Genomic DNA, 72089 nt, shown 5'->3' on the forward strand with positions numbered 1-72089 from the left:
GTAACATTCGTTCAATCGACTAACGAATTTTCAGCTATTGAATTGGTTGATATCTTGTGAAAGTATACAATGATGAAGTGTGAAGTAAGTATGATTATGTGAATGTGTATTAATGAAATGATTCATTTGGCTATGTGAATGTAATGCTTTAGTTAAAGCTGATTTTATTGCTTGAGACTTACTAAGCATAAAATGCTTACCCGTTGCTTTGGCTCTCGCTTTATAGATTTTGTTCGTTAGCGATCGGATACGGGATCATTGAAGTCAAGTCATCCACACTATCAAAGCCTCCATTTTGGTATAATTTTGGTTGAACTTTGAAACGGCATGTATAGGACTACCCTTGTTGGTTCAAATGTGTTGTGATGTACATGTGTACGGCCATGCGAAAATGGCTCGTAGAAGTAAAGTACTGAACTTAGACCATTTGTGATTTGTATATATATATATGGTTTCATGATGTGATTATGGATTGGAAATGGGAGTGTTGGTCACATGATCAGCCATTGGAATGGCTAAAATGATCATAGGTGAACCTATGTATGGCAAGACTAGTTGGTTCATGGAGACTACAAAATAGGTAAGACCTACCTTAAAAACAGGTGCTGCCAGCTGCAGTGACAGGAATGTGAAAATCACCAAAATTGTAGAGATGGTATTAAATAGTGAAAGAATTATTTAAATGAACCTTGATGAGTCTACTTTCATATGGAAGAAACGAAACGGTCATAGGAGTTACGTGTTAAGAGATATTAAAGTTATCGTGAGACAGGGCCAGAACGGTTTCTGGGTCCCCTGTCGCGACTTTGAAAATTTACCATAAATTATCCAGAATGAATTAGAAGTCATGCCTAATATGTGAAGATTCATTTTTGAGTCTAGTTTCATTAGAAATAAACGGCATCAGTATTGAAACCCTGTACAGAGAGATATTCAAGTTGAAACGCACGAAGGTCAGTGTAGTCGACCCCTGTAACATGGGTGATTTTAACTAATAAACTGTACCAATTGGCCCGACCAAAAATTCTAGAAATAAATCCATGGATGCATATATGAGTCTAAATTCAGGGAAAATTTACGGAATCAGTTTCCGAGTTGTGAAACTCGAGATATTCTTTTTAAGGCGACAGCTATGCAGTTTTCCAGCTTGCCTGGAATGTCAAATTGGTCGGTGCCATAAGTGGTTTTGGCTTGTTAACCCCTCGTGTCCGACACCGGCAACGGTCTCGGGTTCGGTGTGTTACAATTTTATTGGTATCAGAGCTACGGTTTAGTCGATTCTAGGACTACCGTGATATGTTTGGGGTTTAGCTATACATGCCATTAAATGATGAATCGATAGTGTGGTGATTTCTGACAATTTGACTTTGTGTTTGTTTATAACAATGGATCCCGATCCCAACCGAGCAATAGCTGATGATGTGGATAGTGTGGCGCTGCTCCGCGCAAAGGACAGCGCCGGCGGACTCTCAACCTATGGCCAGCAATCCGAATGATGAGGCTAGGCAAGCCTTTTATAGTGTGATGAATGATTGGTTTAACCAATACATTCGAACTAACACTATTGTTCCACAACCTCCATTCCCGACAAATGCAACCCCGCACCTACAATACCTCCGAGAATCGACCAAATAAGGTCAAGTAAGCCCCGATCGACGAGGATTCGAAAACATGGGGCCACTGAATTTAAAGCTACGGATGATGACGATGCCGAGCAAGCTGAATTTTGGTTGGACAACACTATCCGGTGCTCGATGAGCTATCTTGTACACCGATGAGTGCTTAAAGTGTACCATCTCCTTGCTACGCGATTCCGCCTACTATTTGTGGAGTACTCGACTGTGGTGCCTAGAGAGCAAGTGACTTGGGAGTTCTTTCAAACCGAGTTCGAAAGAAGTATATCATCGAGATTCATCGACCAAAAGCGAAGGAATTTCTTGACCTTAAGCAAGGCTCTATGTCGATTCGACTACGAACGAAAATTTGTGAGGCTTAGCGATGCGCTCGAGAATGCATTTCGTCCGAATCTATTATGTGTAAACGCAGCGAGGATGGGCTGAATGATGATATAAGGATGTTCGTTGGCATTCTTGAAATACGAGAGTTCGTAGTACTTGTTGAGCGAGCTTGTAAAGCGAAGAGCTTAGAAAGGAGAAACAAAAGTTGATGTGGGAACCGGAGAATTTGAAAAGGTCCTCGGGAAAGTCTCTTCAACAGGCATCGAAGAGATTTCGAGATGATGTGAGCCGGTCTAGAGGCGCTTCGGGCTTTTCTAGACGAGATCGCGGTCGACCCCCTGTGACCACACGAGTCACTTCGATCGCATGATGGTGGAAATGATCGAGAGAGAGCGGAGTGTCTGCATTGTGGTAAATGGCATTCGGGGAGCTGTAGGTTCCGTGATCGCTCCTGCTATAAGTGTGGATCGGCCGACCACTTTGTCAAGGACTGCCCGAGGTTGTTTGAACAAAATGTAAGTCAAAGTGGAAACCCGGGTGCTACCACTGCTCGAGGTAGGCCATCCAGAAATGCGGGCAATGCTAGTGGCGGTCAGAGAGGGTCGAGAGATGCTACAACAAGACCCGAGGCTCGTGCTCCTGCTAGGACTTATGCCATACGCGCACGCGAGGATGCTGCCTCACCAGATGTTATTACCGGTACTTTCACTCTTTTCGATACTAATGTGATTGCTTTGATTGACCCTGGTTCTACTCATTCTTATATATGTGAAACCTTAGCATCCAGTAAGACTTTGCCTATTGAGTCTACTGAGTTTGTAATTCGGGTGTCAAACCCCTTGGGTCATTACGTGCTTGTCAACAAAGTGTGCAAGAAAAGTCCCCTAGTATTCCGAGGTTCTTGTTTTCCGGCGGACTTGATGCTTTTGCCGTTCGATGAATTCGACGTTATTCTTGGTTTGGATTGGTTGACCATGCACGATGCGGTTGTAAATTGCAAAAGCAAGACCATCGATTTGAGGTCTTGCGAATAACGAGATAATTCGGGTTGAGTCTACGGACTTAAAGGGTTGCCACCGTAATATCAGCAATGTTGGCCCGAAATATGTAAGAAAAGGGTGCGAAGCATACTTTGCATATGTGCTCGATGACAAGGAGTCGAAAAGAAACCGAATCTGTGCGGTGGTTTGTGAATACCGGATGTTTTCCACGAAGAATTGCCGGGTTTACCACTGTTCGGAAATAGAATTTGGCATCGAATTGGTACCGGTACCACTCCAATTTCGATAGCTCCGTATCGTATGGCACCATGAAATTAAAGGAGTTGAAAGCTCGGTTGCAAGAATTGGTGGATAGAGGTTTTGCTCGCTCGAGTTTTTCGCCTTGGGGTGCGCCGGTGTTGTTTGTGAAAAGAAGGATGGAACCATGAGGTCGTGCATCGACTATCGTCGCCTTAATAAAGCGACGATAAAGAACAAATATCCGTTACCACGTATCGATGACTTGTTCGATCAAGCTGAAGGGAGCCTCGGTGTTCTCGAAAATAGATTTGAGATCGGGCTATTATCAATTGCGAATTCGAGATTCGGACGTACCCAAGGCGCCTTGAGCGAGATATGGTCACTATGGGTTCCTAGTGATGCCGTTTGGGCTTACTAATGCCCTGCGGTATTTATGGATTTAATGAATCGGATCTTGAGACCATATTTGGATCGGTTCGTGGTCGTGTTCATTGATGACATCTTGGTCTATTCAAGAAATGAGACCGAACATCTTTGAACACCGAGGTTAGTCTTTGCAAATTTTACTGGGATAAGCAATTATATGCTAAGTTCAACAAGTGTGAGTTATGGTTAAGAGAGGTTAGCTTCTTGGGGCATGTGATATACGTGATCGGTATTCGAGTTGACCGAACAAAATTTCAGCCATACTTAATTGGAAGCCTCCAGAAATATTACCGAGGTTCGGAGCTTTTTGGGGCTTGCTTAGGTTATTACCGACGATTTGTAAAGGTTTCTCAACGATAGCCACGCCAATGACGGCTACTCCAAAAGGATGTTAAGTTCGAATGGACGGAGAAATGTCAGAAAAGTTTCGATCAACTGAAAACTTATTTGACTAAAGCCCCAATTCTAGTGCAACCCGAATCTGGCAAAGAGTTTGTCATTTATAGTGACGCCTCCCTACTTGGGTTAGGTTGTGTATTGATGCAAGAAGGTCGAGTTGTGGCCTATGCGTCGAGGCAATTAAAGCCACATGAGAAAAATTATCCGACCCATGATCTCGAATTGGTCGCTATCGTATTCGCCTTAAAGATTTGGCGACATTACTTATTTGGTGAGAAGTGCCATGTGTTCGGATCACAAAAGTCTCAAATATTTGATGACTCAAAGAGACTTAAATCTGCGACAAAGACATTGGCTCGAGCTGTTAAAGGATTATGAATCGGTCATTGACTATCACCCGGAAAGGCGAATGTGGTTGCGGATGCCTTGAGTCGTAAATCATTATTCGCTTACGAGCAATGAATGTGCACTTGTCCGTTCGATCCGACAACGTGTTAGTAGCTGAATTGAAAGCCAAACCATTATTGATACATCAAATTTGTGAAGCTCGGAAGGTCGACGATGAGTTGGTTAGAAAAGCGGTGAGTGTGTTCGAGCAGGAATCGGAGTTTCGGATCGATGATGACGATTGTTTGAGGTTCAGAGTCGTCTGTGTGTTCCAAAGAATTGAACTTATTTCGATATCTTGAAGCGAATCCCATTGTAGCCGAATGGCGATCCACCCGGAGTCTGAAGATGTACAACGATTTGAAACGTCGGTTTGGTGGCATGGTATGAAACGAGACATCTCCGACTTTGTTTCAAGGTGTTTAATATGTCAACAAGTGAAAGCGGAACATCAAGTGCCTTGAGGATTACTTCACCGATCACGATACCGAGTGGAAATGGGATCGAGTCACAATGGACTTCGTGTCCGGACCGCCACCGTCGGTGAGTAAGAAGGATGCGATTTGGGTCGTTGTAGATAGATTGACTAAGTCGGCTCGCTTTGTCCCCGCACGCACGGAATTTTCAATGGACAAACTAGCCGAACTCATGACGTTCTCGGTCGTGAGATTACACGGGTGCCTATTTCCATCGTGTCGGATAGAGATCCGAGATTTACCTCGCGATTTTGGAAAAAGTTGCAAGAAGCTTTGGGTACCAAGTTGCATTTCAGACCGCCTTTCACCCCCAAACCGATGGTCAATCCGGCGGATAATTCGGATACTCGAGGATATGTTGAGATGTTGCATCCTCGAGTTCGATGGTTCATGGGAACGGTATTTGCCTTTGATTGAATTCGCCACAACAACAGACTTTCAATCAAGTATTAAGATGGCACCCTACGAGGCTTTGTGCGGTCGTAAATGCCGTACACCATTGTTATGGATGAGCTCGGTTAAAGCAAAATTTTCGGGTGGATTTGATTAGAGATCTGAACGAGAAAGTGAAAGTAATCCGTGAAAGTCGAAGATAGCCTCCGATCGTCGAAGTCGATGCAGCGGATCTGAAGCGTAAAGACATCGAGCATCGGTGGGAGATAAAGTGTTTCTCAAGGTTTCACCTTGGAAAAGATACTCGATTCAGTAGTAAGGGCAAGTTGAGCCGAGGTTCATTGGGCCATATGAGATATCCGAGCGAGTCGGTCCGGTGGCATATCGTCGATTTTACCCCGAACTCGAAAAGATTCACGATGTCTTTCATGTTTCGATGCTTCGACGCTATAGATCTGATCCATCGCACGTGATTAGTCCATCGGAGGTTGAACTTCAAGCCAATATGAGTTATGAGGAAGAACCAATTCGTATCCTATCACGTGAAGTGAAAGAGTTGCGAAACAAGTGGGTTCCGCTAGTGAAAGTGTTATGGCTCAAACACGGAATAGAAGAAGCTACTTGGGAAACCGAGAACTCTATGATGAGCGATACCCAACCCTATTTACGGTAAGATTTTCGGGACGAAAATTTCTTAAGTGGGGAGAGTTGTGACACCCAAAATTGACCCTAGTCGGAGCGTGGTTTCGGGACCACAAAACCGAGGCATAAAAAATAATCTAAAATTTATTTTGATGCCTATAATATGTGTGTATTCATGTGTGACATTTTGATGTTTTGATTTAAAGCTATAAATGTGAATTTCACTAGAAAGGACCTAGTAGTAAACTTTGAAAGTATGATGGGAAATGTGTGATGACTAATTAAAGCATGCATGCAAAACAATGGACTTGCATGTCAAATTCCCCTTTTATAGGTGGTGGCCGGCCATGACATGGTTTATGGGCAAAGAAAACATGTTGAAACATGTTTTATTAATGGAGCATGAGAGAAATGATTAATAATTAAAATGTGGGAAGAGAAACAAAAAAAATTTGTGTGAGTGTAGCATCCCCCCATTGCCGTGTAGGTGATAAAGAAAAACAAAAAATTTGTTCATCTTTTCCCTCCTTCCTTTGGCGAAATTATTAAGAGGAAGAAGAGATTTTGCTTCATTTTCTTTGTTTAGAAGAGATCTAGAAGGAGATTTGGCTAAACTTGCATCAAGATTAAGGTATGTATGAGGTTGTGTCATGAGATTCATGCATGTTTTGGTTGCTAACTTGATGTTCATGTTAGCCATGGTTCAAATCCTTGTTATGCCATGGAAATGGTATTTGGCCAAGGTTATTATTGTGTTAAAGCCATTGCATGCTAAATGTGAAGCTTGCTAATGATGCATGCAATGATGGATTGACTACTCTTGAAATTTCTTTGTAGCAATCTTGAGTAAGACATTGAGTTTTTTGTTTAACCATGACCGAAGTTGAAAGGGGCATGATTGTGATGTATTCGGCCATGATGCATTCATGAGCATGGTTTATGCTTCTTGCATGTTAGTTAAAAATTTGTGTTTTGGATGGTTATGGATACCTTGAAATTGACCTTACACCTATATGTGTATATATGTTTGCACATGATGTTTTGGTTATGAAGAAAGTGATAAATATGTTTCTTTAAAGGAGAAATTTGTTGAAGAATGGTTGTGAAATTTGCATGTACATTCGGCCTAGTGCATGTATAGTATGAAAAACCTTGAAATTATTGTTGATTTGGTGCAAGTATGACTAAGTATAATCGGCCATATGAGTGCTTGATGCTATGTTATAATTAATGAGCTCAAGTGTGTGAATATAATTGTGTGCTGACCTTATAAGGGCTAAGTACCTTGGATTCCCTTTGATATTCAAACGACTAAATCAATTTACTTGTTAACATAAAGCTCGAGAGCTTAGAGGGCCACAATTGGATAAGGGGAAGGAAAAAGTGATCGAATGCCCGTTGAAGCAGTTCGACAACATCCGAGGTAAGTCCTCAAGAAATGACCTTACTCGAATTATGTGAAATGAAATATGGATGTGTAATGATTATTGATTTATGTGTGTATGAGTATTTGAATGATACCGGGCTAAGTCCGAAGGCGATTATGCTAGTGATATGTTTGTGTTTGAGCCTTAGTAACGAAAACGAAACATGGATGTGTAATGACTATTGATGTATGTGTGTGCATGAGCTGTTAAATGATATCCGGCTAAGTCCCAAGACATTTATGCTAGTAGTTAAATCCGGTTAAGACCCAAGGCAATTATGCTAGTGACTAAATCCGGGCTAAGACCGAAGGCATTCGTGCAAGTTGTTAAATCCGGGCTAATACCCGAAGGCATTTGTGCAAGTCGTTCTATCCGGGCTAAGACCCGAAGACATTCGTGCATGTGGTTATATCCGGTTGTATTCAAGAAGCTTGGGCTGAAGGTGGCGTTTGTTGCTGTAATAAATTTAATTAGTACGCTCGAAAAGCCCAAAGGATAAGGTATGTCTATATGTGCATTGGAAAAGTCGATATGTTTGAGTAACATTCGTTCAATCGACTAACGAATTTTCAGCTATTGAATTGGTTGATATCTTGTGAAAGTATACAATGATGAAGTGTGAAGTAAGTATGATTATGTGAATGTGTATTAATGAAATGATTCATTTGGCTATGTGAATGTAATGCTTTAGTTAAAGCTGATTTTATTGCTTGAGACTTACTAAGCATAAAAATGCTTACCCCGTTACTTTGGCTCTCTGTTTTATAGATTTTGTTCGTTAGCGATCGGATACGGGATCATTGAAGTCGAAGTCATCCACACTATCAAAGCCTCCATTTTGGTATAATTTTGGTTGAACTTTGAAATGGCATGTATAGGACTACCCTTGTTGGTTCAAATGTGTTGTGATGTACATGTGTACGGCCATGCGAAAATGGCTCGTAGAAGTAAAGTACTGAACTTAGACCATTTGTGATTTGTATATATATATATATGGTTTCATGATGTGATTATGGATTGGAAATGGGAGTGTTGGTCACATGATCAGCTATTGGAATGGCTAAAATGATCATAGGTGAACCTATGTATGGCAAGACTAGTTGGTTCATGGAGACTACAAAATAGGTAAGACCTACCTTAAAAACAGGTGCTGCCAGCTGCAGTGACGGGAATGTGAAAATCACCAAAATTGTAGGGATGGTATTAAATAGTGAAAGAATTATGTAAATGAACCTTGATGAGTCTACTTTCATATGGAAGAAACGAAACGGTCATAGGAGTTACGTGTTAAGAGATATTAAAGTTATCGTGAGACAGGGCCAGAACGGTTTCTGGGTCCCCTGTCGTGACTTTGAAAATTTACCATAAATTATCCAGAATGAATTAGAAGTCATGCCTAATATGTGAAGATTCCTTTTTGAGTCTAGTTTCATTAGAAACAAACGGCATCAGTATTGAAACCCTGTACAGAGAGATATACAAGTTGTAACGCACGAAGGTCAGTGTAGTCGACCCCTGTAACATGGGTGATTTTAACTAATAAACTGTACCAATTGGCCCAACCAAAAATTCTAGAAATAAATCCATGGATGGATATATGATTCTAAATTCAGGGAAAATTTACGGAATCAGTTTCTGAGTTGTGAAACTCGAGATATGCTTTTTAAGGCGACAGCAACGCAGTTTTTCAGCTTGCCTGGAATGTCAAATTGGTCGGTGCCATAAGTGGTTTTGGCTTGTTAACCCCTCGTGTCCGACACCGGCAACGGTCTCAGGTTCGGGGTGTTACAATAACACCATTCGAGTGTTAGATGAACTGTCATGCACACCCGATGAATGTCTTAAATGTGCTATATCCTTGTTGCGAGACTCAGCTTACTATTGGTGGAGGACTTTAATTTCCATAGTCCCAAGCGAGCGAGTTACTTGGGATTTCTTTCAATCGAATTTGAAAGAAATACATTAGTCAACAGTTCATCGATCGAAGCGTAAGGAATTCTTGGAACTCAAGCAAGGTCGTATGACCAGTATCTGAATCTGAACATGAGTTCGTAAGACTTAGTCGGTATGCTCGGAGTGTGTGGTGATGAGGTTGCTATGTGCAAAAGATTTGAAGAAGGATTGAATGAAGATTTAAAGTCGCTAGTGGGTATTTTGGAGATAAAGGAGTTCGTAACACTAGTCGAACGAGCACGCAAGGCGGAAGAACTTGGAAAGGAGAAGAATAAGGCTGAATTTGAAGCAAGAGATTATCGTAAAAGATCGGCAAGTAAAGCTCCGTTCTCGGCGGTAAAGAAGTTCGGGAGGACACTAATAAGTTGAGGCGTGTGGGAATTTCCATCGAGCCCGACCATTGACGGACTCGAGCTACTTGTAGCTAGTGTGGGCAATAATCGTCAAGAGAGACTGAATGCCCCAATGTGGAAGACGACACCTAGGTGAATGTTGGGGTAAGTGCATTAATAGGGCTCATTATGGATGCGGTTGAAGGACCACTTCATTAGAGATTGTACGGAGCTAGATGAGAATAATAAGATGCAAGGTGCAAGACCTAGTGGAGCGACGGCTAGAGGTAGGCCCCAGAATTTTCGGAGGTAGGGGTGGTAATCGAGAGGAGCCTCGACACGGTACATTCGATCCGAGACCGTGCTCTGCTAGAGCATATGCCATCCGTGCACGAGAGGAGGCATCCTCCCCTGACGTTATCACTGGTACTTTTACTCTCTTTGATACTAGTGTGATTGCATTGATTGACCCCGGCTCTACTCATTCATATGTATGTGAAACCTTAGCATCGAGAAGACTCTACCGTTGAGTCTACTAAGTTAAATAATTCGAGTGTCAAACCCTTTGGGTCAATACGTACTCGTTGATAAAGTGTGTAAGAGATGCCCCCTAATAATTCGAGAATCCTGTTTTCTGGCTGATCTGATGCTTCTACCATTTGATGAATTTGATGTTATTCTTGGTATGGATTGGCTGACCGTACATGATGCAGTGGTGGAATGCAAAAGGAAAACCATTGATTTGAGGAGTGCAAATAACGAGGTAGTCCGAGTCGAGTCTACTGATTTAAAAGGAGTGCCAGCGATAGTATCTTCTATGACCGCTCGGAGGTATGTGAAAAAGGGGTGTGAAACATACCTTGCGTATGTGTTTGAAAGTAAAGAGACGGAAAGGAAACTCGAATCGGTACCAGTGGTTTGTGAGTATTCAGATGTTTTTCCTGAGGAGTTACTGGGAGTGCCACTGGTTCAAGAAGTGGAATTCGGCATCGAAGTTGTACCGGGTACTACGCCGATCTCAATAGCCCCGTATCGTATGGCATTAACGGAATTAAAGGAATTGAAGGTTCAATTGCAAGAATTGACGGATAGAGGTTTCGCTCGACCGAGTTTTTCTCCATGAGGCGCACCAGTATTGTTTGTGAAGAAGAAGGATGGAACTATGAGATTGTGCATCGACTATCGTCAACTGAATAAAGTGACGATAAAGAATAAATATCTGTTGCCACGAATTGACGATTTGTTTGATCAATTAAAGGGAGCCTCAGTGTATTCAAAGATAGATTTGAGGTCGGGGTACTATCAGTTGAGGGTCCGAGAATCGGACATACCCAAAACTACTTTTAGAACGAGGTACGGTCACTACGAATTCTTAGTGATGCCGTTTGGGCTCACTAATGCCCCTGCGGTATTTATGGATTTAATGAATAGAATTTTCAGGCCATACTTGGATCGGTTCGTAGTTGTATTTATCGATGACATTTTGGTCTATTCGAGAGATGATACTGAGCATGCTGGACACCTGAGGCTAGTGTTGCAAATTTTACGAGATAAGCAGTTATACGCAAAGTTCAGTAAATGTGAATTTTGGTTAAGAGAGGTTTGCTTTTTGGGGCACGTGGTGTCCGCATCGGGTGTCTGGGTGGAGCCGAACAAAATTTCGGCTATAGTCGATTGGAAACCTCCGAGGAATGTTACCGAAGTTAGGAGCTTTTTGGGGCTTTTCGGATACTATCGACGATTTGTGAAAGGTTTTTCGATGATAGCTGCACCGATGACGAAACTACTCCAAAAAGATGTTAAGTTTGAGTGGTCGGAACGTTGTCAAGAAAGTTTCGATCGACTAAAAACCTGTTTAACCGAGGCCCGAAGACTAGTACAGTGAGTCCGTAAAGAGTTTGTCATATCTGATGGCGCATCCTTGCTTGGGTTAGGTTGTGTGTTGATGCAAGAAGGTCGAGTTGTGGCTTACGCGTCGAGACAACTAAAGCCGCATGAGAGAAACTATCCGACCCATGACCTTGAACTAGCGACCATAGTGTTCGCCTTGAAAATATGGCGGCATTACTTGTTTGGAGAAAGGTGTCATATTTATTGAACCACGAGAGTCTTAAATATTTGATGACTCAAAGAGATTTAAACCTCGACAAAGGCGTTGGCTTGAGTTGTTGAAAGACTATGAACTCATCATTGAGTATCACGGGAAAGGCCAACGTGGTGGCCGATGCTCTAAGTCGCAAGGCCTTTGTTTGTCTTGAGAGCGATGGATGCTCACCTATCCGTTTCACCCGATGAGGTGCTAGTAGTCGAACTAGAGGCCAAACCGTTATTGATTCATCAAGTACTTGAATCTCGAAGGTCGATTTGAATTGGTCGCTAAGCGAGCCGAATGTGTTTCGAATGAGGAATCGAATTTCAGATTGACGACCATGATTGCTTGACGTTCAAGGGTCGATTATGTATTCCAAGGAATTGAACTTGTTTCGATGATTTTGAGCGAGGCTCACATGAGTCGAATGTCAATCCACCGGGTAGTACTAAAATGTACAATGACACAAACGTCAATTTTGGTGGCCGGTATGAAACGAGACATTTCTGAATTTGTTTCAAGGTGTCTAATATGTCAACAAGTGAAAGCGGAACATCAAGTGCCATCGGGATTACTTCAGCCGATCACGATACCCGAGTGGAAATGGGATTGAGTCACCATGGACTTTGTATTGATTTGTCATTTTCGTGAGTAAGAAGGATGCGATTTGGGTTGTTGTTGATAGATTGACTAAGTCGGCTCATTTTATCCTGTCATACGGATTTTCATTCGATAAATTGGCGAATTATACATCGCCAAATTGTTCGATTGCATGGGGTGCCTATTTCTATCGTGTCGGATAGAGACCCAAGATTTACGTCGCGATTTTGGAAGAAATTGCAAGAGGCTTTGGGTACCAAGCGCATTTAGCACCGCTTTTCATCCCCAAACCGATGGTCAATCCGAACGGATAATTCAAATACTCGAGGATATGTTGAGATGTTGCATCCTTAAGTTTAGTGGTTCATGGGAGCGGTATTTACCTTTGATTGAATTAAACACAACAGTACTTTTCAATCAAGTATTAAGATGGCGCCTTACGAGGCTTTATACGATCGTAAATGCCGTACCCATTATTCTGGTGAACTTAGTGAAAGTAAAATCTTGAGGTTGATTTGATTAAGGATGCCAAGCGAAAGTTCGAGTAATTCGTGAAAGTTTGAAAGTCGCCGGATCGTCGTAAGTCGACGCAGATCTGAGCGTAAAGACATCGAGTATCGTGGGAGATAAAGTGTTTCTTAAAGTTGCACCTTGGAAAAAGATACTCGATTTGGCCGTAAGGGCAAGTTGAGCCGAGATTCATTGGGCGTCTGAAATCTCCGAACGAGTTGGCCCAGTTGCGTATCGTTTGATTTTGCCCCCTGAACTCGAAAAGATTCACGATGTCTTTCATGTTTCGATGCTTCGACGCTATAGATCTAATCCATCGCACGTGATTAGTCCATCAGAGGTTGAAATTCAAGCCAATATGAGTTATGAGGAAGAACTGATTCGTATCCTAGCACGTGAAGTGAAAGAGTTGCGAAACAAGCGGGTTCCGCTAGTGAAAGTGTTATGGCTCAAACACGGGATAGAAGAAGCTACTTGGGAACCCGAGAACTCTATGAAAGAGCGATACCCAAACCTATTTACCAGTAAGATTTTCAGGGACGAAAATTTCTTAAGTGGGGGAGAGTTGTGACAGCCCAAAATTGACCCTAGTCGAGATGTGGTTTCGGGACCACAAAACCGAGGCATAAAAATAATTTATAATTTATTTTGATGCCTATAATATGTGTTAATTCATGTGTGACATTTTTGATGTTTCGATTTAGAGTTATAAATGTGAATTTCACTAGAAAGGACCTAGTAGTAAACTTTGGAAGTATGATGGGGAAATGTGTGATGACTAGTTGATAATGCATGCAAAAATAAGGGATTTGCATGTCAAATTCCCCCCCTTACATGAAGTGGCCGGCCATGACAAGGGAGTATGGGCTAAACATGTCATGAAACATGTTTTGTTGGTGCATTAGGGTGAAATAATAAACAAAGGTGTATGGGTGATAAAAGAATGAAAAAAATGTGTGTGAGTGTGGTATTCCCCCCCCCTTGCCGTGAGTTGAGAAAGAAGGAAGAAAAAAATTGTTGTGTTCATCCTTTCTCATCTTTTTGGCCGAAAATCATAAGGAGGAAGAAAGGGATTTTTGCTCCATTTTTGGTTTAGAAGAGAACTAGAAGGAGATTTGGCCATACTTGTACCAAGATTAAGGTATGTATGAGGTTGTGTCATGAGATTCATGCATGTTTTAGTTGCTAACTTGATGTTCATGTTAGCCCATGGTTCAAATCCTTGTTATGCCATGGAAATGGTATTTGGCCAAGGTTGATATTGTGTTAAAGCCATTGCATGCTAAATGTGAAGCTTGTTGATGATGCATGCAATGATGGATTGACTACTCTTGAAATTTCTTTTAGCATTCTTGAGTAAGACATTGAATTCTTTGTTTAGCCATGACCGAAGTTGAAAGGGGTATGGTTGTGATGTATTCGGCCATGGTGCATTCATGAGCATGATTTATGCTTGTTATATGATTGGTAAAAATTTGTGTTTTGGATGGTTATGAGCACCTTGAGATTCGCCTTGCACCTATATGTGTACATATGTTTGCACATGATGTATTGGTATGACATATATACTATCTCAAAGTATGTATTTTCTTGTGATTATGTTTTGGTTATGAAGTAAATGATAGATGTGTATTGAGCTACAATATGTAAAGCATTAGCTAGTAAAATGTGTGCCATTCATGTGTGGTATTAAACATGTAATTGGCCTCAACATCAACATGCATAATCGGCCCATGAATGAGTACCTAAGGGGTTGTGTTGTTCGGCCATGAGTAAGCATGTTGAAGGCTTTGTGTGTTGAGTTGATTCATGAATTCCGTACTTATGTGACTTTAATGTCTAGTGAACATATGTTGGCTAAGTGCCTTGAGTTCCTCTTTTCGATACTCAAATGATTGAATCAATTTATTTGTTAAATCAAGCTCAAGGAGTTAAAGAAGGAGAATCAAGCAAGGGAAAGACGAAGGTCATCGAGTAGCCGACTTGGAAATTCCTTGCCCAACACAAGGTAAGTCATTAAGCATATATTTGGTATTGATTTAAATGATCATAATATATATGCAATTGTGTTTAATGAATTGATGTGTAAATGGAAATGTATGTGTATGGAATGATGCCATCGTTGAATGTATAAAGGTAGTAAAATGCATAAAGTATTGGTCTCAGCACTAAGTGTGCGGGTATAAATGGACACGGTGACAAGATTGGCACTAAGTGTGCGGGTATAAATGGACACGGTGACAAGATCGGCACTAAGTGTGCGGGTTTAAAATTTGTACAGCACTAAGTGTGCGAATTTGATTATATAGCACTATGTGTGCGAGCTGATTATATAGCACTAAGTGTGCGGACTCACTATATGCTTTTGCATCACTATTGGCACTGAGTGTGCGATATTATCGAGTTGATCACGGACAGCGGATTGGGTAAGTACCTTGAGCTCATGGCGAATAGGCACTATGTTCATGTTCGGGGATGAGCTTGGTAAGCTTTAAATCTATGTGATGATTGCAATTGTATGATTGTGGTGAAAATGAGTTGGTGTGTAAAAAAAATGCCTCAAATATCTTATTGAATAGAATATGAAATGTGGATGTATGACTTGGTATGAGATTGAACCGAAAGGTCCGAGGAATTATGGTATAGTTTCGACATGGATGGAGTACCTAACCTCGTTTATTGTTTCATGTTGTGATAATTTTAATTTATGGATGGTTGTCGAATGCTTATGACTTACTGAGTTATAAACTCACTCGGTGTTTTTCTTGTCACCCATTTTAGGTCTCTTGGACTCGTCTATTTTGTGTGCTCGGAGCCGTCAACGAAGTCATCACACCGGCGAGCAATTTTGGTATTGTCTTCTTAGTCAACCTAGGAGAACATTTGGCATGTATGGGCTATTTTGTTTTGTTGAATTTTGGGTTGTAAACTTTAAGCCATGTGATGGCCTATGTGGTCGTTTGAGTGGGATGCTAGAACCTATAGCCACGGGTCTTAGAAACCTTAATTTTGATAAGGTGGCCATAGTTGTGCCATGTATGATGAATGATTAGTAAGGCCAAGGAAAGATCGAAAAATCGAAATTGGCATAGTCTACTGCAGTAACTGTTGCTGACAGCAGCAGTGATATGAGATCGAAAAATCACCAAAAATAGTAGAAGTGGAATTAATTGCTAAGAAAATTATGTACTCGAAGCTTGATGGGTCTATTTTCATATTGACGAAACGAAATGACCATATGAGCTGTATTTTGAGAGATATTCAAGATTTCGTGAGACAGGGCCAGAACAGTTTCTGGATCCTCTATTTCGACTTTGAAAATTTACCATAAATTATCCAGAAACAATTAGAAGTCATGCCTTATATGCATAGATTCCCCTTTGATTCTAATTTCATTAGAAATAAACGGCATGAGCATTAGATCTCTGTACGAGATGATATCCAGGTCGTAATGTGCAAAGGTCAGTGTAGTCGAACCCTGAAATAGGGGTGACTTTAACTAATAAACTGTACCAATTGGCCCAACAAAAAATTCTAGAAATAAATTCATGGATGGATATATGAGTTTAAATTCGGGAAAAATTTACGGATTTGGTTTTCGAGTTCTGGAACTTGAGATATGATTTTTAAGGTGGCAGTGATGCAGTTAACTAGTCTGCCTGGAACAGAAAAAGGAAAACAAAAAAAATTTCCAAGAGAGGAATAAGTAAAGAAAGCCCGGTAACACCTCGTGGTCAAATCCGGTGACGGTCACGGGTTTGGGGTGTTACATTATCTCCCTGAAGTTGCAGTGGAGCAAACTAAAGATACAAAATCTTATCTCTCTAAAGTTGTAGTAGAGCATATTAAAGCTGCAAATTACAAGTCATATCTCCTTGAAGTTACAGTGGAGCAGACTGAATATAGCGAATCTTATTTCCCTAAAGTTACAGTGGAACAGATTAAAGAATGCAAATTACAAATCTTGTCTCCCTAAAGTTGTAGTGGAGTAGATTGAAGTTACAAAGCTTATCCCCCTGAAGTTGCAATGGAGTAGATCGAAGATAGTAAATCTTATCTCTCTAAAGTTGCAGAATAGCAGATTAAGTTACTAATCTTATCTCCCTAAAGTTGCAGTAGAGTAGATTAAAATTAAATTCCTATACCCCTAAAGATGCAGTGGATTGGAATAAGGTTACTTGAAGAAGAGAAGCATTAGAAGAAGTCGAGACTCGATAAATCCAGGTAAATTTGGCCCTTTTAAAATCTTTGTTCCATTTCTGTTACACGACAATGAGCAAAGAGGAGCAGTTGTAACGGGCCAAATTTGCCCGGACCCAAACCAGAAACCCAAAAACCCAAAAACCAAAAAAAAAAACCAAAACAAAAAATATAAATTCCATTACAAAAAATCAAACCCAATTACATTAAACCTAAAGAACCAAAATGAAAAAGAGGCCTAGTGGCCCAAAACTTAAACCTATTTTTAGTAAAAGAAGAAACCATAGCCTCCCTTATGCTGCTTCTCTACGTCGACAGGCATGTCGTCTGACCCCTCTACCACCACCGTCTGCCACTCCTACGGTCTTCACCCCATACCTGCAGACAAAGAAAACACACAACAGCACAGAGGTAGCAAAAATAGTAGCAAACAAAAAAAAAAAAGCAAGCAAAAGAATAAAAATTGTAATGAATTTTGCCTATAAAAAGCCACAAAAACATGAATGTTTTTTTTTCTTCTTACACATATACAGTATCAATTAAAAAAGAATTTCAAAAAGGTGGTTCTTTTATTCTCTGTCTAGCATCTTTTCAAGTTATTTTGTTACTTCATATTGTTTTTTTTTCTTTTTATTATTTTCAACAACATAAAATACAAAATAAAAAGCCAAAATCTCACCTTTCTCGCGTTTGAGCCGCCGTGGGTGGTCAAGGTGACCATCTCCGATGAAAGATGGTCGTTTTTGGGATCAGGAGTCAAAAAGCCTAAAAATGGAAATTTTTTTGTTTCCGGACATCGTGGACTGCAGCGTCGTTGTTGACGACTGGCAACCGCCATGGTGGTTCGGCGACCGGAGGATGGCCAGAGAAAGGGAGACTGAGAGAGAGTTTGAGAGAACTCTTAGATTTTTTGGAAAAATGAGGGGGGAAGTTTTTTTCTGATTTTTTTATATTTATATAGAGGTCACAACGGCCTCGTTTTGGACTTAAGCATCAGTTGCCAAAACGACGCCGTTTTGCTTAAGACCTGAAACTCGACCCGATTTCAGGCTAGGATCCGGGTGTTTTTCCCTCAAAAGGATATTACGTGGTGGGTCCTTCCGTTTTTTCGCCCATTTTCAATTTGATCCTGTCCTTTCTTTTGTTTCTTTAATTTTACCCTGTAATTTTGATTTTATTTCATTTGAATCCTCTAAGAAACGGTGCGCATATGGACAGGAGTTATTTGATCATTCGGTCCCTATCATTTTTAGCGAGTTATATTTTAATCCTTTTTAGTCTACTTTGATTATTTACAACTCATTTAACTTCAATTTTTTTTTATTTTTTTCACAAACTATTTCATTTGTTATTTTATTTGTTTATTTATTTAGTTTCAATTTTTAATCAAATGTCTTATTGATGTTCACATATTTATTTTTACTTAATATTTCTTTTATTTTATTTTTATAATTGGATTTTTATTTATTTTCTTTTATTATGCCTTTCATTTATTCTTTTATTTATTTGCTACTTTCAATATATTTCAAAATTTAGATATTATTATTAGCATTATTGTTATTGTTACTATTATTGTTTTCATTGTTATTATTATTATCCTATTATACATGTTGGAATCGTGATCTATTATTACCATTATATTTTTATGTTTTATGATATTATTACAAATTATGTTGCATTATAATTATTCATTGAACACAATATTTTTTTTAACCGCTTTTTGTACCACATCCAATTAAACTAAACATGTATCATTTTAAATTTTACATTAATTTTTTATCCAAATTTGTAAAAAGAAAATTCTAAAAATAAAGGTAATATTCCGTATTTGGAGCTTCAAGAAAGTCGTACCATAATTTACGGGGTTTTGATTTCCTCGTTGAACCTAAATGGCTGAATATCCATTAAAATTAAAATATAAAAGTTTTTTTAAAAAAATTAATTAAAAGGCAAGCTCATTCTTAAGGGTTCAAAATGTCGTGTCCTAACTTACAAGATGTGACATTTTGTCATTTCGAGGAGAGAGAGTCTTTAACGTTCGTTTCAATTTATTCAAGTGTTTTTTTTAGCAAAATTAACATTAAAAAACGAGGGGTTGTATTTTAAGGTTTTCAAGTTTTCAACTTTTCGACATTAAGACATTAATTAATCAATTAGGTATCAATTTTGGGTGTTACGAGGGTGCTAATCCTTTCTCGTACGTAACCTGTGACAGCCCTAAATTGACCCTAGTCGAAAAGTGGTTTCGGGACCACTAAACCGAGTCATAAAAATAATTAATTGTTATATTCTATGCTTACTATGTGTGTGCATGCATATGTGGAAGTTTCATTCTCTAATTTTACCAATTTTATGAGAAATTATTAAATAGGGATCAATGTGAAACATGGTGAAATATGATAGGCTAATTTTAAATGGCTTATTAGTGCATGTTAACACAAGGGTGGAGTTGCATGTCAAATAACCCATTTCCTAAGGTTAGTGGCTGGCCATGACATGATGATGGGCAAAGAAAACATGTCCTAGACATGTTGGCCTAGTGCATTATGGAAGGAAAATAAAGAAATGAAAAAAAAAGGAAAATGATGAAAAAAAAAGAGTGTGGATGCCCCCCCTTGTTGCCGTGAGTTGAGGAAAAAGAAAGGAGAAAAATTTTGTTGTTCATCCTTTCTCATTTTGTTACATAACCGACTCACGAATCCGTTTTCTTGAATTTTTGTAGACCAAAAAACATTGTTTTAATAATTTAAACCTTTTATTCAAAAGATCAAGTTTCGAGGTGATCAGATCACACCTCATATAAAAATGATTGGTGGCAACTCCCATTTTTATTTTTTTAAAATAAAAAGTTGACCTTTCAAAAAAATGGTTTGTCCAAACCCATAGGCCAAGATTAGCCAAAATACCTATACATGCCATTATAACCAAAATTAAACATCCAAAAGTACCAAAAGAGCTAGTGGATAGTGTGATATAGCTCCGACAAGCTTTTAACCCGAACGAGCTTTTGATTCACTATAAAACACAGAAAATAACACAAAGTAAGCATTGAAGCTTAGTAAGTTTGTATAACTTAGAATTTAACTTACCATTTTTATCAAGTAATAGGTAAATAACAAAGCATAACCCAACACATTCTGGCCAAATGCCTAAGTACATATACACCAACCATATTAGCCATGTAAATACATATCTGAACTAATAATCATGGATGAGATCAACAATTAATCAAATTCCATATACATGTATCATCCATTCCATATATCTATATTTCATGTAAGATTATTTCAATGTATTTCGAGCGTATAACTGTAATAGTTCATAACGAACTCATACCATTCCGTATCAGAACATTGCCCATTGAACTGTTTAGACCGTTGGATACTTAGGATAGCTCACATATAGTGTGCTAGATCAAATAACTGTAATCCGTAAAAATTCATGTACATGTATACTCATACGATCTGTGAATCGGTATGCTCTCACAAGCTACATATCAGTATGCTCTCACGAGCTATAAATCAGTAACCCTAATGACATGTCATTTGTATCTTATGAATTCCTAAGGTCCAAACGGGGCTCTGTACTCGTTGTACATCATTGGATATGCACTTGATAAATTATATATGAAAAATCATAACATTTACATCTTTCAATTAAAACATATCAACACAATTTAATTACACGAACTTAACTCGACAAGTAAACGTAGATGTAGAGGCGATTAATCTAAGACTTTCTCTTTGCCTCGATCTAACTCTGTATGAGGTCTAACTAGATCTATACATATAAATTTAACTCAATTCAACATGTAAATTATTCAATTAATCCAAAACATAATTTTGGCAAAATTATCATTTTACCCGTATACTTTTAATTCTTTGCAATTTAGTCCCTAGGCTCGGAAAATAAAATTCATGCAATTTTTTTCCTTATCCAAGTCTAGATAATTATTGAACATACTTATAGCAGCCCATATATTTCATAAATTCACAAATTATACCATGTAAAAATTTCTATTTTTCAATTTAATCCTTATTTGACATTTTTACCAAAAATCACTTAACAAAAGTTGTTTATCTATCAACAACTATCCATTTTCTACCATCAAACAACAAAACCAACCAATATTCATTCGTGGCAAAACTCAAATCCTTAAACAGTTTTACAAATTAGTTCCTAGGCTAGCTAGATTAAGCTACAATGATCTCGAAAACATAGACAATATTAAAAACGGATTAAAAGTACATGCCAAATAGGCAAGAATGAGATTGCCGAAAGTTGAACACCAAAAATGGCTTCCAAACCCTAAATTTTCTGTTGAAAGACATGAAACCAAGATGATACTTAATTTTTTTTATTTAATATTAACTTTGATTACCTAATTACATAATTAACCTTTAAAACTTTTAAAAATTACACAAAATGCCAAGCCATCATATTCCACTATCATATTTATGGTCAAATTTCCATATAAGGACTTCCACTTTAAAGTTTTATAGCTAATTAATAACTCAACTGTTGCACTTTTCGTGATTTAGTCCTTTTTATCAAATTGAGCATGTAAACGGTAAAATTTCTTAACGAAATTTTTATACGGTATTTCTATCATCCTATAGGCAAAATAATAATAATAAAATAAATTTTTTGACTTTAGATTTGTGGTCCCAAAACAACTGTTTTGATTTAAATAAAAACGAGTTATTACAAATCCTAACTCTGAATAATAAACAATCATTGAGTCCTATCTGAAATCCTAAATCAGAAGTCGACTCATTCTGAGCCTGTTTAGTTAGCAACTCGTCATCACACTTCTGAGCTTCGCAAATCTACTGTAAAAACATCGGTCTAGCTTTCAACTCAGCTAAGATCAAACCATCATCAGATACTATCAGTCGCGTATTCATCGCTCACAGAGCAAATAAAGACTTTCTACTCAGAGCATCCGCAACTACATTCGCTTTTCCCAGATGATAATCAAAGATCAACTCATAATCTTTTAACAGTTCAATCCATCTGCACTGTCTCATATTTAAATCTTTTTGCAACATTAGATACTTCAAAACTCTTATGATCGGTAAATATATGGCATTTTTCGCCGAACAAATGGTGTCACCAAATTTTCAACGCAAACACAATAGCTACCATGTAACACCCCGAACCCGAGACCATCGCCGGTGTCGGACACGAGGGGTTACCGAGACAAATCCTCTTAAAGTACCGACCAATTTGGCATTTCCAGACAGGCTGGAAAATTGTGTCACTGTCGCCTTAAAAATCATATCTTGAGTTTCAAAACTCGCAAACTGATTCCGTAAATTTTCCCTGAATTTAGACTCATATATCCATCCATGGATTTATTTCTAGAATTTTTGGTTGGGCAAATTAGTACATTTTATTAGTTAAAGTCACCCATATTACAGGGGTTGACTACACTGACCTTCGCGCGTTACAACTTGAATATCTCTCCGTACAGGGCTTTAATACTGGTGCCGTTTGTTTCTAATGAAACTAGACTCAAAATGGAATCTGCACATATAAGGCATGACTTCTAATTATTTCTGGATAATTTATAGTAAATTTTCAAAGTCGCGAAAGGGGACCCAGAAACCGTTCTGGCCCTGTCTCACGAGAACTTTAATATCTCTCGGTATACTGTTCATATGATCGTTTCGTTACTTTCATATGAAAATAGACTCGTCAAGGTTCGTTTACATAACTTATTCACAATTTAATACTCTTCCTACAAATTTTGTGATTTTCACATCCACGTCACTGCAACTGGCAGCATCTGTTTTAAGGTAGGCCTTACCTATTTTGTAGTTTCCATGGACCAACTATAGTCTAGTCATACATAGGTCCACCTACGATCATGTTTAGCCATTCCAATGGCTGATCATGTGACCAACACTCCCATTCCAATCCATAATAACATCATGAAACCATATAAAATTACAAACCACAAATGGTCTAATTCGTACTCACTTTTACGAACCATTTTCGCATGGCCGTACACATATACAACACAAAAGCACTTGAAAACAACCGAGGGTAGTCCTATACATGCCATATCCAAAGTTCAACTAAAAGAGTACCAAAGGGGGGGGGTATGATAGTGTGGATGACTTCACTTCAATGATCCCGAATCCGATCGCTAGCGAGCAAAATCTATAAAACAGAGAGCCAAAGCAACGGGGTAAGCATGTTTATGCTTAGTAAATCTCAAGCAATGAAATCGGCTTTAACTAAAGCATTACATTCACATAGCCAAATGAATCATTTCATTAATACACATTCGCATAATCATACTTACTTCACACTTCATCAACATATACATTCACAAGATATCAACCAATTTGAGAGCTGAAAATTTGTTAGTCGATTGACGAATATTATTCAAACGTATCGACTTTTCCATTGCACGTGTAAACATACCTTATCCTTTGGGCTTTTCGAGCGTACTAATTAAATTTATTACAGCAACCAACGCTCACCTTCAACCCAAGTTTCTTCGGATACAACTGGATATAACCACACGCACGAATGCCTTCGGGTCTTAGCCCGGATATAACGACTCGCACAAATGCCTTCGAGTATTAGCCCGGATATAACAACTTGCACGAATGCCTTCGGGTCTTAGCCCGGATATAACAACTTGCACAATTGCCTTCGGGTCTTAACCCGGATATCATTCAATTGCTCATGCACACATACATCAAAAATCATTACACATTCATGTTTCATTTTCGTTACTAAGGCTCAAACACAAATATAATCACTAGCATAATTGCCTTCGGGACTTAGCCCGGGTACCATTTAAATACTCATACACACGTATATCAGTAATCATTACACATCCATAATTTCATTTCACATAATTCAAGTAGGGTCATTACTTGAAGACTTACCTCGGATGTTGTCGAACGGCTTCAACGGCTATTCGATCACTTTTTCCTTCCCCTTATCCAATGGTGGCCCTCTAAGCTCTTGAGCTAATTCAAACAAATTCGATTTATTAAAGTCTCGCTTGCTAGCCTTGGCCGAATACACATATCATTGACTTAACATCACATAACTAAGCACTTTAGTCAATTTTCTTTAATTACGCACACATTCGGCCTTAGCTCACAACAAGGTAGCCGATTACCTAAGTCAAGAATAGGCACCATTAAGCTTGCCTCTAACCGAATGCATGCACAATAATTTCCCCTCATGTGGCCGAATATACATGTCCATGTTGAGGCCAATTATACACTTAATACCACACAAAAACAGCATACATTTTACTACTAACGCATTACATATCGTAGCTCAATGCACATCTCTCATTTACTTCATAATCGAGACATCATCACAAGCAAATATACACCTTGAAATAGCATATATGTCATACCAATACATCGTGTGCAAACATATATACATATATATATGCTAGAGCCGAATCTCAAGTTGATTGTAACTAAACATGAACAAAATTTCAATACACAATCTTACTTTCCATGCAATGAGCATAAATCACACTTGTGGATGTACCATGGCCGAATACATCACAACACCATAATTTTGGTCATGATTAAACAAAGAACTTAGTATCTCATTCAAAAATGCTAAAAGAAAATCTAAGAGTCCTCAATCCCCCATCACATGTATCATTATCAAGCTTGATATTTAGCATGCAATGGCATTAGCACCACATTTACTTTGGCCGAATTTCATTCCCATGACATAGCTAGGATTTGAACCATGGCTAACATGAACATCAAGTTAGCAACTAAAACATGCATGAATCTCATGACACAACCTCATACATACCTTAATCTTGATGCAAGTATAGCCAAATCTCCTTCTAGATCTCTTCTAAACCAAAAATGGAGCAAAATCCTCCCTTTTTCCTTAGTACTTTCAGCCAAAGAAGTGAAAAATGGATGAACAAAAATTTTTTTCTTTCTTTCTCTACAACTCACGGCAACAAAGGGGGGCATCCACACTCTTTTTTTTTTTGTTCATTATTTCCCCTTTTTTCTCCATTTCTTTATTCTTTCTAACATGATCCATTAACTAGACATGTTTGGAACATGTTCCCTTTGCCCATGCTCTTTATTTTATTATTTCTAACATCCACCATTAACAAAACATGTTCAAGACATGTTTTCTTTAGCCCATCTTCATTACCATGGCCGGCCACTTCCTATAGTTGGCTAAATTGACATGCAAATCCCTCATGTCTTTACTTCATGCATTATTTGGCCACTTAAAAATTCACCTATCACATTTTCAAGTCCTAACACATGGGTCCTTTCTTATGAATTAGCACCTAATTAATAAAATCAAGGCACGAAATATTTACGCATACAAATTCCACATACAATAAGCACAGAATATAACACCTAATTATTCTTGTGACTCGGTTTTGTGGTCCCGAAACCACTCTCCGACTAGGGTCACGCTAGGGGTGTCACATACCAAATCTAGGTCATGTGTCAAATAATTCTTTCGCGTGGCTTTAACTATCTGGAAGCATCAGCTATTAGTTCGCCTTTTTGCATTAAAACACAACCTAAATCATTCAAAGATGCATCACTAAAAATTACAAATTCTTTACCCGATTTAGGCTAAACCAAAATTGGTGCCTCAATTAACAATGCTTTCAACTAATTAAAACTTTGCTTACACTTCTCGAACCATTCATATTTCACATCTTTCAATAAAAATCGTGTCATCGGTGTAGTTATCATTGAGAACCCTTTGACAAATCTTAGATAATAACCAGCTAATCCTAGAAAACTTCTAACTTCAGATATATTTTTCAGTGGTTTCCAGTCAACAAGTGCTGAAATTTTTCTCGGATCAACTCTAATGCCTTCAACAGATATTATATGTCCCCAAAAACCAACTTTTCAGAGCCGAAACTCATATTTGCTAAATTTAGCAAATAATTGTTTATCTTGCCGAGTTTGCAAGACAATCCTCAAGTGTTCAGCATGTTCAAACTTATCTCAAGAATATATCAGAATATCATCAATAAATACTACAGCAAATTTGTCTAAATACAATCTGATGATTCTGTTCATCAAATCCATAAATACTGCAGGTGCATTAGTTAAACCAAACGGAATCACAAGAAATTCATAATGTCCGTACCTGTTTTTGAATGTAGTTTTTGGTACATCTAAATCATTAATTCGTAGCTAATAGTAACCAAAACAAAGATCAATCTTCGAGAATACTGTTACACCTTTAAACTGGTCAAACATATCGTCAATTTAAGGATATTTCTTATTCAATGTAACCTTGTTGAGCTGACATAATCAATACACAATCTCATCGATCCTTCCTTTTTCTTAACAAACAGAACCAGTGCACCCTAAGTGAGAAATTGGATCGAGCAAAACCTCTATCTTTCAATTCTTGCAGCTATGCTTTCAACTCTTTCAATTCAGTAGGAGCCATTCTGTAAGGTGTTAATGATATCGGTGATGTCCCTAGTACAAGTTTCAGTAGAAAATTCAACCTCTCTAATCGGTGGTAATCTAAGTAACTCTTCTGGAAATACATCAAGATATTCACAAACTACAGGCACTAATTTAAGCTTCAATTTAGATACTTTAAAATCCATTGCATATGCAAGGTAAGCATTTCCACCTTTTCTCACATATTTCTACAATGACATAGTGATATAACCATAGGCAACCCACTCCAACTATCTGATTCAATATGAAGCGTCCCACCATTCTGACATTTCAATACAATAAGCTTACATCTACAGATTACAATAGCGTCATCTAGAATTAGCCAATCCATACCTAAAACAATGTCAAATTCATCAAATGGTAACAAAATCAAATCAGTCAAAAAGCTGTAACCCCGAGACATCAAGGACAATTCTTGTAGACTTTATCAACTAGCGCATACTAACCTAGAGTGTTCGATACTTTAACCACGAATTTAGTGGACTCAACAGGTAAATTCTTACTAGTTACTAAACTTATGCATACATAAGAATGGGTTTATCTCAGATCAATCAAAACAGTAACGTTAGTATAAAAAATATAGAAAGTACTGGTAATAACATCTGGCGCAGAAACATCCTCTCGTGCGTGAATAGCATAAGCCCTGGCTGGTGCTCGTGCCTCAGATCTCACAGCAGAGTCTTTTGTTACACTACGGCTATCACTCATATTTTTGGGATTACGAGAAGGCCTACCTCTCACAGCTGTGTGTCTCAGTCTCATAGTTTGAGCCTTTTCTTTCTTGGATTTCTTTGGGCAATCTCTAACTTAGTGGTCGAAGGAACCACACCTGAAACATGCTCCGTTCTTCAATCGATAGTCACCATAATATGGTCTTTTACAGTGCTTGCACTCGGGTCTGACATTTCTGACACTACCCACACTTGCTACAGATGTAGCTTGAGGTTTTGGACTGGAGCGTCGTTTACCTTTATCTCTACTAGAATATCCCATAGAAGTCATGGAACGGTTCTGATGTTCTTTTAATCTCTTTGATGCCGACTGATATGACTTTCCAGTCGATCTCTTTCTCGAGTCTCTTGCTTCAAAATTAGCGTGTATTTTCTCTTTACTCAATTCTTCGACTTTATGTTCTCGGTCAACCAATACAACAAATTCTTTCAGTTCAAAAATTCCAACTAGAAGCTTTTTGTTTTTGTTCAACCCTTCTTTGAACCTCTTACACATGGCAGTCTCGGTTGGAATACATTCCCGGGCATATTTACTTAGTTTGACAAATCTTCGCTCGTACTTTGACACAAACATACGGCCTTGTTTGAGCTCAAAAATTTCTTTATGTTTTTTATCCAGAAATCTTTGACAGATATATTTCTTTCGGAACTTGATTTCAAAGAATTCTCAGGTGATCTACTCCCTCTGTAACACCCCTAACCCGTATCCGTCACCGAAATAGGGTTACGAGGCATTACCAAATAACATACCTCATTCACATACATTTATACATTCATACTCAAAATCCATTCAAAACATTCACAATGTCCTTTGTAAGGCTCTACGAGACCTTCAAACATGCTTAAAAGTGGTTCGAGACTAAACTGATAACATTTGTAAACTTTAGGAAACTTAGAAAATTTTCTTTAATTTAAGGGTCACACGTCCATGTGAATAGGCCGTGTGCCTCACACGACCACCAGACATGCCCGTGTCACAGGCCTTGTGAAAATAGGGCATACATACTGACTTGTGCTACACGGCCAGAGACATGCCCGTGTGCCATGGCCCTGGGAAAACTAGAGGGGTTACTGACTTGGGTCATACGACCGGCCACACGACCATGTGCCAGCCAGTGTGTCACACATGGCCAGTAGACACACCCGTGTGTCTAAGCTGTGTCAAAACTGTAGGGTATACTGCTTTAAATCAAAATGGTACACTAGGGGACACACGACCGTGTAACATGACCATGTGTCGCACATAGCTAAGACACACGCTCGTGCCTCTACCCGTGTCGACAAAAATAGGCCATTTGCAAAGCCAATTTGCCACCCTTCAAAATAGTAGTCTCAGGACCACAAATCCAAAGTCGAGTAAACTATTTTATAATTATTTTGATGTTATAGCATGATTATATAAATGCATGGAAAAATTGGTGAGTTAATTTTGACGTTCGTGAGCTCAATTGAGAAAAAAGACTAAATTGCATAAAATGCAAAAGTCCTATTTTGATAGCTAAAAGTGCCAAATAGCTAGAGAACTTAAATTTAGGGTCTTTAAAGGGCAATTAGACCCTAAGATTGTGCATGGTTGGCCATAGGAGCTAATTTGGTCAAAAAGTCCAAGTTTGGTGGGTTTGGTGGCTAATTTGACTAAAATAGAAATAAAATAAAAGAAAGATGATATCATCCTATTTCCCATTTCTTCTCCACCAATTTTCCAGCCATTTTTGGGGGTTCTGAGCTTCAAAAATTTCAGCAACTTTAAGTCTTCACAAGTAAGTGATTTTAATGACTTTTCTATACTTTTGAGACCCTTGAAGCATAAGCTTTCAAATGAGGGTACTATTTTGCAAAATGATCAAGAGTGTAGGGCTTTTCCATGAAAGGGTTTGTAATATTTATTGACTTTTTATGGAAGAAATTAAGTCTTGGGAGTGTTATGAACAACTTTTGTAAAAGATCTTAGCATGAAAACACCTAAAAGGACATAAGTTGTAAAATGGGTGTTAAGTATGTGAAATAGTGGGAATTTGGAGTTGCTATAAGAGTAAAAACGGTTTAGCTAGGCTTAAAATGTGAGGAAATTCGATAAAAATCAATTTTCGGGCCTAAGGGTAAAATGGTCATTTTGTCAAAGTCTTGGGGCAAAATGGTCATTTTACCAAAGATATGAATTTTTGATTTCTTAATTTTATTTTATTAACTAAATAAGTGCATTTTGTGATCAAGAATCACCAAATCTGAACTTAAGCTGGGGGAAAGCCAAGCAAATTAATTAAATCTACTAGTCGCCACATTTTGTAATCCGAGGTAAGTTGTATGTAAAAAATACAACTACAATGTTAATTTATGTGTTGAGTTGTACTTGAATGTAATATAGCATGAATTGCTTGATTGTGGAATTGGGAAAACATGATGGTAATAGAGATAGTAGAGTTCCCGTTTGAACCTAGGGAATAAATCGGATATTCATGCCATGACATTTGGGTCACTCGTGTGAGCTAGTGTAAGACATGTCTGGGACATGCATCGACCACATTATGAGAGCCAGTGTAAGACCATGTCTGGGACATGGCATCTGCACACATATACTAGACTTGTGTAAACCATGTATGGGACATGGCATCGATGTCTGGCCCTATATTTGAGGCTAAATGAGTATCCGATAATGTTTCATATGATTCAACGGTGAAAATATGATTTAATGCTAACTAAGATAGTATAACCGAGATATGAGTGGTACAGGTACCTATATGGTATGTATGAAATGTGAGCTTAATATATGCTATATGAGGTGAAATGAATATTGATGAGTAAGTTTTGCTTATGCCACTTGTGTATTGTGATACTTGTTGATAAATGGTAATGATATTGTATATTTATTTATGTGCAACTTACTAAGCTTTATGTTTACTCCCTCTCCTTTTACATTTCTTATAGTGCTGCCTATCTAGCTCAAGGATCAACAGAAGTCAGAGATATTGATCACACTATCAATCGAAGCTTTTGTTATAGTTTGATTTATATTTTTGGAATATGTCATGTATAGGGCTTAGATTTTGCTATTTTTGTGTCATTGAAAACTGGCCAAATGTGTTGGCTTGGGTTGGGAACCCTTCATTTTGTATTAAGCCTTGAATGATGGCTAATATTTATTTTGACTTATATCCAAGGATGTTATTTTCATATATGAGTAAAATGCACAAATGGAATGTTGTTTATTGTGGTTGATTGTGGTTGCTACCATGCAGGTTGTGTAAGTAAGGGTGGCAAATAGGCTTAGTAAATAGCCTTATATTGTCCACACGGGTAGACACAGGGCATGTGTCTAGACCGTGTGTGATGCACGGTCTGCCCCATGGGTGTCTGGTCCGGCCATGTGTCCCCTGCACGTAAAAATTTCAAGTCAATATGCATGATAGTAAACACACGGGTAGAGACACGGTCATGTGTCTCAGCCGTGTGATGGACATGACCAAGCACATGGGGGTGTGCATTGGCCGTGTGATATTTTGGGGATGCCAACGTTAGAAATAGAATGTCCATGTTTTTGCACACGGGCTAGGACACGGGCTTGTCATGGCCGTGTGAAGGACATGGACCAGGCACACAGACGTGTGCTAAGGCATGTGAAAACCTTTGTAGGTGTGCATTTAAATTTATTTCCACATGTGTGGAGGACACGGGCGTGTCCCTATATTACATAGGCTGTGTGAACCACACGGGCCATCATACGGCCATGTCGAAATGGCCACACAAGCGTGTTACCCTTCCATACGGGCATGTGCCTTGTTTCAAAGTCAAATTTTCCATAGATGGTTTAAGGACCTGGGTTGATCCCGAACAATTTTCAATGGTCGATTTGGGGCTCATAGGCTCATAACAAGTAGTTTAAAGTAGAAATTAAAAAATTTTATTTTGGACTGAGTCTGGGTGACTTGCTAACGTTTGGGTGCATGAGATAGAGTTAGGTAATGTCTCGTATTTTGTTTTGACGTAGGTCATAGATATGGGGTGTTACATTTAGTGGTATCAGAGCTATAGTTTAGTCAGTTCTAGGACTAACCTAGTGAGAGTACGAGTCTAGCTATACATGCCACAACTGTATATTGATAGTGTGACAACTTGTGACGATTATAAATTGTATTTCTATATCGTAAATGGATCCTGATAGAGCTACGGTGGATGAAGTGGAGAGTAACGCGCTGGCTCCCACCGTGGGGACGTGCCAGTTGAGAGCGAGTCTATGACTATAGGCCAAAGCGAAGGGGCTAGAGAAGCCTATCTCTGAATGATGGATGCTTGGTATATGGAGTCCATTCGTGCGAATCTGAACGCTTCGCCTCCCCCACCTCTTCCTATCCCTCAGTATGCCCCGATAGCTCCGCAAGGTAGAGGTTTGATCAGGAGGGAGAAGGCTCTAGTAGACAAGATTAGGAAATAAGGGGCCAAGGAATCCTGGGCTAACTTAGATGACGACCGGGAGGAATCAGAGTTTTGGCTAGAGAATATGAACTATCGTGCACCTTGAAGAGTGCGTGAAGTGTGTGCAGTGTCACTCCTACAGGATTCGGCTTATCAGTGGTGGAATACTCTCGTGTCTGTTGTACCGAGAAAGAGGATTACTTGGGAATTCTTCTAGGAAGAATTTCGAAAAAAGTATATCAGCCAGAGATTCATAGACCAAAAGAGGACAAAATTTTTAGAGTTAAAGCAAGGCAGTAGAACAGTGATGGAGTATGAACGAGAGTTTGTGAAACTCAGCAAATACGCGTTGGAGTGTGTGTCCTCAGAATTTTCCATGTGTAAAAGGTTCAAGGATGGTCTTAATGAAGATATCCGAGTATTTGTTGGTATCCTAGAACTAAGAGAATTTGTAGTGCTCATTGAGAGAGCATGCAAGGCAGAAAAGCTGGTTAAAGAGAGGAGGAAAGCGGCTTTTGAGTCGCAAGATTCAAAGAAGAGACAGATGGGGAACTCACATCAGTCCTCATCTAAGAGATTGAAGGAACTCACTACCCAATCAAATGCTTCGATGGGGTTTTTGAATAGAAGCAAGAATCAGCGAAATACGACTTTTAAAGCCTAGACCACTTCTGTCGCGAACGTCGGTAGTGCTCGGTCGAATAGGCCAGAATGTTCGCAATGTGGCAGGCGTCACTTCAGCGAGTGCCGGGGGAATGAAAGGGGCTGTTTTAAGTGTGGATCATTAGAAAATTTCATCCGAGACTATCCCGAAATAGAAGAGAGAGAGAGAAAACAAGAAGCGAAGGCAAGTAGTGCTCCATTGAGGGGTAGACCACAAAAGAACTCCGGAAGAGGGGCTACTAGCAGACGTGCACTAAGAGATGCTGTAGTGACGTCCGAGGGCAGAGTGCTGATAAACCATAATTTATACATATTTTTACCCCATGCTTAACACATTTTATGAATGATTTATACTTAGGTGAGTATAGGAGAGCGAAAGGAACGAGAAATGGGCCAACGTACGAAATCAACACAGCCTGGGCTTCCTCACACTGGCAAACCACACAGCCGTGTCAATTTGGCAGAATCAAAGCACGACTCACATGAGTAGAACACACGCTCATGCCATTCTAACAAGTTCGAGCACAGCCTAAAGTAGTCGCGCACGGGCGTGTCACATGGGTGTGTCCCTGTCGAGCCCAAGTTGAGTCCAATTCGAAAAAGGATAATTTTGACGGTTTTTAGGCATTATAAAGCCTACAAATACACCCTAAAGGAAGAGGAAAGGGGACGCGGAGAAAAGGAGGCAGGCAACTGCTCAAGGGAAGCCGATTGATCCATCTCAGAAGCCGGATTCACCATCAAGACTGAAGATATCCCCTCAATTTCCCTTCAGGAGTTTGGGTTTTCTTTATGTTTTGTATTCATTATTCTTATGAGATGTTTTCCTTTTTAGTTATGAACTAAATCCCCTAAATACCTAAGGGGAATGAAGCTTAAGACGAATCTTGTTATTATTTTCTGAATTGTATGATAAATATTTAACTTGTTCTTAATTATGTGTTCTTAATTCTTGTTTTGATATCCCAGGTTACTGATTCAAGATAAGCTCTTATTCAGATGAGGAGTAGACCCTGTCTAAGAGTACATTTGTCATAATTAAGCGGAGTTGATTGCGCGCCTAGAGATAGGGTGACATGATTTTGCCGGATTAGGGTGAAACCTAATAAGGGGATCTATAGGTTGAGTTAATGCAACCCTAGGGTGTTAATTAGAGAAAAGTCTCAATTATTCAATCTAGGGATTAGACGTTATTAGTCTTGAATAAGGATAATAACATAACTCAGGGATCTCTACGAAACAAGTTAAATGAATAAATCGTCCGATTCGGAGTCAGAATAACAAGTGAAGTCTAGGTGGATTCTTCCTTAGGTATTATCTTAATTCAATCATTTTTTCAAAAGTGATTCCCCAATTCTATTTTCTGTGAATTCTTAGTTTAGATAATTAGTTAGTTAAAAAAAAACTCATTTATTCTTAGGCTAGATAATTAAAAGACAGTCATTACTAGTACTTTTAGTTCCTTTAGGTTCAACAATCCGGTCTTGCTAAAACTATACTACTGTTCGATTGGTACACTTGCCTACATCGTGATAATAGTTAGTTTCAAGAACGATTAATTATAAATATATAAAACTTACCTGTCACGAAAATCACGATCAAGTTTTTGGCGCCGTTACTGGGGAACTAAGATATTAGGAACACTCAATTTTTATTACTTTAGCCATTTATTTTTCTTGCAAGTTAATTCTATTTTATTTTTTTATTATTTATTAATTTTATTTTTCTTTATCTTGGCAGGTTTTTATAGTTTATGACTAGAAGAAACCCGTCAGGACCACTACTTTTTGATGAAGAAATCGATCGTACAGCTCGCAAAACCAAAGAGAAATAAGGTGAAGCTTAAGATACACAGAGAACGAGCAAGAGAACGATATTCAAACCCCAACCGAGGAGATGGCTAAAAACCAAGACAATCAGCTACCTCCTGCGATACCTGTTGAACTAGCAAATAAAAATCCTACTCCTCGTACTATGTATGATTATGCTAAACCTACTTTAACAGGAACTGAGTCAAGTATAGTTAGGTCTGCTATTGCTGCAAATAATTTTGAACTAAAACCTAACACTATTCAAATGATACAACAATTTGTTCAGTTTGATGGTTTGCAGGATGTCATTCGTCATCGGTTATTCCTTTTTTCATTGAGGAACAAAGCTAAACAGTGGTTGAACTCGTTACCACGAGGGTCAATTACTACTTGGGAACAAATGACCGAAAAATTTCTATTGAAATATTTCCCTCCAGCCAAATTACATAATGATATCTCTTCGTTTGTGCAGATGGACTTAGAAACCCTTTACGATGCATGGGAGAGATACAAGGACCCACTACAAAGGTGTCCTCACCATGGATTACCTCTATGGTTGCAAGTTCAAACATTCTACAATGGTGTGAACCCCTCGACAAAGCAAATGATTGATGCAGTAGCAGGGGGAACCGTCAAAAACAAAACACCTGAAGAGGCTTACGAATTTATTGAATAGATGTCACTGAATAACTATCAGTGGCAAGTCATAAGGACTAAGCCAACTAAGACAGCAGGCGTTTATAATGTTGATTCGGTTACTATGTTGTCAAACCAGGTAGAACTTCTAAATAAAAAGATTGATGGTTTACTTGGTTCTACTCAGGTACATCCAGTAATGAGGTACGGACAAATGGAGGAGAAGCATGCACAGAGAATCAACCCTTAACACTAGCATCAAGGAGGAACAAGTCCAATATATGGGTAACAGTAACTCTAGATCCCAAAATAACCCATATAGTAATACTTATAATGCAAGTTGGAGGAACCATCCCAATTTCTCGTGGGGCGGTCAAGAAAATCAAAGACTACAATATCCTCCGAGTTTTCAACAACCACCCTATCAATAGGAAAAGAAACCAAACCTTGAAGAGATACTGTCTAAATTTATCTTGGTGTCAGAAAGCCATTTCCAGAACATCGAGACAGCACTTAAAAATTAACAAGCCTCGATCCAAGGGCTCAAAACTCAGATAGGCCAGCTTTCCAAACTAATCTCCAAACGACCACAAGGTAGCTTGTCAAGTAATACTGAACCCAACCCAAGGAAATAGCTCAACGTAATTAATGTTCAAGATGAAGAAGGATTCGTTGAGCCTGAGCTAGAACTGAAGCAAGAAACTGTGATGAGCAGAGATCAAAGTGAGGTAGGTCATAATAAAAATAAATCAGTGAATGTCAAATATAAACCTCATGTGCCATACCCCAACGCGACAAGGAAAGACCGCTCAGATGAACAATTTTGTAAATTCCTTAAACTTTTAAAAAAATTACATATTAACTTGCCATTTATTGAAGCTCTATCGCAGATGCCAAACGCAATGAAATTTTTAAAGGAACTTTTAGCAAATAAATAGAAGTTGGACGAGGAATCGCATGTGGAGCTAAACGCAGTTTGCTCAGCTATTCTACAGAATAAAACACCCAACAAACTAAAAGATCCAAGGAATTATACGATTCCTTGCTTAATTGGTAGTTTAGATGTTAATAATGCATTAGCTGATTTAAGGGCAAGAATTAACGTCATGCCCTACAAAATGTTCAAACAATTAGGTCTTGGGAAGCCCAAACAGACTAGGATGAGCATTCAATTAGCAGATAAAACTATAAGATTTCCTAGGGGTATTATTGAAGATGTGCTAGTTAAAATCGATAAATTTATATTTCCCGTTGACTTCATTGTTCTAGACATAGAGGAGGATAGCAACACTTCTTTGATTTTAGGACAGCCCTTTTTAGCAACTGCTAAAACGATTATTGATGTTGGCACAGGTGAGCTCACACTCCGTGTGGGACACGAAACAATCACCATTCAAGCTCGCAATTTTGGCAACACATCAGAAATTGAAGGTGATCGTCTAAACCATTCTACTAAAACTGACTATATGGTGCAACATACTTTGCAGGAAATGAGTCTGAAGGAAGTACATGAGCCATTCTCAAGCAGTAGCAAAGGACCTATTCATGAAGATCGAAGGCTACAAATCTAGGAGCTAGATGAATGGCAAATGCATAAACCGAGAACACACGATAAACCAAAACTACGCCAGAACGAGCTCAATACCTTCCCAAATCAACTTAAGGTTGGAGATAAAGTATTATTAGATATCGCAGATCCTCACATTGTCACTACCAAACCAAATGAAATAATCCCTCTTATGGTACTTAGCATTTTTCCATTCGGTACAGTCGAGGTAAGTTATCCCAAGTTCGGCACTTTTAAGGTAAACAACACTCGTCTAAAACCTTATTTTGATGAGAATGATAACAAGAATGAGGAGTATAAACTCCTAAAACCACCATGACCATTCAATGGAGAGGTAAGTCGAGCTTAGACTATAAATAAGCGCTTCTCGGGAGGCAACCCGAGTACTAACTGTATTAATTTCTTTCAATTTTAGTGTTTAACACCTAACTTACTAACGGAGCTCTTGAATACAGGTTTACCACATAGACACGGCCAAGCACACGGGCGTGCATATGACCGTGTCAAAATATGGCAAAGATTTCCCCAACATGGGCTACGAAAAATCGCCACGGTCGTACACCATGGCCATGGGCGAACCTACCAAAACAGCACGGGCGTGCGACACACCCGTTCCTTGAACCCGTGGCCGAACCTGTCAAATTAACACGAGAGTGCGACACACCCGTGCCAAGCAACCATGGGGGAACCTGTTAAATTAACACGGGTGTAAGCCTACATACACGTGCATGGGAGAAGCGAACGAAGCCAGACACGATCGTGCGACACGGCCATGTGCACCCACACGCCCAAGGGACACGAGCGTGGACACAATGTCAAACAAGCCCAAATTTAAAATTCACGAGTCACATGGGAAAAAATTGGGGAACACGGGCGTGTTCCCTGGCCGTATGCCTTAAAATCTATAAATAGACTGCACTATTCATTGTCTTCTTCACCCAAAAACCCTAACCCTAGCCGCTGCAAGTCCACACGCCCTTCCTACCATGCCCGTGCACCATTTCCCACTCTATTTTTGATGCCCAATCTCTCTCCCTTAGCATTTGTTTACTCTTTTCACTTTTATTTTACTTATTTCTAATGCTTATTATCAAAATAGTCTTCAATTTTCTTGTACTATTTTCATTTTTGCTCGTTATTCTATCATTTAATTTACATTCATAGGTTACTTAGTATACATTGCATGTTGAAATTAAGAAAGCCTCATTCTCTTATCATACCCATGCCATTACTATGCTCATTCTCATGCTATCACCATGCTTATGTCACGAAATTATGCTATCAAATTGTTTTTAATTAAGTTGCTAGTAGTTGTGACTGAGATTATTTGTTCTAATTTATGACTTCTGCCTTTTTGGATTTGCTTTCGTCTTATCCTCATGACAAAATAATGGTTTTGCTTGAAGGGTTACCATGTCGTCTTCACGAGGAAAGAAAGTTGTTGTCCCTGCTTTAAAGAAAAAGAAGGGAGCTTCATCTTCCTCGGGTCCTACCGCGGAAATTTGCCACCCTTTCCTGCAATTCCCCATCAGGCCCCAAGAAGAACTTTTCCAAATACTCCGGGCCGACCTCTAATTGTGGGTCACTGCATCGACTGCGCTGCAGTAGTACAAGTTCAGTTGGCTGATGCAATTCGGGCCCTCCTAACCACCGATCCTTGGGAGATTTTCTTTCAGATCATCGAGCCAACATATCTCGAGCTCACGATGGAACTATGCTCAGCGTTTCATCTTTAGATCGTAATTACGAACTACGATGATCTCGGCACGGTACAATTTTGTCTAGGCAGATTAGTCCGCCAGCTCAGCGTCCCAGAATTCGATACTGCACTGGGCTTATATACGAAAGAGTTCAAGGAGGAGAATGACTTAGATACTCTCAACCGCCATATCCATCATTCTCCTTCACGGTGTTGGGACGCAGTAGTACCAAGTTTAGCCACCTATAATCCTAGCCACTCTAAGGCATCGGCTCTCTATCCATCTCTGAGGTACCTACACGCCATTTTGGCTCACACATTAACAGGAAGGTAAGAGAGCATTAGCGTTGTCAACACTCACAATGCCTACTTTCTATGGTGTATGTCACACGGGCACGTCATCGACCTTGCCTATTTCATTGCCCTTGCCATTCAAAACCAAACGGAGCGGCATAGGAAGGGGGTCATCTCTATTGGCCCCTATGTTACTCGATTGGCTCGACACTTCGGACTTCTCAACACCGCGGCCCAGGAATCATCCTTGACCCTTATTGGCCAGATGTCTCCATAAAGCATCTCGAGCATGCTAAGCATAAGGATGATCGAAAAGCGCCGAGGAACCTACCCTCCTCAATATTGTCTCACCCAATCTACCGAGGAGGAGGCCTCTGAGGACATTACTGATGATGTTCCCCCACAGCACGAGGACCCACCGTCTCAGCCATCACCACCCTCTAGTCCAGTTCATGCGGCGGCTTTATATGCTGACATTTCTAAGCGGCTCACTCGATTCGAGCAGCAGTGTTTTCAACGATTTGACAACATTGATGCTACTCTACAGCAGATCTGTCAGCACCTCCACATCTCAATGCCACCCCCACCTTGCAAACCATCTAGCGATGAAGATGTTTAAAAACTTTCATTTATTATTTTATGTTTTTACTTTTATTTTATTTTAAGACTACGTTTTATTTTTCTTTCATCTTATTTTTATTAGGATTTATAATTTTTATTTAACAATTTTGAATGCTGGCTATTTCCTAACGAGTAATCATTCTTGCTTATATATTTTCTAAAAGAGTTCATGATGCTATCACAGTTATAAAAAGCTCCAAAGCTCACTATTACTCAGGGACTCGAAACTCCACTAGGAAAGGTTCTCCACGACTGCCATGTCCTACTCGACCACGACCATAACCAACTTCAGATATAATATTCTTTTGGCGTAGGACTTATGGACTAATAAACCTCTACCACTGTCAGAGTATCCTCCTACACCCTCACGCCGATTATTCTCCAAAACTCCAGTTCAAGGAAATTCATTCATCACTCAGGAAGTTTCACTTTTCTCCCTATCTTATGAACTTACACTTACATTTTCCAAAATATCTATCTTTGTACATTGAGGACAATATACATCTTAAGTGTGGGGGGTATTCATTTCATTATCAGAAAAATCCCTGAATGACTGCCTTGTTCTCTTAAAAAGCTCTCATATCATATTTAGGATAAATGTTGTTTGATTTATGGTTTTGATTGATATATCTTGAATTAAAACATAGGCATTTATGCATTGATTGTTTAAACTTTAAGACATTAGAGAATCAAGCATGATAAGTTGATTTTTAAGAATTTAAAATTTTAGGTTGTTTCCCCAAAGTTTAGGTATTACTTTGAGTTGGAATTCACAAGTTTTAAACATCAAAAAGCCATAACTTTTTTTAAGATTTTTTTAGCCTTTTGAGCATCTATTAATTCTTTCATGCTCACTTTTATTATTACTTTGAGTGCGTCAGTATTGAACTACTATTCTAGAACTTACTTGATTATGCATGTCAAGACCACCCCATTTGATTTGATATGTTAAAATGATTAAAGCACTTAGGATTAACCTATTCATGTCATGAAAAGCCTACCTCCACGATTAACCCTTAGTAAACCCCATTGAGCTAACAAGCTATTTCTTATATTACCCTTAATATTAACCCTTAACCCATTATTGTTGAAATCCCCTAAATTAAATTTGATCCCTATTTTTGTCGAGATTTGAATTGAAATAGTTGTTCAGCTATGTCTTTCTCTTAATAGTTAGTCTATGTTATTTAACTTGTTCTTAAAAAAAATGTGTATACACATTAGTAGTACTCTTTTGTTTTTGAGCTTAAGTATTTAAATCTCATATTCTGAGAAAAAGCTCTATTGTACGCAAGTGACGATTAAATATTTTTCTAGTTAAGTGATTTTTCAATTCAATCTCGAGTCTAACTATTTCTTTCAGCTTGTGACCACACCCCCTAACTAAAGCCACGTTACAACCCTCTAAAGACCTTTTGATTGATGTATCATCTCAATTTATAGTGGTGGAGATTTGATTTTCATGCAAGCCTATGGTAATAACTTTTAATATTGACTGATAAGTCCTACTTTCATTGTCCTTAAACACTTTGAGTGATTTGAGTGAATCTTTGTGAGGATGTTAAACTCCATGAGATTTCGAATCGAGGTAACCACTTAGATAAGGGGAGATGCCTAAGTTTTGCATGATTAAATACTCAACTTGGAATGTTTCAAGCTCTAATGTTCTTTTAGTTGAATTCTCAATGTATAATTACTTGTGGATTATTTTGAGATATTTTCGAAAGAGATTATAAGTTGAGAAGGATTTATTTTGATTATGAGTTGAGGATTTTGCTTGAGGACAAGCAAATACTTAAGTGTGGGGGTATTTGATAAACCGTAATTTATACATATTTTTACCCCATGCTTAACACATTTTATGGATGATTTTTTCTTAGAATTGGTGAATTCAATGCTCCTAATTCCTTAATTTCCTGTTTTGTACTTAGGTGAGCATAGGAGAGCAAAAGGAACAAGAAATGGGCCAAAAACAAAAAAAATGGACCAACGTATGAAATCAACATTGCTTAGACTTCCTCACACGGGTAGACCACACAGCCGTGTCAATTTGGCAGAATCAAAGTACGACTCACACAGGTAGAACACACACCCGTGCCATTCTAACAGGTTTAAGTACGGCCTAAAGTAGTCGCACACGGGCATGTCCCTACTGAGCCCAAGTTGAGTCTAATTCAGAAAGGCTAATTTTGAGGGTTTTTAGGCATTCTAAAGCCTATAAATACATCCTAAAGGAAGAGGAAAGGGGACGCGGAGAAAAGGAGGCAGGGAACTGCTCAAGGGAAGCCGATTGATCCATCTCAAAAGCCAGATTCACCATTAAGACTGAAGATCTCCCCTCAATTTCTCTTCAGGAGTTTTGGGTTTTCTTTATGTTTTGTATTCATTATTATTCTGAGATGTTTTCCTTTTTAGTTATGAACTAAATCCCCTAAATACCTAAGGGGAATGAAACCTAAGACGAATCTTGTTATTATTTTCTGAATTGTATGATAAATATTTAACTTGTTCTTAATTATGTGTTCTTAATTCTTGTTTTGATATCCCAGGATATTGATTCAAGATAAGCTCTTATCTAGAGGAGGAATAGACCCTGTCTAAGAGTACATTTGTCATAATTAAGCGGAGTTGATTGTGCGCCAAGAGATAAGGTGACAAAATTTTGACGGATTAGAGTGAAGCCTAATAAGGGGATCCATAGATCGAGTTAATGCAACCCTAGAGTGTTAATTAGAGAAAGTCTCATTTATTCAATCTAGGGATTAGATGTTATTAGCCTTGAATAGGGATAATAACATAATTTAGGGATCCCTACGGAACAAGTTAAATGAATAAATCGTCCGATTTAGAGTCAGAATTACAAGTGAAGTCTAGGTGGATTCTTCCTTAGGTATTGTCTTAATTCAATCATTTTTCCAAAAGTAATTCCCCAATTCTATTTTTCGTCAATTCTTAGTTTAGATAATTAGTTAGTTAAAACAAAACCCCTTTATTCTTAGGTTGGATAATAAAAAGACAGTCATTACTAGTACTTTTAGTTCCTTTGGGTTCGACAATCAGTCTTGCTAAAACTACACTACTATTCAATGGGTATACTTGCCTACATCGTGATAATCGTTAGTTTCAAGAATGGTTAATTATAAATATATAAAACTTACCTGTCACGAAAATCGCGATCAAAAGCCTGCAAGGACTTACGCTATTCGTGCCCGTGAAGAGGCAGAGTCTCCCAACATGATCATGGGTACCTTTCCTATCCATGATATATCTATCGTTGCTTTAATTGATCTGAGTCTACCCACTCCTATATGTGTATGGAATTGATACCTTGTATGAACATGATGGTACAGTCCACTAAGTTTGTAATAAAAGTGTCTAACTATTTAGCCAGACATGTGCTAGTGGACCAAGTATGTAGAAATTGTCCTTTGACAATTAGAGATCATTGTTTTCTGGCTAACTTGATGTTATTTTCATTTAATGAATTTGATGTAATCCTTGGGATGGATTGGTTAACTTCTCATAGTGTTGTAGTGGATTGTGGGAGAAAAGTTATTGAGTTGAAATGTGAAGACGGGAATGTTCTTCGGGTCGAGCCAAATGAATCGGATAAATTGCCTGTAATAGTATCGTCTTTGACTGCTGAAAAATATTTGAGGAAAGGATATGAGCCTTACCTAGCTTTTTTGCTTAATATTCAAGTGTCTGAATTGAAGATAGAATCAGTACCAGTGGTTTGTAAGTTTATAGACGTGTTTCTAGAGGAATTACCCAGATTACCTCCAGTGAGGGGAGTTGAGTTTGGAATCGAGTTGGTCACCGGTACAAGACCCATTTCGATTGCTCCGTATAAGATGGCTCCTACGAAGTTAAAGGAGTTGAAAACTCAACTACAAGAGTTACTGACAAGGGTTTTGTGAGATCGAGCTTTTCCCCGTGCGGTGCTCTGGTACTCTTTGTGAAAAATAAAGATGGGTCGATGAGGTTATTTATCAACTATAGAGAGCATAATAAGGTAACAGTGAAGAACAAGTGTCCTTTTCCAAGGATCGATGACCTATTTGATCAGTTAAAGAGAGCCATTGTATTTTCCAATATTGACCTGAGGTCAGGATACTACCAGTTAAGAGTAAAAGAGCAAGATGTACCGAAGACTTCATTTTGGACAAGATACAGGCATTATGAGTTCCTTGTCATGCTGTTTGGTTTAACTAATACCCTAGCAGTGTTTATGGATTTGATGAACCGTATTTTTTGGCCGTATTTAGATAAGTTCGTGGTGGTATTTATCGACGACATACCGATTTACTCACATGATGAGAGTGAACATGAGAAGCATTTGAGGGCTGTATTACAGACCCTGAGAGACAAACAATTGTACCCCAAGTTTAGTAAGAGCGAATTCTAGCTTAGAGAGGTTGGAATTTTAGGACACATTGTGTCGGGTGATGGGATTAGAGTTGACCCAAGGCAAATCTCAGCCATTGTTGAATGGAAGTCGCCGAAGAATGTGACAGAAGTCTAAAGCTTTTTAGGTTTGCCTGGATCCTATAGATGGTTAGTAAATAGATTCTTTATGATAGCTACCCCGATGACGAGATTGTTTCAAAAAGATGTCAAGTTCGAATGGACAGAAAAGTGCAAATAGAGTTTTGAACAATTAAAGGCTTTGTTGACCGAAACCTCAGTGTTAGTACAACTAGAGTCGGGTAAGGAATTTGTGATTTATAGCGACTCCTCCTTGAATGGTTTTGGTGTGTGCTAATGTAGGAAGGCAAGGTTATCACCTATGACTCAAGACAGCTGAAGCCACATGAGAAAAATTACCCAACACACGATCTAAAGTTGGCGTCATCATGTTCACATTGAAGATTTAAAGGCACCATTTGTATGGTGAGAAATGCCAAGTATTCAGTGATTATAAAAGTCTCAAGTATTTAATGACATAGAAGGAATTGAATCTACGGCAACGAAGGTGGCTAGAACTAATAAAGGATTATGAGCTAATAATTGACTATCACCCAGGAAAGGCGAACATAGTTGCCGACGCTTTGAGTAGAAAATCATTGTTTGCCTTGAAAGCCATGAATACTCAGTTGACTGTATCTAAAGATGGTTTGATTCTAGCAAATTTGAGAGTTAGATTGACATTTCTACAAGAGATCCACGGAGCTTAGAAAGGTGATAAGGAATTGCAAGCTAAGATGGCTCAGTGTGAGACGGAAAATAAATTCGAGTTTTGTGTTAGTTTCAATGGGTGTTTGATGTTCAAAGATAGAGTTTGTGTACCCTAAGAACAATGAATTGATTTACAAGATTTTAGGTGAGGCACATAGCGGGTGTTTATCCGTCCACCTGGGTAGTGTGAAAATGTATAACGACCTGAAGAAAATGCATTGGTGGTCGGGGATAAAAAGAGATTTTTCACAGTTCATTTCCAAGTGTCCTGTGTGTCAACAGGTGAAGGGTGAACACTAAGTACCTTCGGGTCTACTTCAGCCTATAACGATTCCAGGGTGGAAGTGGGATTGGATTACCATGGATTTTGTGGCAGGCTTGCTAGGAACCCCAAAGAAAAAGGATGCTGTTTGGGTTATTATGGATAAGTTAACAAAGTCGGCACATTTTATACCAGTGCGTACCGACTACACCCTTGAAAGATTGGCTATGTAACATCCTAAAATAGGGCCTAGTCAGAATGATGGTTTCGGGACCACAAGTCTGACATCAAAATATTTACTTTATGATTATTATGAGGCCTAGAATATGAGTATATGCATGTGTTAAAGTTTCATGAAGAAATTCTTTGAGTAAGGTGTTCAATTGGAAATTAGGGACTAAATTGAATAAATTGAAAAACTTGAATTCTAGAAGCAATTTGTATGAAATTGCTTTGGGTTATGAATTAGAAGGTCTTGGAGAGCAATTTTCCCAAATTCTAAGTTTTTGGACAAAAATAAGCTTGCATGGACGGAATTTTAAGGAAAGGGCTTAAGGGCATTTTGGTTATTTGGTATTTTAATGAAATAAAATGAAAAAAATGAACCAAAATCAGCCCATTCTCTTCCTTGTACAGTCGAAGCTTCAAGGGTTTCCATAGCTAGGGTTTTCAAGCTTTCCAAGCTCAATAGTAAGTGCTCCCAAGCCTCGTTTTTCATGCTCTTTGTATTTTTAAAGTCCCGGTAGCATGCTCCCTCCATTTCTACCCATATTTCATGCTAGGGTTCATGTTTAAAAATTTACCCTTGCATGATTTGCTTGTATTTTGATTGATTATGGAGGAATATGAAAGATGAATGTGTATTAAACATCTTTTCCTAATTGATTTTCATGAAATACCCTTATAGGGACTATTTTGAAAAAGATGTAAATGTGTGGTAGACATGAGAAAATAATGGAAAATGTGGGCTACCATAAGAAGGAAAAGTGTTCGGCTAGGCTTGGGTAAGATAGAAAGTGCATGTGTTTCATTATACGAGCCTAGGGACTAAATGGTAAAAATGTGAAAGGTTAGGGGCAAAACGGTCATTTGGACCGGGGGTAGATATTAAACTTGAAATGTATAATGTAGTGTATTAATGAGTTAAATTTTGTTGTTATAGACCCGAGGAACAAATTCCAGAGGTCGATTGAGGTAAACACAATGTTTCGGAATAACCGAAACACAACTCCAAAAAGAATACCAGGTAAGTTCGGATAACTTAAAGTAAACCCCTAATATGCATAATTGAATGATTTATGAATGCATGATGATTGCATTTATTATTAGCATGAAATATCATAGAAATGCATATGTGATGGTAACATGTGAAAAATGTCTCGGATGAGGTTGACAAAGAGAATTCGATGGATAAACCCTTATTGATATGTGTAAAGAGATCCTGCATGTGTTGGAGTAAGGATTTAGCCCGGACGGGTAATCCGTGATCTCAAGTATGAAAAGGATCTAACCCAGATGAGTGTTCCTTGAATGATAAAGCCTCCCGAAGAATATGTGTGCTTTATGGATTTAGCCCGGACGGGTAATCCGATTAGGGTCTAAATTTAGCCTGGACTGGTAATTCAGATCCGAGCTCATTGAGGGTGTTTGTTATTATAAGGGATTTAGCCTGGACTGGTAATCTCAACATCACCTTATGAGTTCATGATATGGGGGATTTAGCCTGGACTGGTAATCTTGCCATGAGATGTGAGGTTTGCGGGAGTGCATATATGTGAAATGATCATTCGTAAGAATTGACGGATGATGGGTATTCCATCGAGATTTCCTAGAAACTCAACGGGATTAATATGATGTATGTCAGTAAGATGATGAATGATGAGCTCATCTACATAAATTACATGATGCTTTCTTACGTAACTAACTCATTGATTGAGTGCATGTGATAGGGAATCATTTCATAATTGATAATTTCATGATTTAAATATGGATGTTTGCTAATTACTCGGTAAGTTTACTTTCCAGTTATTCGAGCTTACTAAGCATGTAAATGCTTATCCCTCTCTTTTTCCCTGTCTCACAGAGCTTGAGAATTCGAAAGGATTGGAAGACGATTGGAGAGTCAGCACATTATCAACTAGACAAGCTTTGGTATAAAGACTTTGTTTGTTTTGTTCAATGGCATGTATAGTATTTTTGAGTATTTTGTTATATGTGTTATTTGAATTGCCAAATAACAGCATGTAATAATATGTTTTATCTCTTTGTATATGGCCACAAAAATTGGCTTAATTGAAGTAGGCTATGACTTACGAATTTATGCACGGTTTTATTTACAAGTGATGGGTCGTTACCAATTGGCAATGAGTCACATGAACGAGCCAATTTCGGATGAATTAAAGTGACATGGGAACCCATAAGCACTAAGTGGGAAATAACCTATCATGTATGAAACCAATGATACGAGGTTTCCATACATATAGTTAAATCAAGATTATTTTACAAGTGTATAATTGTGTTTTACTTTGAACTTGGTAACCACTAAGCACAAGTAGTAGAAATGGGTGACTAAAGGCTTGGAAAATAGCCTATTGAGTACACATGGTTAGACACACGGGCGTGTATCTAGGCCGTGTGCGACACACAGTTCCCTCCCGTGGGTGTGTGCTACGGACGTGTGTAACAACCCAAACCCAGCCCGAACGTTATGGCCGAATTCAGCGTGTCACATTGAAGTGTTTTAGCGAAAATCGTGTTTTCATTGAAAACCCTTCTTAAAATAAAGGAAAATCTTAAAAATAAACTCCTTTCAATCACTTGTTTGAAACATAAGATTTGATGAAAACATGTCACTTAAAAATTTAGTTGCAGAAACGTAGAAAAGACATACTATAGTTTAAGGAACCATGTTCAACTTCTTATAATTACATCACATAGAAATAATAATCCAAATAATAACCAAATGGAAGCCCTATTACAATCTGATTTGAATAGTACTTAATAAAATAGAAACTTATATCCTTTTTTTAAAAATAAACAAGTCCAAATTATCTTGCTAGCTGGCCACCCAGAGTCCCTCCAAACATCTAACCTTCTACTGAGCATTACCTGAAAATAAAATAAAAGAGGGGGTGAGTTTTCGCAAACTCAGTGTGTACAACCCTCGACAAAAAACAAGCATTTAAAGAGAAATCATCAAACATGCAATGCAATCTCATCCAAATTATCCATCCACTACACATCAGCTCCATCCCCCGTCACACCATGTGGGGATATAAATACCGATCCACCCAGCCCACACACCAATGGTAGCCCGGTTGCAGAACTACCTTCATTTACATATTGGGTTTTAAACGCCGTCGGTGGATCCATGATTGCCAGGCAACCATGTGATCCTCATATACTTCCTCCGTTCAATAGTTCCCACCCCATATGCAACCTAAGCAGAACATCATATGTATGCATGTCACATCCATAAAACTTACATTCAAAACCTAGGGGTATTTTGGTCATTTTTGCCCTAGGGGCATTTCGGAAATGTAACGCCCCAACGCTCGAAACCGTCGCCGGAGTCGAGCTTGAGGAGTTACCGAACATAATTTATCAAAATAAGAACTTCAAATCTTTTGTTTCTACATTCACAGCTTTCTAGCTACTCGCGTCACAGTTAAAAGAAAAATCATATCTCGAGTTACAAAACTCGAAATCAAGATCCGTAAATTTTCCATAAATATAGACTCATATATCTATTTACTAACTTTTTCTAGGATTTTTAGTTAGGCCAATTAGTACATTTTATTAATTAAAGTCTCCCCTATTTCAGGGTTCGACTACTCTGACATCTGTGTATTACGAATCAGATATATCTCTATACAGAATTTCAATGACTACACGGTTTGTTTCTATTAAAACTAGACTCAATAAGGAATCTGTACATATAAATAATGACTTCTAATTATTTTTTTACAATTTATTATGAATTTTTAAAGTCAGAATAGAGGATCCAGAAATCACTCTGGTCCTGTTTCACAAGGTTTCAAATATCTCATAAAGTATAATTTATATGCCTGTTTTTTTTATCCATATGAAAATAGACTCATTAAGCTTAAATTTCATAACTTTCTCATCATTTAATTCCATTTATACTATTTTTAGTGATTTTTCAAATTCATGTCATTCTTTGCAGCAATATTCATTTTAAGGCAAATTTCATCTTTTCATGAGTTGTTATGAACTAGATAACCTATTAAACTTCCATGATATCAAACATGATCTAAATTTAACCATCACCATGACTAATCAATATCAAACATTTTCTCAACCAATCATGGCCATATCATAAAATTATTTACACAAAATAAATATATTGCTATACATGCCATACTTAAGTTTTACAAGCCATTTACCCGGATGAAAGTCCTTTGGATAGTGTGATCGAACCTTGACCCATCCCGATTCGAGCTGGCTTGTTCAAAACTACAGTAAATAAAGAGGAGGAGTAAGCATAAATGCTTAGTAAGTTCATATGTAAATAACAAGTAACATAACAATACAAATATACCAAACAACTTTAGCATGGTATCACCAAAACATATATCATATTTCTAAACATCATTCATCATCTTACTACCTTATCGTTGTTGTATCTATTATCAACCCGAGGGTTAAGAACATACCTGTCCAAAGTGTCCATTTCACAACACTTACCAAAACGTCGCTTGCATCTTAAGTGTTCTTTCATTTCACTAGAAATTTCACCCGTTGAACAAATCGGAATACAACTCGGATACACGGATAATATGCACATAAGTGCCTCATATGTAATTAAGAAATCATGTAACCCGCCCCTAAGTGAACTCGGACTCAACTCAACGAGTTCGGATGCTCAACCATCCTAGTGACATGTCACTTGTATCCTAATCTATTCCTAAGGTTCAAACGGGCTTTTTTCCTTGATCTCACATTGCTGTCTTCCATGGAATATCGGAACCGATACTCGATAGCAATTCATATTTATCAAGTAGTAAACATAATTTGCATATTACTCAACATTAACCACAGAGCATAATATTTCACGATAAAAAAAATCAGCATATCATATAATTAACATCAATAACTTAAAAATAACAATTATGCTACATTATTTACACATGAACTTACCTCGTACGCGAAAATGGCTACTTTTACCATTTCATCCACAACTCATTTAAAATATAGTCTAATTAGGACTCACATTATTCAAATTGACCCAAAATCATATTTTGGCAAAATTACAATTTTGCCCCTAAACTTTTGCATATTTACACTTTTTCCCCAAAGCTCGTAAATTAAACTTCAGCCTATTTTCTTATGTTTTATGACATGCTGATCATTTTTCCCTTCTATGGAAACATCAAATTCTCACTCTAACATGTACTTATGACTATTAGGTATTTTTATCGATTAAGCCCTTTTACTCGTTTTCACTTAAAACCGAGTAGTACAAGTTGTCTAACATAATTTAAAACCTCTTATTCTATCATAAAACACCAAAATACACAAATTTCACCTATGGGTATTTTTCCAAATATGAACCCTAGGTTGAATTATTGCTAGCATAAGCTTAATCGAGCTACCGGGACTCAAAAAACGTAAAAATCATTAAAAACGAGGCTAGAACGGACTTACAATCGAGCTTGGAAGCTTGAAAAACCCTAGCCATGGTTTCTCCTTGCTATATTCGGCCATGGGGTTGAAGATGAGAAAAATTGGCTTTTAATTTTGTATTTTAATTTATTTTACCCCTAAATGACCAAAATGCCCTTACTACTAAACTTTCCAAAAATTCCATCCATGTCCAATTTTTGTCCATAGACTTAGAAATTGGTAAAATTCTATTTAAGACCTCCTAATTAATATTTCAAAACAATTTCATACTAGAAACTTCTAGAATGCAAGTTTTACAAATTATTCGATTTAGTCCCTAATTTCAATTTAAGCACTTTATGCATAAAATTTCTTCATGAAATTTTCACACAATCATGCAATCATATCATAGACCTCAAAATAATCATAAAATAATTATTTCTATCTCGAATTTTGTGGTCACGAAACCGCTATTCCGACTAGGCCCAAAATCAGGATATTACAACTCTCCCCCCTTTAGGGATTTTCGTCCCCGAAAATCTTACCAGAAAAGTGGTCTTCACTTAGATTCCTCAATTTCATATTCGGTGCTGAAGAACTTTCACTCAGGCGGTGCCTCCAATATATCTCATTAATTTCTCATATATTCTGAAAGTTTAAGAACTCATCTCTTAATTGTTCTTAAATTTTCAACCCTTCTCCGCTTCCTCGTCATCTTGACATAAAACCAGATCTCAATTTGGTTAATGGAGACTAGAATTCCAAGAAATTAAACAATCAAAAGACACGAAATTCCATGAATCTGATGAGTAGGAATTCATTCAATAGCGATATGATTTATAGATCTCGCCAAACATTTAACAATAGGATACATCACATTTTCCTCTTTCCGCCATGGAAATAATTTCGATATGGCCTTAAGAATAATCCTTCTCATTTCCATCCCAATATCAACACCGGCAAGGATAATTTTGATGATTCCAATGCTCGACTTTAACCCTTTAACAACTCCGATTTTATGTAACATCAAAAGCTCTAAACTATCACATTACCTCCTTGTCTTGAAACACATCACAATTCATACAACGGTACATTCTTGAAAGTCGAAGTCTTTACTCAATGTAGACTAGTCTAGTTCGGACGCTTTGTTACCAATATTCTCATCTATCCAAACTTTGTCAACATGTAATAAACTTTTCAGCTTTCACAAGGCGAAAACCTTATCATTCGTAGTGACTTTAACTAATATCCAACTCTTTCTAATAAATATACACTTCTCGCTCGGACTATTTACTCTTTTATCAAGACAAAATGAAATTATATTATCGGACTTGAGAAAATAATCCGACATAATTGTCACATGAAATCTTTCAAATAAATAATTCACCATACCGATGAAACTCGCGCTTTTATCACCTATGCCTTTATCGATGTCAAATCCTACACGAAATTAGAAAAAATCCCAATACTAAAATCACCTCATTACCAAGATCAAATTAGAAGTATAGTCATATTTGACATGATTAGCACGAGCTGAAGAATGCACTTCGAACACGAGTCATAATTGACAAATTATGGAACAAAGATAACAAGGAAACCGAATAAAGAAAACCAAGATACAATACTATGCCGGAGAATCGAAAACCAAACTCATAGAGAAAATACAGAATACCCCGATAATTCTTCAAAGAAAGAAAGTCCAAAAGAAAACATCATTTAATCCCACTGGAATCAAATATAACAAGAACAATATATCTTCTCATACATATATATCAGATGAAGCATCAAGTAGAAGAAACAGAATCATAATATTCTTATAAGACGAAATGGAATAGAATACCCGATGAAATAGAGCAATATAAATTATAAACCAGTCAGACTACCAATGCTTTCATCTAACACCAGGATTAAAAGACATTCCCATATAACAAGAATTTCTTCAGAAGATCAATAGCCATAGAAATATTTCTAAGAATGGGTAAACACGTAGAACATCTCAAAAGAGACTGCTAAATCTGTCCAGTCATAACTGTCACACTCAGATAGTTCACATTTCAATTATCATTTCCCCAACTAGTTCTACCATCACAAATTTCATATTAAACCATTCACTAAAGAAGGCCAGTTCTGAATAAATTTCGATTTACACTTTTCTCGACCTTGCACCTGAGTAATTCGGTTTACCAAGGAGAATTCCTTTTCTAACGGGACGATGCATAACTCCAATAATCTTTACGTCAATCCGATACTTTCTTGGCTCGACTTTACTTATCAGCTCATTTTCAATCTCGATCATACTTATAATTATTCTATCCTTTGAACTCTTTGGGTTCTCAACGAAAACTTATTCAATACAAATCTCATGAAATTCCATTATAAGTACCACTTTGGTAAGGGGGAGGGGTTGTAGGACCTCTGACTCGACTTTCTTATACATACACATATGACACAACTCCCATCATCATAGCAACATCATCAAAATCATGTCATTCATTCATGTTGGCTTACATCAATTTTCCTATTGTCCCATTTAGACAATATACTTATGCATACATTCTATGTTTTCTAGATAGCTTTACTTATCCATTCATTTAATTAAATTAATTCATGCTCATGACATCATATAAGGCCAAACAAACATAGATATTTGCATCACAATCACAACTTTCATTTCGTGCATCATCATGTACATATCATTACAATCATATAATTCAGTTCAACAATTTAACATAGATAAGTTCATTTCATTATAATCCTTTATCTCATAAAAAATTGTATATCATTAACATTCATCAACATTCAACGTCCAATCAAGACAAGGACATTTTCATTTGTATCATGATATTATGACCTTTATTCATACCTCTGCTACTTTCTATTTATTCCGTTCATCTTATCAAGTAACCCACATACACTACATCACATGAGCATTAAGCAAATATGGATATTTATCACAACATGAACTTTCATCTCACATATTATCACATATGTATCATAAACTTTTATTCATACTTTTCTGAACCGAGACTTATCATAATCATAACTTTACTCAAATACCTTCGGATAACATTGAACATGGTCAACGCAGCTCGGTTGGAGAGTACCCTGTCTAAATAAGACGGTACTCATACGCGTCGGAAGACATCACACTATCACAGATCAGTGGCATGTATAGCTAAACTTTTACACATGCTAGGTTAGTCCGAGAACTGACTAAACCTGCTCTGATACCACTAAATGTAACGCCCCCACGCCCAAAACCATCGCCGGAGTCGAGCTTGAGGAGTTACCAAACATAATTTATCAAAATAAGAACTTCAAATCTTTTGTTTCTACATTCACAGCTTTCTAGCTACTCGCGTCACAGTTACAAGAAAAATCATATCTCAAGTTACAAAACTCGAAATCAAGATCCGTAAATTTTCCCTAAATCTAGACTCATATATCTATTTACTAATTTTTTTCTAGAATTTTTGTTTGGGCCAATTAGTACAGTTTATTAATTAAAGTCTCCCCTGTTTCAAGGTTTGACTGCTCTGACATCTGTGTATTACGAATCAGATATATCTCTATAAAGAATTTCAATGACTACAAGGTTTGTTTCTATTAAAACTAGACTCAATAAGGAATCTGTACATATAAATAATGACTTCTAATTATATTTTTACAATTTATTATGAATTTTTAAAGTCAGAACAGAGGATCCAGAAATCACTCTGGCCCTGTTTCACAAGGTTTCAAATATCTCATAAAGTATAATTTATATGCCTGTTTTTTTTATCCATATGAAAATAGACTCATTAAGCTTAAATTTCATAACTTTCTCATCATTTAATTCCATTTATATTATTTTAGTGATTTTTCAAATTCATGTCATTGCTGCAGCAATATTCATTTTAAGGCAAATTTCATCTTTTCATGAGTTGTTATGAACTAGATAACCTATTAAACTTCCATGATATCAAACATGATCTAAATTTAACCATCACCATGACTTATCAATATCAAACATTTTCTCAACCAATTATGGCCATATCATAAAATTATTTACTCAAAATAAATATATTGCTATACATGCCATACTTAAGTTTTACAAGCCATTTACCGGATGAAAGTCCTTTGGATAGTGTGATCGAACCTTCGACCCGTCCCGATTCCCGAAATGGCTTGTTCAAAACTACAATAAATAAAGAGGAGGAGTAAGCATAAATGCTTAGTAAGTTCATATGTAAATAACAAGTAACATAACAATACAAATATACCAAACAACTTTAGCATGGTATCACCAAAACATATATCATATTTCTAAACATCATTCATCATCTTACTACCTTATCGTTGTTGTATCTATTATCAGCCCGAGGGTTAAGAACATACATGTCCAAAGTGTCCCTTTCACAACACTTACCAAAACGTTGCTTGCATCTTAAGTGTTCTTTCATTTCACTAGAAATTTCACCCGTTGAACACATCGGAATACAACTCGGATACACGGATAATTTGCACATAAGTGCCTCATATGTAATTAAGAAATCATGTAACCTGCCCCTAAGTGAACTCGGACTCAACTCAACGAGCTCGGGCGTTCGTATCCATAAGTGAACTCGGACTCAACTCAACGAGTTCGGACATTCGCATCCATAAGTGAACTCGGACTCAACTCAACGAGTTCGGATGCTCAACCATCCTAGTGACATGTCACTTGTATCCTAATCTATTCCTAAGGTTCAAACGGGATTTTTTCCTCGATCTCACATTGCCGTCTTCCATGGAATATCGGAACCGATACTCGGTAGCAATTCATATTTATCAAGTAGTAAACATAATTTGCATATTACTCAACATTAACCACAGAGCATAATATTTCACGATAAAAAAAACCAGCATATCATATAATTAACATCAATAACTTAAAAATAACAATTATGCTACATTATTTACACATGAACTTACCTCGTATGCGAAAATGGCTACTTTTACCATTTCGTCCACAACTTGGTATTTTTCCATTTTAGCCCGAATTTTAGTTTTCCTTGCTCTATCATTTAAAATATAGTCTAATTAGGACTCACATTATTCAAATTGACCCAAAATCATATTTTGGCAAAATTACAGTTTTGCCCCTAAACTTTTGCATATTTACACTTTTCCCCCAAAGCTCGTAAATTAAACTTCAGCCTATTTTCTTATGTTTCATGACATTCTGATCATTTTTCCCTTCTATGGAAACATCAAATTCTCACTCTAACATGTACTTATGACTATTTAGGTATTTTTACCGATTAAGCCCTTTTGCTCGTTTTCACTTAAAACCGAGTAGTACAAGTTGTCTAACATAATTTAAAACCTCTTATTCTATCATAAAACACCAAAATACACAAATTTCACCTATGGGTATTTTTCCAAATATGAACCCTAGGTTGAATTATTGCTAGCATAAGCTTAATCGAGCTACCGGGACTCCAAAAATGTAAAAATCATTAAAAACGAGGCTAGAATGGACTTACAATCGAGCTTGGAAGCTTGAAAAACCCTAGCCATGGTTTCTCCTTGCTATAATCGGCCATGGGGTTGAAGATGAGCAAAATTGGCTTTTAATTTTGTATTTTAATTCATTTTACCCCTAAATGACCAAAATGCACTTACTACTAAACTTTCCAAAAATTCCATCCATGTCCAATTTTTGTCCATAGACTTAGAAATTGGTAAAATTGCTATTTAAGACCTCTTAATTAATATTTCAAAACAATTTCATACTAGAAACTTCTAGAATGCAAGTTTTACAAATTATTCGATTTAGTCCCTAATTTCAATTTAAGCACTTTATGCATAAAATTTCTTCATGAAATTTTCACACAATCATGCAATCATATCATAGACCTCAAAATAATCATAAAATAATTATTTCGGTCTCAGATTTTTTGGTCACAAAACCGCTATTCTGACTAGGCCCAAAATCAGGATATTACAGGTAATTTTCTCTTAATTATGGTTTTCACTTACCTTGACCCGTTAACAAGTCCAGTGAGCTAAGATAAACGAATTCTATGCACCAGGTAGGATTCCAGAGAAGAAAAGGTGGGTCATTCAGAACGCTTAAGTACCAAGCTCTTCCTAGACCCAGTCCTAGACATGCATATACCCATTGCCACACCTTAACCCTTTGACTTGTCCACGGTCGCAATATATTAATTAAGTCTTATGTAGTTATTATATACTAGGCCCAAAACCCCTTACAACGCCCAAACAAATTCACATACCTATATCTAGCCCATTAAGCCCAATCATATTCATATGGCCCATTACGCCCAAATCACCTGTATATGGCCCATTAGGCCCAAATAATATTTATATGGCCCGTTATGCCCAGTCACATTCATATTCATGCTCACATACAAATTCCTATCACATAGCATCAATATTCAGTTTTTGCCTATTAAGGGCCCAACAGCCCATCGGGCCCATTTAGCCCATTCTGGCCCGTATGGCCAAATCACAACCCAAGTCCACAGAATCGCCCGTGGGTCTCAGGAAACCTATTGGTCTCCCTCTTACGAGTGTTCGCACCCTCGCAAGACTATCATAGCTAAACTTTTGGCTTTTCGGTATTTCGGCATTTCAACTTTTGCAGATTCATAATGTGTGTGCAATATATGTACACACCTAGTAAGCAAGCGTGCCACGATTCCCTTAGTCACCAACCTACAATGATACCACCCTTCCATTAATCGTATATTTAATCCATATTCTACCCAAAAAAACTGAAACCTCACCTTAACCTTACCTTGAAACCAATCCTTAATAGCTTTCCTTGATCACGTACTCCCTAGATCTACATTAATCTTACTCATTAAAACTAGAATAATAGATCACTCGTATCCAACACAAGTCCCCTTACCTTAACTATGAAAATTTGGCCACCTTAACTTAACACAACCCTGATTCTTTTTAATAATTAAATTAAAATTCCTCCACCACCAAACTCGAACCCAGAACTCCTCCAACATACCTCGACACTTCAAACTCCTTAAACCCTTAAAGCCAACATGTCTTTTGTCATTTTCTTGCTCACTTAAAAATTTTATGAAACCCAAAGCCCAAAGCCCAATTCATCTAGGCCCAAAATTAGGGGTGTTACAACTTTACCCCCTAAAAGAAATTTTGTCCTCGAAATTCCCAACTATTAGTACAGCTGCATAACATAGAATACCACACCAAGATCCCGCTACGCACTCTAATTCCAAACTAAGTAAATAACACATTATGGATAAAGTACGTACCAATATCCGCCTCTGGAGTGTCTCCGTCCTCTCGACGACGTGTTGCATAGACCAACGCTGGCTGTCTTGCCTCAGCATGACCAGCACCTCTGCCCGGTGCTCCACGGCCCAAAACATTTCCACCCTTGGCCTGACCATGGCCTCTAGGTGACTACTGACCACCCCTCGGTGGCTGAGCACCACCTTGGCCCACTACTGGCTCTCGACCTAGCATTCGGGGGCAATCCTTGGTCCTATGCTCCATAGACCCACAAGCGAAACAAGCTCCCATCTTCTTCCAACACTCGTCTCTGTGGCTTCTTCCACAATCAACACAAGGTGGCACCCCTGGATTAGCAGCAAGGGGCCCTACTCCAACTGGCTCGTTATTTCTGGCCCTAGCCCTAGGCCTCTGTCCAACAACCGGGGTCTCAGCCTCCCTCTTATTCTTACCCCTTTCTTTCTCCCGATTTAAGCGCTCATTGCGCTTTACCCCCTCCGCTATCTTTGCTTTCTCCACCAAATCCGAGAAAACTCACTTCCTTTGTGGAGCTATCAATACCCTAAGGCTATCTCTCAGTCTGTCCTCAAACCTAATGCAACGCTCATAGTCCGTTGCCAGCATTACTCTTGCATACCTACTAAGGCGTAGAAACTCCGCCTCATACTCCGCCATCGATTTGTTTCCTTGGGGCAAGTTCATGAACTCCTTCCTTCTAGCATCCACATAGCTTGCACCCACATACTTCCCTTGGAATGCATCTTTGAAAAACTCCCAAGTGACCCGCTCCTGTTGGGTGCCCTCTTTAACCGTCAGCCATCACTGGTAGGCTTCTTTCCTAAGTAGTGACACAGCTCCTTTTAAATTTTGTTCCGATGAATAGTCCAGGTCCTCCATTATACTTTCGGTAGCCTCCAACAAATATTCAGCCACGTTAGGAGCCACACCAGCCACGCCTTTAAAGATTTCAACCCTACTTGATTGAAGTCACTGTGGAACGGACCCCAGATTTCTCGTGCCATTATTGGGCCCAGCGACCCTCTCCAAAATCCTTAGCATTGCCTGCGACAACGCATCTTCTCCCGCGGCCCGATCGTACTGTCCATTCTCAGCCACGGGTGAGGCTGAAGCCTCTTCTACTCTAATATCGGGCATATTGCCTGATGTCTACGATTCAACCCTAACGCTTCCGCGGCCTCAGCCACAGCCCCTTCCACCTCTTCTAGAACTCATCGTCGATTTGTGTATTATCTGAATTAGAAATTTTTATGAAGTTTTAGTTAGTTTAATAAATACACTGATGTTTTATGAAAATATTTAAAGAAAAGCTTGTTTTCAAAAATCTTCTACAGTTTCCAGATGCTACGGGCTTTAGTTCTGTTCTAACAAAATCATCTAAAGTAGCCCTCTAACTATCTACTGTATAACAATTTAAACAAATTTAAGAATAAAAGTGCTTACATGGTTCGACGTCCAAGACTCGGTGTGCCGCTCAGCAAGACTTCCCCTTTTCTAAGTCATTGTTATTTTTTTTAAAACACAAAAAGAAATCAAGTAATAAGGCCCACTTCTGAGCCCGAGTTTTGCAACCTTGGCTCTGATACCACTAAATGTAACACCCCAAACCCAGCCCAGACGTTATGGCCGAATTCGGCTTGTCATATTGAAGTGTTTTAGCGAAAATCGTGTTTTCATTGAAAACCCTTCTTAAAATAAAGGAAAATCTTAAAAATAAACTCCTTTCAATCACTTGTTTGAAAAATAAGATTTGATGAAAACATGTCACATAAAAATTTAGTTACGGAAACGTAGAAAAGACATACTTTAGTTTAAGGAACCATGTTCAACTTCTTATAATTACATCACATAGAAATAATAATCCAAATAATAAAAAAATGGAAGCCCTATTACAATCTGATTTGTATAGTACTTAATAAAATAGAAACTTATATCCTTTTTTTAAAAAAAACAAGTCCAAATTATCTTGCTAGCTGGCCACCCAGAGTCCCTCCAAACATCGAACCTTCTACTAAGCATCACTTGAAAATAAAATAAAAGAGGGCGGGTGAGTTTTCGCAAACTCAGTGTGTACAACCCTCGACAAAAAACAAGCATTCAAAGAGAAATCATCAAACATGCAATACAATCCCATCCAAATTATCCATCCACTACACACCAGTTCTGTCCCCCGTCACACCATGTGGGGATGTAAATATCGACCCACCCAGCCCACACACCAATGGTAGCCCGATTGTGGAACTACCTTCATTTATATATTGAGCTTTAAAAGCTGTCGGTGGATCCATGATTGTCAGACAACCATGCGATCCTCATATACTTCCTTTGTTCCATGGTTCCCACCCCATATGCAACCTAAGCAGAACATCATATGTATTCATGTCACATCCATAAAACTTACATTCAACACCTAAGGGTATTTTGGTCATTTTCGCCCTTAGGGGCATTTCGGTAATTTTCCCTTAATTATGGTTTTCACTTACCTTGACCCGTTAACAAGTCCCACGAGCTAAGATGAATGAATACTATGCACCAGGTAGGATTCCAGAGAAGAGGCGGTGGGTTTTTCAGACTGCTTAAGTACCAAGCTTTCCCTAGACCCAATCCTGGACATGCATATACCCGTTGCCACACCTTAACCCTTTGACTTGTCCACGGTCGCAATATATTAATTAAGTCTTATGTAGTTATTATATAATAGGCCCAAAACCCCTTACAATGCCCAAACAAATTCACATACCTGTATCTGGCCCATTAAGCCCAATCATATTCATATGGCACATTAGGCCCAAATCACCTGTATATGCCCCATTAGGCCCAAATCACATTTATATGGCCCGTTAGGCCCAGTCACATTCATATTCATGTTCACATGCAAATTCCTATCCCATAGCATCAATATTCAGTTTTTGCCTATTATGGGCCAAACAGCCCATCGGGCCCATTTAGTTTATTCTAGCCCGTATGGCCAAATCACAACTCAAGTCCACAGAATCGCCCGTGGGTCTCAGGCAACCTATTGGTCTCCCCCTTACGAGTGTTCGCACCCTCGTAAGACTATTGTAGCCAAACTTTTGGCTTTTCGGCTTTTCGACTTTTCAGCTTTTCGTCTTTTCGACTTTTCAGCTTTTCAGCATTTTGGCAATTCGGCTTTTGTCAATTCATAGTGTGTGTGTAGTGTATGTACACACCTAGTAAGCAAGCGTGCCGTAATTCCCTTAGTCACCAACCTACAATGATATCACCATTCCATTAATCTTATGTTTAAGCCATATTCTACCAGAAAAACCGAAACCTCACCTTAACCTTACCTTGAACACCAATCCTTAATAGCTTTCCTTGATCACGTACTCCCTAGTTCTGCGTTAATCTTACTCATTAAAACTAGAATAATAGATAACTCGTATACAACACAAGTCCCCTTACCTTAATGATCGCATGATTCCTAACAAGTAATAAATATTTATAATGAAGATCAAACCTAGACTAACTATTATCACGACGAAAAGGCAAGCGCACCTATCGAACAATAGTATAGTAATGGCAAGATCGGGATATTGTACCCAAGGGAACCAAAAGCACTAGTAATAACTATCTTTTTATTATCTAGCCTAAGAATAAAAGGGTTTGTTTATTAAACTAATTATCTAAACTAATTAACTCATTTAATTAAAGAAAAGAGAAAATTTGGAAAAAGACTTGAAGAAAAGCAATTGATAAAAATGACACCCAAGGAGGAATCCACCTAGATTTCACTTGTTATCCGACTCAACTGCATTTATTTATTCACTTGACTTGATCCGTGAGATTCCCTAACCTATGTTATTATCCCTTTCGAGACTAATAATGTCTAACCCTCAGTTGAATTAATCAAAATTTCTTTCTTAATTAAAACTCCTAGGGAAGCAGTAAATCACTCTATGGACTCCCATATTAGGTTTCACCCTAATTTGGCAAAATCTTGTAACCCTATTTCTAGGCATTCAATCAACTCCACTTAATTATGCCAAATCTACTCTTAGGCAGGGTCTATTCCTCCTCTGCATAAGCACATCAAATCATGAATTAATACCCGGAATATTAACTCAAGCATTAAGAACACATAATTAAGAACAAATCAAGTATTTATCATACAGTTCAGATAATAATAACATGATCCATCATAGGTTTTATCCCCCTTAGGTATCTAAGGGGTTTAGTTCATAATAAAATAAGAGTACATCTCAAAAGTATAAAAATAACAAAACATGAAGAAAACTCTCAAAACCCATGAAGGAATTCTGAGGGAGATCTTCAGTCTTGGAGTAGCTCTGACTTTTGGGATAGATCGTCTAGCTTTCTTCAAGTAATTCCTGGTGTGTGGTTCTGTATTCCAGAAAAGTTCTGGAAGAGCCCCCCTTTTTAGGTCACACTTAGGATGTGTATATAGGCTTTGGATTAGCTTTCTTCCTCCCTAAGTATCCTTTTCCGTGTAAAATACAACTTTTTGAAAAAAGGACACCCCCGTGTGCTACAGTCGTGTGACGTGATTGTTAGGCTGTGTTCGCTCCGTTAAATTGCACACGGCCGTGTAGGCCTAATGGCCAGGTCATGTGAATCCTGTAAACCTTGGTCGACACCCTCGAAGGCCATGGGCGTGCAAGATGCCCGTGTGGCAAGGCTTAGGCCGTGTCATCTTCTCGATTTGGTCCGTTTTGTCCCTTTTTTGCTCGTTTCTGGCTCCTTTTGACTCTTGGTGCTCTCCTGAGTATAATACATGAAATAACCGGATTAAGAGCACCAAAATCCACAAATCTAGTAATTAACATCCATAAATATGCTAAGTATTTGGGTTATAAATATGTATAATTTGGCGTTTATCAAATACCCCCACACTTAAGCATTTGCTTGTCCTCAAGCAAAATTCTCATTTATTGCTAGAATTCATTCCTTTCAATCGTATAAGCATTACTAATAATGTTACAAATTATTCCATGAAAATTTATACAGCGAGAATTCAACTATAGGGGCTTTAAAAACCTCAAACAATCTAAATAGAATACTTTGATAACAAAATTATAGGTAATCTCCTTCCTTCAAGTAATTAACTTTAGTCCTAAATATACAAGAGATGACATCCACACTAAAGATTCACTCAAATCACTCAAAGTGTTTAAAGTTTAAGATTAAGCGCTCGATTGTCTAACACAAAAAGTTATTACCATAGGCTTGCATGAAAATGAAATCTCCACCACTTGTAAATGATATGATACACTAATCAAAAGGTCTTTGCATGGTTGTAATGGGGTTTAGGTTACAGGTATGGATACAAGATGACGAGACAAGGGTTAGAATTGAGATAATTTCAATATGTTACCCCACTATCAAAACCTTAATTACTGAACCACAAACAAATATCTAGAACTATTTTACATGAGTTCATGACAACTTTAGCTTACTGAGAATTACAATAATAATACTGATTTTTTTTTTTTAAGAACAAATCAAGTCAATACAATATAGAAATCATACTTCATGATTCAGAAACAAAAAATAGTGAACATAATGAGGTAACAGTATTAAATTTAATCTCGATAAAAATAAAAAATAAAAAAAATAAATTAAGTAAGAGGATTTCAACAATAATAGGTTAATGGGTTAATGATGAAGGTTAATAAAAAAAAGTTAGTAGGCTCAAAGGGGGTCAACTAAGGGTTTAATTATGAGGGAAGGCTTTTTATGGAGTAAATGGGTTAAATCCTAAGTGCCTATATCATCTCAGTATATCAAATCATACGTGTGATCTCGACATGTATAATCGAAGCAAGTTCTAGAATAATAGTTCATTGTTGACACACTCAAACCACAAAAGAAGTGAGCAAGAAAGAAAGCTATATGCTCAAAAGGCTCAAAAATCTCACCAAAAATTTGGGTTTTTGATGTCATTCCTGTATACTTAAGATTTCAAGATAATACCTCAATTTATGAAAAATAGTCTAAAAATTTTTATTTCTCAAAATATCAACTTATCATGCTCGATTCTTTAAGGTCCTATAATCAAATAATCATGCATAATTCCCTTGGTCTAATTCACAACATATCAACAATAATTATAGATCAATCAGAATTCATTCTATCAATATTATGAGAAAATCACTTAAGCACAAGACCAAATTCTAGGATTTGGGAATAATGCAAAAAGATAGTTTTCATGTTCACCCCCCTCCCACACATTTAATATGTACATTGCCCTTAATGTACAAAGATAGATTATTCAAAATAAAGAAAATCATAAGAGGAAAGGAGGTGAAACTCCCTGTTATATGGATACGGAGCTTGATTCTGAGGCGGGAGTGTTTGGGGAAAATAGTAGCTGCCATTGTTCTTGGCTAGATGAAGAGATCGAGACATTGAATGTGGCACTCGTGAGGTATTGTTTCCCATTTGTTTCCTCATTCCGTAAAATATTCCTAGCAGCTTTGCTTGGAAGTCTGTAGAATCATGAAGAGCTTATTAAGAGTTGCTGTGGAAGAAAGCGTAGTGGGATTACTTGTTAGAAATACCAAAAAATGAAAAAAAATTACTAATATAGATATGTCTTTCAAAATAAAATAATAAAATTGAAATGAAAATGAAAATAAAAATAAAAATAAAATAAATAAATAAAATAAGACTAAAAAGATAGGAGGATTCAATGATCCTCATCAGTAGGGACCTCAAGTGGTGGCACTAGGGTGGCGATGTGAAAGTGCTGGCACAGCTGCTGCATCATGGCCTGCATATCGTCCATCTATCGGTCCCGTCGTCGATCTCGCTCGTGAATCATCTCGAATTGTGCAGTGCAATACTGCTCAAAGTGGATGAGTCGGTCCGAAATGTGTGCCAGTGAAGCAGCCGCATGAACTGGTCCTTCCCTAGGTGGCGCGGTGGAAGGCTCCTCATGCTGTGGGGGAACATCATCATGAATGTCCTCAAGATCCTCCTCGTCAATGGCATGAGAGAGACGGTACTGAGGAGGATCGGTCCCACGTCGGCGCTCGATCATCCTCATGTGTAACATAGTCGTGATGCCCTGTGGGGACATCTGACCTATCAGTGTAAGCGTTGATGACTAGTCCATGGTGTTGACGAGATCGAAGTGTCTGGCAAGGCACGTCACATAAGGGCCGATGGAGATCACTCCCTTCCTATGCTGCTCGGTCTGATGGCGAATGGCAAAAGCAATGAAGTATGCCAAGTCAGTCATGTGTGCATTCGCCATGCACCATAAATAGTAGGCGTCGTGGGTGTTCACGACGCCAGTGCTCTGTCTCCTCCCTGTGACAGCCCTAAAGTGATCCTAGTCGGAAAGCGATTTCAGGACCGCTAAACCGAGTCACCAAATTGTTTGAACATGGTATTTATTGTCTAAAATGTGTAAATATGGATGTGTGAAAGTTTCAAACTTCGATTTAGTCGATTGCATGTGAATTCAGTTAGTAGGACTTATATGAGAAAATTTAGAAATGTGCTAGGCAAATGCAAAGTGGCCTAATAATGCATGTTGTGAAAATAAGGGATTTGCATGTCAAATTTCCCTAAATATAAGCCTAGTGGCCGGCCATGACAAGAGTGATGGGCAAAGGAAACATGTTTCCAACATGTTGGGCTAGTGATGTATGTAGGAAACAATAAAATAGAAAGCTAGTATTAAAGAAATGGAAAAAAAAAAGAGAATGGTGAGTGTCCCCCCCCCCATTGCCGTGAGTTGAGGAAAAAGAAAGAAAAAAAATTTGTTGTTCATCCTTTCTCACTTTTGTTACAATTGCCATGACTTGAGAAGAAGAAGGAGTGTTCATGTTTTCTTTCTTTTGCAATTGTCGTAACTAGAGGAAGAAGAGGAAGCAAGATTCGGCCAAGGTGGTCCTTTAGATCAAGGTATGTTCAATGATATTTTTGGAAGTTTACACAACCTTTGGGTGATGAGTCTCAATTCTATCTATCCCATGGTTGGATTTGGGGTTGTCGGAGAGTTAGGCTTTGACTAAAAAGCTTAAAAAAATTTTAGTTGATACCTTGATGCTATTAACATGTTAGTTATATGTATGTGTTAAATTGCTTGTTATGTTAGCATGAAAGTTGAAGTTGTTAAGTCATTTTGTTGGAGGTGCCGAATTTAAGACTAAGAAGAGAATGAGTATTCGGCTAACATAGTTGAAAGGGGATGTTGCCGATTTTTAGATTTAGATTATGGGAGTGGCTATAATGGGCATTAAGATGTTGAACTTAAGAAATGTAGTCACATGTGGATTTATGTGATATTACAAATAGAGGTGAAGCTATGCTAGATTGGGAAAAAGTCGATCAAGTGTGCATGAGAAGAATTTAGGCGTTTAGATGATGTTATAGATGACATTGTACATGTATATATATATTCGGCCATTAAAGTGAGTATGTAGGTGATGTTGAATCAAATTTTTGGTGCATATTCGGTTATGTGTATATATATATATATACATAAGTATGCCCATTCGTGATGTTACCTTTAATTATGTGTATAATCGACTAAATGGGTAATTAGTAAGAGTGGTTGCCGAATATACAAACATACATATGCATGTGTAATTGAATTGTAAATGTTTAGCAAGATGATTGAACTAGTTGATTTATTAATCAAGCTCAAGGAGTTAAAGGAGGAGAATCAAGCAAGGGAAAGACGAAGGTCATCGAGTAGCCGACTTGGAACTATTTTACCCAACACAAGGTAAGTCACTAAGCATATATTTCGTATTGATTTAAATAGACATAATGTCTATGTAATTATGCCGAAAGGAATGATAAATTTATATACATGTATGTATGTGGTGATGAAAGTATTGAATGAAAAGAAAAGAGGTGAGATGTATTGAGTTGTTGATTTTGGCACTAAGTGTGCGGGTATAAACATTTATGATCATGAGATTGGCACTAAGTGTGCGGGTTTAAAATTTGTACAGCACTAAGTGTGCGAGTTTGATTATATAGCACTAAGTGTGCGAGCTGATTATATAGCACTAAGTGTGCGAGTTGATTATATAGCACTAAGTGTGCGGACTCACTATATGCTTTTGCATCACTATTGGCACTGAGTGTGCGACATTATCGAGTTGATCACGGACAGCGGATCGGGTAAGTACCTTGAGCTCATGGCGAATAGGCACTATGTTCATGCTCGGGGTTGAGCTTGGTAAGCTTTAAATCTATGTGATGATTACAATTGTATGATTGTGGTGAAAATGAGTTGATGTATAAAAATGCCTCAAATATCCTATTGATTAGTATATGGAATGTGAATGTGTAACTTGGTATGAGATTGAATTGAAAGGGTCTAAGGAACTATGGTATAGTTCGGTATGGATGGAGCATTTAGCCTCGTTTCGTTGTTTCATTCTATGATAATTTTGTTAATGGATGGTTGTGAAATGCTTATGACTTCTCGAGTTATATACTCACTCGGTGTTTTCTTGTCACCCATTTTAGGTCTCTTGGACTCGTCTCTTTTTGTGTGCTCGAACCGTCAACTAAGTCATCACACCGCGAGCAATCTTTTGGTATTGTCTTCTTAGTCGATCTAGGAGAACATTTGGCATGTATAAGCTCTTTGTTTTGTGAAATTTTGGGTTGTAAACTTTAAGCCATGCGAATATGGCCTATGTGGTCGGTTGAGTGGGGTTTTAAAACTTATAGTCGCGAGTCCTAGAAATCTTAATTTTGATAAGGTGGTCACAATTTGTGTTATGTATGATGGATTATTAGTAAGGCCAAGGAAAAATTCATGAAATAGGCATAGTTTATTGCAGTAACTGTTGCAGACAGCAGCAGTGATGTGAGATCGAAAAATCACTAAAAATAATAGACGTGGAATTAAATGCTGAAAAAATTATTTAATCGAAGCTTGATGGGTCTATTTTCATATGGACGAAACGAAACGACCATATGAGCTGTATTTTAAGAGATATTCAAGTTTTCGCGAAACAGAGCCAGAACTGTTTTTGGATCCCCTTTTCCGACTTTGAAAATCCATTATTAATTAACCAGAGAGAATTAGAAGTCATGCCCTATATGTGCAGATTCCTTTGTGAGTCTAGTTTCTTTAGAAATAAATGGCATAAGTGTTGGAGCCCTGTACAGGAAGATATCCAAGTCGTAACACGCAAAAGTCAGTGTAGTCGAACCCTAAAACAAGGGAGACTTTAACTAATAAACTGTACTAATTGGCTTGACCAAAAATTCTAGAAAAAAATGTGTAAATGGAATTATGAGTCTAGTTTCAGGAAAAATTTACGGAACTGGTTTTCGAGTTCTGGAACTCGAGATATGATTTTTAAGGTGACAGTGACGCAGTTAGCTAGCCTGCCTGGAACAGCAAAACAAAAAAAAATATATATAAAGGGGGAAATAAGTGAAGTAAGCCTTGTAACACCTCATGTTCAACTCCATAATTTGATTGGTATCAGAGCTATGGTTTAGTCGGTTCTAGGACTACCATAGCGCGTGTGAGTCTAGCTATACATGCCATAATGTTAGTGCTTAATTGTAACACCCCGAACCCGAGACCGTTGCCGGTGTCGGACACGAGGGGTTAACAAGCCAAAACCACTTATGGCACCGACCAATTTGACATTCCCAGGCAAGCTGGAAAACTGCATCGCTGTCGCCTTAAAAAGCATATCTCGATTTTCATAACTCAGAAACTGATTCCGTAAATTTTCCCTGAATTTAGACTCATATATCCATCCATGGATTTATTTCTAGAATTTTTGGTAGGGCCAATTGGTACAGTTTATTAGTTAAAGTCACCCATGTTACAGGGGTCAACTACACTGACCTTTGCTCGTTACAACTTGAATATCTCTCTGTACATGGTTCAATACTGATGCTGTTTGTTTCTAATGAAACTAGACTCAAAAAGGAATCTGTACATATAAGGCATGACTTCTAATTCATTCTGGATAATTTATGGTAAATTTTCAAAGTCGCGACAGGGGACCCAGAAACCTTTCTGGCCCTGTCTCACGAGAACTTTAATATCTCTCGGTATACTGTTCATATGATCGTTTCGTTACTTTCATATGAAAATAGACTCGTCAAGGTTCGATCACATAATTTTTTCACTATTTAACACCGTTCCTACAAATTTTGGTGATTTTCCACATCCACGTCACTGCAGCTGGCAGCATCTGTTTTTAAGGTAGGCTTTACCTATATTGTAGTTCCCATGAACCAACTATAGTCTAGTCATACTTAGGTCCACATATGATCATATTTAGCCATTCCAATGGCTGATCATGTGACCAACTCTCTCATTCCAAACCATAATCACATCATGAAACCAAATATAATTACAAACCACAAATGGTCTAATTCCATACTCCACTATTACGAACCATTTTCGCATGGCCGTACACATATACATCACAAGTACTTAAAACAACCGAGGGTAGTCCTATACATGCCATATCCAAAACTCAACTAAAGGAGTACCAAAAGGGCTTTGATAGTGTGGTTGACTTCAACTTCTATGATCCCGAATCCGATCGCTAACGAGCAAAATCTATAAACAGAGAAACAAAGAAACGGAGTAAGCAATTTATGCTTAGTAAGTTTTGAGCCATAATATACACACAACCAAAGCATAGCATTCAAGTAGCTAAACAATAATTCATATGCACAATTTCTCAAAGACATGCTTACTTCACAATCCCAACTCTTATATTCATACACAAATAACGGCCTAGTTAATGCCGATAGCTCATTTATCATTAGAGCGAATATTCATACGACTTACTCATAGTGTGCAAAGCACACACAAAACATACCTTGTTGTTGGGAATTTCACAAGTGCATTAACTGAAAATTTTCCAGCAGCTTATAAATTTCAAATCACATACCTTGAGTTTATCCGGATATAGCTACTGTTCAAAACACCTTGGGACATAGCCCGGTTATGGTAACCCGCACAAATGCCTTCGGACTTAACCCGGATATCACAACTCGCACAATTGCCTTGGGCTTAGCCCGGATATCATAGCTCGCACAATTGCCTTGGGCTTAGCCCGATATCTGGTCGCACAATTGCCTTGGGCTTAGCCCGGATATCACAATTCGCACATTCATTCACATCTTTGTTTCAATTTCATAACAAACTTTTATGCACATTTTACTTAATCAAAATATCATTTCGCTCAATGGCCATATACAAGGGCACAATTTCGATTGCTTATTACTTCATTCAATCGAATCAAAATCTAAGTTTCGATATCGAAAACTTACCTCGGATGTTGTCGAACGATTCCGATGGCTATTCGACTACTTTTTCCTTCCCTTTATCGGATTTGGTCCCCTTGCTCTTGAGCTTAATTTAACAAATAATTTGATTCAATCATTTGAGTATCGAAAAGAAGAACTCAAGGCACTTAGCCCACATATATTCACTAGACATTAAAGTCACATAAGTACGAATTCATGAATCGACTCAACACACAAAGCCTTCAACATGCTTACTCATGGCGAACAACACAACCTCTTAGGCACTCATTCATGGCCGATTATGCATGTTGATGTTGAGGCCAATTACATGTTTAACACCACACATGAATGGCACACATTTTACTAGCTAATGCTTTACATATTGTAGCTTAATACTTATAATATAGCATCAAGCACTCATATGGCTGATTATACTTAGTCATACTTGCACCAATCAACAATAAATTCCAAGATTTTCACATCATATGAGAACTAGGCCGAATGTACTTGCAATTTCACAACCATTCTTCAACATTTTCTTCTTTAAACAAACATATTTATCACTTACTTCATAACCAAAACATCATGTGCAAACATATACACACATATAGGTGCAAGGTCAATTCTCAAGGTGTTCACAACCATCTAAAACACAAATTTTACCAATCAAGTAACAAGCATAAATCATGCTCATGAATGCATCATGGCCGAATACATCACATTCATACCCTTTCAACTTCGGTCATGGTTAAACAAAGAACTCAATGTCCTACTCAAGAATACTAAAAGAAATTTCAAGAGTAGTCAATCCTTCATTATATGCATCATCAACAAGCTTCACATTTAGCATGCAATGGCTTTAACACAATATCAACCTTGGCCAAACACCATTTTCATGGCATAACAAGGATTTGAACCATGGCTAACATGCACATCAAGTTAGCAACCAAAACAAGTATGAATCTCATGACACAACCTCAAACATACCTTAATCTTGATGCAAGTATGACCAAATCTCCTTCTAGTTCTCTTCCAAGCCAAGCATGAAGCAAAACTCCTATCTTCTCCCTTAATATTTTCGCCAAGAAGGAAAGAACAAGGATGAACAAATTTTTTCTTGTTTTTCTTTCACATACACGGCAATGGGGGAATGCCACACTCACACACATTTTTTTCTCTTCTCTTCCCACAACTTAATTATTAAATCATTTCCTCATCATCCATTAACAAAACATGTTTCAACATGTTTTCTTTGCCCATAACCCTTGTCATGGCCGGCCACTAAGCTTCCTTTTGGGGAAATTTGACATGCAAATCCCTTATTTTTGCATGCATGATTAACTAGTCATCACACATTTCCCCATCATACTTTCAAAGTTTACTACTAGGTCCTTTCTAGTGAAATTCACCGTTATAACACTAAATCGAATCATCAAAAATGCCACACACAAATTAACACATATCATAGGCATCAAAATAAATTTTAAATTATTTTTATGCCTCGATTTTGTGGTCCCGAAACCACATCCCGACTAGGGTCAATTTTGGGCTGTCACATTAATAATGTGATGACTTCTGACGGTTGAAATTTTGTTTTGATTAGCAAATGGAACCCGGGGTAGAGAGACCCTTAGCGGATGACGTTGAAAGTGTAGCGGCTGCTCCTGCGCAAGGGACACCGCCTGTTGAGCCTCAGTCATCTGCGAATAATCAAGATGAAGGCGAAACAAGCCTTCTTCACCATGATGAATGAGTGGGTCGCATAATATGCCCGAACCAATCCGGCTGTCCAACAATTCCCGAATCTGAATAATCCACCCCAAGAGCCCGTAATGGCATCGATTCATCGATCCTGTGAGGCCGAGTAAGCCACCGTAGACTTGATTAGGAAGCGGGTGAGGAGTTCAGGCCATAGATACCGATGATGCCGAAAGGGCCGAAGTTTCGCTTGATAACACCATTCGGTGTTTGATGAACTGTCATGCACACCGATGAATGTCTAAACTGCTATATCCTTGTTGCGGGACTCACCTACTATTGGTGGAGGACCTTGATTTCCATAGTCCCAAACGAACGAATTACTTGGGATTTCTTTCAAACGGAATTTCGAAAGAAGTATATTAGTCAACGGTTCATCGATCAAAAACGTAAGGAGTTCTTGGAACTCAAGTAAGGCCGTATGACAAGATCTCGAATACGAACATGAGTTCGTAAGACTTAGTCGGTATGCTCGGAGTGTGTGGTGATGAGGTTGCTATGTGCAAAAGATTTGAAGAAGGATTGAATGAAGATTTAAAGTTGGTGGGTATTTTGGAGATAAAAGAATTTGTAACACTAGTTGAACGAGCACGCAAGGCGGAAGAACTTGGAAAGGAGAAGAAGAAGGTGAATTTGAAGCTAAAGACCGTCAGAAGAGATCGACGGTAGAGCTCCATTTTCATTTGTAAAGAAATTCGTGGAGGACACAAATAAGTCAAGGATGATCATGGGATTTCCGTTAGAGCACGACCATCGATGGACTCACGAGCTACTTCGGTTGCTAGTGTGGGCAATAATCGTCAAGAA

At 38.0% G+C, this 72089-nt stretch overlaps 1 non-coding gene across 1 annotated transcript; it reads right to left on the reverse strand.

Annotated features, from left to right (window-relative positions):
• Nucleotides 1-34558: 34558 nt before the first annotated feature.
• On the reverse strand, nt 34559-34664 carry LOC128280163 (small nucleolar RNA R71). The gene has a single exon (XR_008270343.1). It is a non-coding gene; the product is annotated as a small nucleolar RNA R71 (small nucleolar RNA).
• Nucleotides 34665-72089: the final 37425 nt, after the last annotated feature.

This window comes from Gossypium arboreum, chromosome 8 (assembly GCF_025698485.1).
Source record: "Gossypium arboreum isolate Shixiya-1 chromosome 8, ASM2569848v2, whole genome shotgun sequence".
Taxonomy (NCBI): domain Eukaryota; kingdom Viridiplantae; phylum Streptophyta; class Magnoliopsida; order Malvales; family Malvaceae; genus Gossypium; species Gossypium arboreum.